We start from the raw sequence: 72,089 nt of genomic DNA, 5'->3' as shown, positions 1-72,089 counted from the left end.
CAACTTTTTAGTTCTGATTGCGGACTTGTGTTCACTAAATCGTAGGCGGAATTCACGACCAGTTTCTCCTACATAAGCCAGCCCGCAAAGGCAGAACAGACTGTATATAACATTACTACTACGACAATTGGTTAAATGACGTAGTTTGATTTCTTTTTCATTATAGGTGTTCACATCAGATGTTATCGCCGAATCACAGGCATGACAGGAACCGCACCTGTGATTACCCAATATTACCGGTAAGCCTGTGATAGATAGCTGGCCGTCAAGGGGTGATCTTTTAACCTGACGTGTATGGACCAACATATCTTTGAGATTTTTGTTTTGTCTATAGGCTAACAAAGGTAATGGCATGGCAGGGGCATTCTCGTCGGAGTTCAAGATTTTCCAGTTTTTGTTTATAACATTCCTAATTTTAAAATTGAGGGTCGAATGGTTGATAACACAAGTAATACGATTATGATTCAAATGTTTCGACCCCTGTAGCAATGCTTCTCTGTTGTAATACTTCGCTCTTTTATAGGAACAAAAACTGGAAAATCTTGAATTCCGACGAGAATGCCCACCTATAATGAAAAAGAAATCAAACTACGTCATTTAACCAATTGTCGTAGTAGTAATGTTATATACATTCTGTTCTGCCTTTGCGGGATGGCTTATGTAGGAGAAACTGGTCGTGAATTCTGCCTACGATTTAGTGAACACAAGTCTGCAATCAGAACTAAAAAGTTGATGGCATCTTTGGTTCACCACTGTTTGAATATGAACTATAGTGAACAAGAACTTAAGTGGACTATTCTTGAGAAAGTACAATCTAAATTAGGTCAGCCAGTGGAAATCACACGTAAAAAACGTGAAACTTTCTGGATTTATCATCTTGACTGCATTAAACGTGGTCTGAACGAAGAAATAGCCTGGTATGTCACAAAGTAAAATGTTGTCAATCCATGCATAGTGGCCACCTGTTATAACACCATTCGGGCCGTTATTGTATTTATGATTATACTGGCTTATACTCTACAAGAAGAACCTTTTACCTTATCATTAAGCTGGCAATGTGACAACTCGATCTATACTAATCACATGCTGTGATTTGCCCCACTTGCACCATACGTTCGTCGTGGATATTATTATTTTCATTATATATCTGGTAGAACATCTTTGACAAATTTCTTAAATAGTATAGATGTGACTGAGATATGAGGGTTATTTAATATTTGGGGAAGGAAAATAAACCTTTTTTCTTTTGTTTTCCCCCATCAGCATATCTTTATTACTGTGTCGAATACAGGATATTGGGGCTGAATGTCCATGATTTATGCTACATTTCAGGTTGTTATTTATTTAAGGTCTTAAGTTTTGACCTTAATTGATTGAGTAATCAAACCCATTGATGCAGAGAATTTGGCGCATTGACCATGAGATACGATGCTTCCTTTGCTTATAGAGTCTTTATGCATTGATTATTATTGTACACACAATGCTTCTTACCCCCGGGATAGAACCACAATATCACTATCCTCATTACGTATGGCGGGACTGTAGTCCGTTTTTATTCTCTAAGAATATCTTTTTCTATCTTAAACGCCATTTTTTTGTGGGTGAGTTGTTATATGCAAATGTTTTGCGTCTGGGACAGAGCTACGATAATATTATCCTCATTGCTCATGGCGGGATTATTGTCCGTTTTCTATTTTTAGTCCCTTTCTATTCAAGCGACATCCCCTTTCAGAAATGATTTTCTATCGGAATAATGTCTTCTGACTCTAAATGTTTAAATACACGGCAAATCATTGTGCTCCTCATCTTATATCGTGTCAGGAAGAAGAAATACACGCCGGCCCGCATCTATTTTGAAATCAAGTAAGTTTGAGTAAACAAGCACTACTCGCCGTATGTTAGCATAGTGGGTGTGGGAGCTTGCTTTAACTTGGCGCTCACTACTTAAGCATTAGCAACAACGTTGGAACCATTTTTTTTTAACAATAGGTAGTGGGCTCTGAGTGAACGTTATCATGACAGAAATCTTTTAACTATATGTTCTATTTTGTCAAAAGCGTAGTGGGTGTGGGAACTTGCCTTAACTTCGTGCTCACTTTTTGAACATTAGCAACAACTTTGGAACTTTTTTCATTAACAATAGGTAGTGGGCTTTGAGTGAACGTTATCAGGATAGAAATCTTTTAAATACATGCTCTACTTCGTCAAAGTTTCATTGGAAATTTTATTTTTTTTGTTTTTGTTTTTTTGTTCCCCCTTCGGTCTATCGATGCTCATATGAACAAATGAATAAATGCGTATTGTGGGAACATGTATACTGTGATGCATTTCATTCTGGGTGTATTGAGGCATAACTAGATGACCCTTACATGGTGATGTAATACTTGTATCTCTTCTTTTCCGGGCGTTCACGATATTAAGGTGGAGCTCAGGAATATCTTTTCTTTCATCTTTTTGATGTATGAGAATGATTTGTGTATATAAACATGATTGCGAGCGATCTTATTGACTTTAGTCATCTCCTATACTGCGACCAGGATATGATCATCTCTACATTTGGAAGAGAGCTCTATTCTTTTACGTGACTTACATGTAATATCTTAAGGCTAAGATACCGGTTTCTATCATGACAGGAAACTCTGATGTATTGGAAGGCATTGCCTCATAAACGACCGGAAAGGACGTACGTTTTGGACAGGAGAGTTCGACATTATTGAAATACCAGCCTGCTTAAAGAGGTCGGTTTAATCGATCGAATGTAGCCAAAGATGTGACATATCTTTGGAGATATGGTTATCTTTCATTCTCCTGTAATTATTTTCTTCTAGCTAGAGAGAATACTATGACCTGATCCTGTGAAGACATTCAGCACGATCTTTCAGCATCTCTCCTGGAGGTAAGAGATACCTTGACATGTAGATTGCATTTATGATCAAATAAGCGATATGGAGATCATGGTTTCCTTACTTGGTTTCTTAACTTACAGAAAACCATATTGGAATTCCTGTGATTTGGGACATTCAGAAAAAGTACAGGATATAACCACTGAAATCCTCCTTGAAGGAGAGGATTAGGAATCTCTATATATATTTTTTTTTCAACGTAAGTATCTCAAAATTAACTAAATAACGCAGAGCATATCTGCTATGTGAGATCTCTTTTGAATAATACAGTTGTACCAAATAGAGGAAATGTGAATCACTACTGCTATGATACTGCCATATTTCTTGCTTTTTACTATTTCTCTCATTTTGTATATATGTGGATACTTATCCTCTTGTAAACTTTGGTGTTTGTTGGTCACGTTGGGGTATATTGTGTTGGTTCTCAGCAATGATATGACTTGGTGCTAATTTTGTTGTCCTTCACTGGACGTTTTTGGTGACTATATTTTATTATATATATTGTAGGTCCCCTGGATATTTGGGTTGCTTATCTTGAAGAGGTCCTGAGGAAGGTGGCCTTGTGCCGCCGAAACGCGCGTCGACCTAGTGCGGGGACTCATACTGTGTCTTGAGACCTGCAGATTGGCAGGGTATCTCTGCCAATTTGGATTCAGCTTCCTTTTCTCAGATGGTGTAGTGATGAATGCAGTTAGGGTGTAATTGTGTGAGAATGTTGTGATAGATTGTTTATTACCAGGGGCATAATGATTTGGGTGAATTGTATAACTCTTTGTATATAGCCATGTATTGTGTGTATTTTATCATTATTTTCTTTTTTCTTCGTTTGAATCACAAAATTGTCTACGTAAACCTTCTTATTAAAAAAAAGTAATTTTTTACTTGTGGATAAATATGAGAAGAGATTCCTATAAAAAAGAAATGATAATTTAGAAATAATGAAATAAACTTTACACTTTTTGAAGAAAAGAAAATAGATTGTTGTGTATCTGTCACCAATATTATATTATATATTGGATACATATTTGTACTACAGTTTTGTGGCCATTGAGGGAAAACTGTTCTCTTTATTGTGATATTCTATTCCCCGCCTTTCCCTGGCCTGATTTAGTTTGAGGGGGTCCCATCATATCTGCTACAGTGTCATGTACCAACATCTATCAGTACAGTAGCAAGACACAAACTCATTACAAAACCTACTATTTGTCCATCCCACTCTGGGGTACATCTCACATGGGCACTCTACATGGGCTAAGCTGATGTGATTGCATGCAGTTGTGAGGGGGTACACTGTCCCTGCACATCTCACACACAGCACTGAACCTCCTATGTGACTTGTACAGATCTCAAGTCGTTTGCATGTCTGGGCACCACATATATCACATATCAACCAGTGTCTGGGGGTGGACTCACTGTGTGCAAGACTGTGCAGCACTCAATGCCCATGCCCTGTGAATATACCAGTATGTCTTGTGTGGCATCGAGGGACAGGGACTCAGAAACAGAATATAGATCAGCACAAGTCTGGCTGTGTGCAATCTACAGGGCTGAGATGGTGCATAGTTGGATTTGACTGTGCAAAAACAATCGAAAGAACACAGTAAGTGAAGTGATGTGGCCTCGTCTTGGTGGGGGGGCACTGTGCTTAGCAACTGGGCTCACACTGAGATAGACAACAGGGACACACACAGCCATTCAGCCAAGCAATCACTGTCCTGGCACCTGCATGGGCAACATTCTGTGTCACTGTATGGCTGACAATGCAACACACTTCACTCATACCTACAACTGCAGGCAGTGAAACCTGTGACATTGGGACACACACCCCTTCCCCATGGAGACAGCATGTTTGTCAGTGCATGACACAACCTCACACCCTCAGGCATAAACTGCATCAGTCCAACTACATGTATGCCACCCTTGCCCTACACCTTTGCTTTTGATGACTTACCACGACATTTGGGGCACCATACAGCCTTGGGTACTGTGAGAGAACCTTGTCCACCAGGACGTCCAGCTCCTTGCTTGTGAATGGACTGGCACGAATCTTCTCTGTCCTTGCCATCCCTGTGCACATGGACCACCTGTGGTGGAATTGGGGGGTGAGGGGTCTCAGGCAGCAGTCTCTGGAGGCAGCAGCAGATGAGGGGTCTCAGGCAGCAGTCCCAGGAAGCAGCAGCAGATGAGGGCTCTAAGGCAGCAGTGCCTGGAGGCAGCAGTATGTCAGGGGTCTCAGGCAGAAGTCCCTGGTAGCAGCAGCAGATGAGGGGTCTCAGGCAGCAGTCCCTGGAGGCAGCAGCAGATAGGGGTCCCAGAAAGTAGTCCCTGGAGGCAGCAGCAGATGAAGGGTCTCAGGCAGCAGTCCCTGAAGGTGGCAGCAGATGAGGGGTCTCAGGAAGCAGTCCCTGGAGGCAGCAGCAGGTCAGGGATCTCAGGCAGCAGGCTCTGGAGGCAGCAGCTGGTCAGGGGTCTTTGGCAGCAGGCTCGGTGAGCAGTGGTAATGTGAGGCTCACTTCCACACATATATAGCCCCCTGGGGTTGTTCCAAAGGTGCCAAGCTGCAACAATTGGTTGTCCAGGTCTGCCTCATTCAAAAGCATTCATTGTCTGCCTCCGCGGTGGCGGAGCATGCCTACCGCGATTTTCAAAATTACATCAAGCCACCGCCATCATCGTTCCCATTGGCTCTAGGGAATGCTCCATAGCGGTGATACACCGCAGCGGCCCGCTCTGCGCTACCACGATGGTGCATCTTTCAAAAGCATCCAATGTCCGCCTACCGCGAATTTCAAAATTGCATCATGCCACCGCAATCATCATTCCCAATGGCTCCAGGGCATGCTCCATGGCGGTGACACACCGCCGGTGCCTGGTGGTAGCTACCGTGGTTTGGGTGCCATTCAATCACATGAGGCACCGCAATTTGGGTGGCGGCGCATGCCAACCACCATTTAAGCATGTCTCCATGCCAATGATTACTGCACCTATGTCAGGGGGTTGCCAGTGAGACACCGCCGGGGCCAGGTGGTAGCTACCACGATTTGGGTGCCATACAAGCACATAAGGCACTGCGATTTGGGTGGCAGAGCATGTCAATTGCCATTTGGGAATGTCTCCATGCCAATGACTACTGCACCTGTGTCAGGGGGGTTGCCGGTGACACACCGCCGGGGCCAGGCGGTAGCTACCGCGATTTAGCTGCCATACAATCACATAAGGCACCGTGATTTGGGTGGCGGAGCATGCGAACCACCATTTGGGCAAGTCTACATGAAAATGACTCCCGCACCTGTGTCAGGGGGTTGCCGGTGACACACCGCCGGGGCCAGGCAATAGCTGCTGCAATTTGGGTGCCATACAATCACAGGAGGCACCGCAATTTGGGTGGCGGAGCATGCCAACCACCATTTGGGCATTGTTCCATGCCAATGACTACAGCACATGTGTCAGGGGGCTTTCCGGTGACACACCGCCCAGGCCAGCAGTAGCTACAGCGATTTGGAGCACATACATTGGCAATGGCCATCGTGTACACTTTAACAGTACACAGTGGCCACATGGTGAAGTGCACATCATCGTGCACACAATGCCAATGTTCCATTGACTCCATTGGCGCCTACACCTGCCATGGTTGTGTATGTGTGACGTAGATTGGTCTGTATTCCCTCACATGTCATAAATAAATCATATGGTCAATGAGGCAGGACAGTGTTGTAGTGGGCTCTACAATGTGTACACATATCAATGTGTTGAGGTGCAGTGATCACCTCGGCAATGCTTATCTCACTGTATGATGTAGTTACTCACATGTGCTCTTCTGTCTGCTCATACACGCAATTGTCAGTTCAACGCCAACTGTGGTCATTGTGTTGTGGATGTGTGCCAAGTTTGAAAGATGCATTGATGTGTGATAGGTACAGCAGCTAAGAATGAGACAGTGGTGTTGATTTGTTACACATTGGCTGGATGCCACGCTCTCAGGCATGCCCATGTGAAAGGTGGCCATATCACCATGTACATTCACATTGACCTACATAGTGTTTGAGGGACTTGTGTATTGTAAATAGAGAGGTGTGCACTTTGTGTAGCTCAAACGTCCACCCATGTAACCTGGTGTGTCACTCAATTATCTAGTCAAGCTTTGTTTTTGCTGTGTCATCCAGAACGTGGTATGCTGTTGCCATCTCATGATGTATTCCATTGACAAAAGTCCACTTTTATCTTAACTAGGAGGAGGCAAAATCTCCTTCGTCACTTGACAGTGCTGGAGGACATGGAGGATGTGGCGATCATTCGCAAATTCCATCTTGATAGATCCACCCTGAAAACCCTTTGCGATATGTTGGAGCCCCACCTGCAGCCTCGCCGGACATATCCATCAGCTTTCACCCCAACTGTACATCCTGCACTAAAGACAAAGCTGAGACAAAAAAGTGTGTAAGGTATTTTATTTACAAAGTTGACATGTGAGCGGGTGCAATTTTATATAGAGGTGGTGGTGGAGCAGTGAGTTGACAGTCATGGTAAATGAGATGAAAGTGTAGATACCACATTGATGTGGTGAACCCAGTTCAACAGACAGATGCCATTCACAAGGCAGTGTGGGGAAGGACAGTCCAAACAGTCAATGCAGTGGGGAAGAGGGTTACCATCAGGGCTGGCTCCGTGACTGGTGTTTGGCAGGTGCTTTGCCTCCTGATACTCCCAGGCTCTTTTTAGGATGGCCCCTTGGTCGCTTGGCTGGGGTGAGCCCTGCTGTGGTGCCAGCGGCGTCTGATGACTCACCCCTCTCTGTGGCCGCAGGGGATGATGGTGAACTGTCATCTGCAGCTCACCAGAGGGGGGTGGAGGTGTTGGTAGTGGTGCAGGACGGTCCCTCAGTAGCGCCACTTGCTGGCCCATGAGGTCCACCATTTTTCCAATGAGATTGTCAATGGACCTCATCAGCAGGATGAGCTTGCGTAACAGGTCGTCCGACTGGCCACTTTGTCGCTGGGCCTGTTCATATGCCCCAAGGACTCTGGTGATGTGTTCCAGGGATGGGGTCCCAGCCTCCTGGTGTCTGGGGGTGACCCTGGTCCTCCCACCAAACCTGCTGCCACGGACCTGTTGCCTTGCCACTGTGGATCCCCACAAACTCTCCCTGCCGTCCTCAGATGTTGAGGTGGGGTGGTTATCCTCTGGGACAGGGAGGGTGTTGCAGGTGGCACTGGTGGTGGTGGTGATGGTGGTGGATGCACAGGCCGTAACAGCAGGGGTCTGCTGTGCAGTTGGTGTTGCAGCAGATGTGGTGGTGGGGAAGATGGGGTCCTGGGACCTGTTGCTCCCTGGCTCACCAAATGGGCCGGCCTCAAGCTCATCTTCCTGAAAATCCCAGGAGTCTACATCAGAGAGTCCATGTACTGGGGGGAAGACTGGCTCTGCAGGTTGTTGGTGTTATCCTCTGCAGTAAGTTCTTGGTCACCTGTGGATTAGATAGGAAATGGTAATTGTAGTGACTTTACCAGCATTGTGTTAGCTGTGTGTCATCCACTATCTGTACACTACATAATCAACTGATCTTCACATCGTTTACTATGTGCACTACTCTGCCTCCTAACATGATTTAGTGGTACATACATTACTTGTACATGGTGTGAGGTATCAATGCATTCCACGTAACTCGTACAGAAATCATGTTCACAGGGACATGTTGCCATGTAGGGAGCACAAAAATAACAATTGATGGACGGAATGTTGCACAATGGCAAAACATTCACCCCCAGTCACAGATCTGGGTTTAATCCATCATTATTTTGCTCACCACACCACCCCAGTTCAGACATGGCCATATGCAAATCAGTCTTGACCCTATGCCTCATGGGAACAGTCCAGCCCGAACTGCCAAGCCATGTCTTTCCTGGACCAGAATCAAGCATCCTAGGACCGGTTGCTGGCTATCAGCCGCCTTCAGCCAAGATAGCTTGATTCCAGTGGCGTTTAGAGCACAGGACTCACGTCTGAGCATACCCGTCCCACTCAGGGTGACAAATGCAAAAACAACAATTGGTGGACGGAATGTTGCACAATGGCAAAACATTCACCCCCAGTCACAGATCTGGGTTTAATCCATCGTTATTTTGCTCACCACATCACCCCAGTTCAGACATGGCCATATGCAAATCAGTCTTGACCCTGTGCCCCATGGGAACATTCCATCAACTGTTGTTTTTGCCATGTAGGGAACAGCACAACCTTTTTTCATTGTTGAATCCTTGTTGATTTGTCTAACCTGGCAGACGTCACATCTGGCCATGGACTGGCCATTGTATTGTCCTGCATACCTTTGTCCTGTCATGTAATTATCTTGATTTGTAACCCCACACATCCTTTCTACTTTTTGAAATGGTCATTCTCGGTTGGGCCCCATGGCAATGCGTGCTGTGCATGATTGTGCCTAGTCTTCCTAGTTCATGTGCATTGGTGTGTGACTCCTTGGAAGCTGTGACAGTTCTCTTTGCTTACCTGTGTGCACACTGTGCATGTCAAGCGAGGTCGATGTGCATATTTGTGCAATGAGAGGGCTGGTGTTGCCATATGGCACCATTTATTTAGTGACAAGTGTGTGGGTGCACGTACTGGCTACTTACCTGTAACGTTCTCAAATTTGGCTTTGTGGCGTGGCACATCTGTATGTGCTTGGGGGAGGATTAAATTCTGCTCAGTGGTGTCATGGGACCGAAGAATATGTCTACCTACCTAATGATCTGGTTGAGGTGGTCCATTAGATGAGACATGCAACTTGTGGTATGTGTGCTCCATCTTGCGGTACTGGTGAACAAGGGAGCATGGTGGGAGTATAATTGCAGGTCTCCCACCCCCAAACAACCCTCCCAGGGAAGATGCCTACCTACCTGTAAGTTGGTTTATGGTGATACAATGGCTTCAAACTGCTTCTGGGTGGGGTGGGGGAGTGCTTCATCCTGCTGGGCTGTGGGCCAGGGGGCATGGTGGGAGTAGTAGTGCAGGCCTCCCAAACCCAAACTTCCCTCCCAGGCAAGATGGAAACCTACCTGTTAGGTGGGGTGATCCATACAATGGATGCATACTGCTTCAGGGTGCGGGTGGTGCTCCTTCTTGCTCAGGTGTGGGCCAGGGTGCATGGTGGGAGTGTTAGTACAGGCCTCCCTCCCACAAACAGCCCTCCATGACAAGATGACTACCTACCTGTTAGTTTGATGTGGGTTGTGTAATGGCTGACACATGCATCTGGGTGGGGTGGGGGGAATGCTCCATCTTGATGATGCTGTGGGACAAGGGGGCATGGTGGGAGTTGTGGTACAGACCTTGCACACACACAAACCCTCCCAAGAAAGATGGCTACCTACCTGTGAGTTTGTTGGGTGCACTGCAATGGCTTCAAACTGCTGGGTGGGGTGGGGGAGTACTCCATCCTGCTGGGCTGTGGACCAGCGGGCATGGTGGAAGTAGTAGTGCAGGCCTCCCACCCCCAAACTGCCCACACAGGGGAGATAGCTACCTACCTATTAGGTGAGGGTGATTCATACAATAGCTACATACTGCTTCAGGGTGGTGGTGGTGCTCCTTCCTGCTAAGGTGTGGGCCAGGGTGCATGGTGGGAGTGGTAGTACAGGCCTCCCTCCCACAAAAAGCCCTCCATGGCAAGATGGCTGCCTACCTGTTAGTTTGATGTGGGATATGTAATGGCTGACACATACTTCTGGGTGGGGTGGGGGAGTGCTCCATCTTGATGATGCTGTGGGACAATGGGGCATGGTGGGAGTTGTGGTACCGGCCTCCCACACACACAAACCCTCCCAGGAAATATGGCTACCTACCTGTAAGTTTGTTGGGTGTACTGCAATGGCTTACATCCATCCTTCTGGGCTTTGGGCCAGGGGGCATGGTGTAAGTAGTAATGCAGGCCTCCCTCCCACAAACAGCCCTCCCAAGGAAGATGCCTACCTACCTGTAGGTCTGTTTGGTGTACTGCAATGGCTTTCAACTGCTCCTGGGTGGGGGGAGCTCATCCTGCTCAGGTGTGGGCAAGGGGGCATGGTGGTAGTAATCCCAAAGAAATGGCCCTGCACCCTTCAGATTCTCAGCATATGGCATAAGTATTCAGGACAATGATCATATTATATTCAATTCAACAATAGTTATTAGTTTTCCCAAGAAAAAATTGATAGAGGTTCTCCAGTTGAATTCAATTCTTTATTCAATTATCTGTTAAAAATGGCTAGCCTATCCCTTTTTAACAAAAATTTGAATAAATAATTGAATTCAACTGAAGAGCCTCTATGAATTTTTCTTGGGATAACTAATAACTATTATTGAATTGAACATAATATGATCATTGTTCTGAATACTTATGCAATATGTTGAGAATCTGAATTGTGCAGGGACATCTCCTTTGGATTGCTGTTGAGGGAATAGGGGTATTTTCACCTTTTCCCCTTTAGGAACGAATGGGGATTGCGTTCCTGACTACAGGCACCTTCCTTTTGAAATGTGTGGTATTTCAGTATCGGTGCAGGCCAATTTAGCCTTGATCCCTAATCTTTGTTGTTGGCATGGTGGTAGTAGTAGTGCAGGCCTCCCACCCCCAAACTGACAGCCCATGGAAGATGGCTACTTAGCTGTTAGTTTGATGAAGGTAAATTGATGGCTGCAACATGCTTGTGGGTGGGGGAGTGCTCCATCCTGCTGGGCTGTGGGCCAGGGTGCATGGTGGGTTTAGTAATTCAGGCCTCCATCCCACAACAGCCCTCCCAGGTAAGATGGCTACCTACCTGTAAGTTTGGTGTACTGCAATGGCTTATATGCGTTTCTGGGTGGGGGGGAGGGCTCCATCTTGATGATGCTGTGGGACAAGGGGGCATGGTGGGGGTTGTGGTACAGGCCTCCCACACAGACATTCCATCCCAGGAAAGATGGCTACCTACCTGTTTGCTTGTTGGGTGTACTGCAATGGCTTCAAACTGCTTCTGGGTGGGGTGGAGGGAGTTCTCCATCCTGCTGGGCGGTGGGCCAGGGGGTATGGTGGGAGTAGTAGTGCAGGCCTACCACCCCCAAACTGACCTCCCAGGGAACATGGCTACCTACCTGTTAGGTGAGGGTGATCCATACAATGGCTGCATACTGCTTCAGGGAGGGGGTGGTGCTGCTTCCTGCTCAGGTGTGGGCTAGGGTGCATGGTGGGAGTGGTAGTACAGGCCTCCATCCCATAAACACCCCCCCATGGCAAGATGGCTACCTACCTGTTAGTTTGATGTGGCTTGTGTAATGGCTGACACATGCTTCTGGGTGGGGTGGGGGAGGGCTCCATCCTGCTGGGCTGTGGGCCAGGGGGCATGGTGGGAGTAGTAGTGCAGGCCTCCCACCCCCAATCTGCCATCCCAGGGAAGATGGCTACCTACCTGTTAGGTGAGGGTGACCCATACAATGGCTGCATACTGCTTTAGGGTGGGGGTGGTACTCCCTCCTGCTCAGATGTGGGCCAGGATGCATGATGGGAGTGGTAGTAAAGGCCTCCCTCCCACAAACAGCCCTCCATGGCAAGATGGCTACTTACCTGTTAGTTTGATGTGGGTTGTGTAATGGCTGACACATGCCACTGGGTGGGGTGGGGGGAGGGCCCCATCTTGCTGATGCTGTGGGACAAGGGTGCCTGGTGGGAGTTGTGGTCCTGGATGTCTGTACACATGACCCATGGCAATGTTGCTGGTTATGTTTGATGTGAATGGGTGAATGTTGGATCTGTGAGACATGTTTTTGGGAGTGTGTGGTGCAGACGAATGGGATTTGTCCTAGGTGGTGTAGCTTTGCACTTGTGCAAGACAGTACATATCAGTGTGGTAGTAGTCATTTGTTTGTACTTACCTGCCTCCACTCCCCCGGCTAGTCCTTTGAGACTCTCTGGATGGAGTATGCAAAGCACCTTCTCCTCCCATGGTGTAACTGTTTTTTGTGGAATGAAAGGCCACTGCCAGTCCAGTTAGCCAGCTCCCAGTTCTTGCTTCTCTTCTCTTTGATAACCCTCTTCAGATCATTCCACCGCTTCATGATCTCCTTATTGGATCGCGGGGTGGTCCCTAGTGCATTGGCCCTTTGTACTATCCTTTCCCACATTTGAGTCCTTGTGGCTAATGGTGTCTGTTGGACCAGGCTTCCAATCAGCTGTGGTTCCACTCTGACCATCTCATTTAACATGACTGACAACTCACTCTCTGTGAATTTGGGCATTTTATGTGTGAACATGGTGTGTGGTGTGCAAAGTGTTTGTGGGTGCAGGGGTGTGTGTGGTCTGTGTGGTGTGTGTGGTGGTGGTGTGTGAGGTGTGTTATGTGCTAGGGGCTTGTTGGTGCTGGTGTGATGGTGGTGGTGGTGGTGATGTGTGTGTGCTTTCGCCTCTCCTCTCAGATCTGGTGAATGCCCTCCTCTTCTGGGGTGTTGCAAAGGATTGTGGTCAGGATAGGGGCTGGTGTTATACTCAGCTCTGTTGGTGTGTCCCAAAGGGGTTTTCATGTCAAGTGTGTTGTGGGTGTTGTCCTGGGAATTGTATGTTTCTATTTGGCATGTGTTTGTTTCATTGGGATGTGTTTTGTGTATTTTGGGGGCATGGCTACTTTGATTGGTGCAATGTTTGGCATTTTTGTGGGTTTTTTGCATCCTCCGTCATGTTTTCTACGGATCGTCCGCAGCGGTGGCTATGCTGCAGCTCTTCCGCTGGCTCTCCCATTCATGTCAGTGTGTCATCATGGCGGTCAGAAACAGCGGATTGTACCGTGGGACCTTCGGGGATTTCCTTATTTCCTGTGCGGTGTCTCCGCAATGCTTGCAGCTGGTTGTTGATTTTCCACTGCATTTTTGACCGCCGCAGTCAGATTTTGAACATCACCGCCCGTGACGGGAAGTTTTTCTTGGGCCGGTTCCACCGTGGTTGGTCTTTTTTTGGCGGTTGATCCTAATTTGACAGCCGGTTTTCCACGGTTCCGGTGGGCTGTTATTTTCCGCTTCCATGGCAGTCAAAGTGATTTTTAGACCGGCATCTTAATGAGCCCCTAAGTTTTGTGATCTGCATGCTACATGTTTTTTGCATCAGGCACATTATTCCTCTGCGCTACTTTATGAGCAATCAAAACGGCCACTAGGCAAAATTCTGACCTCTTGCCGGTGGTAAGATTAATCACCAGTAATGTGATAGCGGCCATATTGGGGGTGTTAAGCGCTCTGACGCGCTCTAGTTTAGTATAAAAGGGGTTTCCTGGGCCCCTGCGGTGTTCTAGCTGTGCATTTCTTCACCCTTCTGAGGCGGAAGCCGGGAGGTTCTTATTTTCTAACTTGCTCGAGCATTTTAAAACTGTTTGCGGCTTGATATAAGAAGCATTAGTATTTTACTTATGTGTGGCATTACTGCTTGATTATCGACGAATTTTACCTGCCAGACACCTCTCCTCCCTCTTACTCCTCTCGGGCCACTCTCAGCTGAGTATAGACGCTGAGAGATCGGTCCCGAGGAAGACGCACTTTCCATAGCGGCCATATTGGGGGTGTTAAGCGATCTGACGCGCTCTAGTTTAGTATAAAAGGGGTTTCCTGGGCCCCTGCGCTGTTCTAGCTGTGCGTTTCTTCACCCTTCTGAAGCGGAAGCCGGGAGGTTCTTATTTTCTAACTTTCTCAAGCATTTTAAAACTGTTTGCGGCTTGATTTAAGAAGCATTAGTATTTTACTTATGTGTGGCATTACTGCTTGATTATCGAAGCATTTTACCTGCCAGACACCTCTCCTCCCTCTTACTCCTCTCGGGCCACTCTCAGCTGTCCCTGGTTTGATAGAGCCCTTTTGCTTTTAATAAAATCTTGTAAACAAGCTGAAAGAGCTTGGCGTTAAACCTATGAGTCAGATAAAAAAACTCTTTACTTAGCTAAAGTTAAAACATATCATAGAGCCATCTGTGGGGCTCGTGCGGCCTTTTACGCCCAAGAGTTCACGCGTAGCCCTAATTCCTCTAAGCTGATCTTTAAAGTCCTCAAAGATCTGACTGCTAAAAAAGCCCCAGCAGCTGAGATCTGCTCTGAGTCTCACTGTGAGGCACTTTCTATCTTCTTCCTGGATAAGGTGCAGACCATCTATCGCTCCTTTCCTAGCGCTGCCCTACAGAGTGAGGATCAGTCGCCCAGCCCCACCACTAGTGTGGTTCTATCGATACTTCCAGGTATCTCTGAGGTGGAGTTGGGCAGGCTGGTGGCGAAAGTCCAATCCGGGTCTCCGGCGGATCCGCTTAGACCTGTGCAGTTGAGAGAGTCGGCTGCTTTGTGTTTTCCCCCTATCCGCGATCTTATTAATCTTTCGCTTTCTTCCGGCATAGTCCCCACCAAATGGAAACAGGCCTATGTCACGCCTCTACTGAAGAAACCGGTGCTGGACCCGCTCAAACTGGAGAACTATCGTCCTATCTCTCTTCTCCCATGGGCCGCTAAGGTCGCTGAGGCCCATGTGAATGAGACCCTGTCTAAACATCTTCATATCGCCAATATCCTTGACCCGTGTCAAAATGGGTTTCGGCCAGGTCATAGCACCGAGACAGCTCTCCTTGCTATGACGGAACATCTACGTACCGTGTTGGATTCCGGCCAGACGGCGGCACTGGTGCTACTTGACCTTAGTGCCACGTTTGACATGGTTTCACACAGGATATGGCTGCGTCGTCTAGGAGAAGCTGGCGTCTCTGGGAGGGCATTGGACTGGTTTCGGTCATTTCTATCAGATCGCACCTTCTGAGTTGCTATTTCTCCATTTAAGTCCAAACCCTATTCCATCAAACAGGGAGTACCTCAGGGGTCGGCACTTAGCCCCACATTGTTCAACCTGTATGTGCAGCCGCTGGCTGCGGTCGCCAAGCAGTGGGGCCTGAATATGGTATCCTACGCTGACGACACGCAGCTGGCGGTTGCCCTCAATGGGGATGCCGACTCTGGGGCCTCCAGGTTCAGAGATGGCCTATTAGGAGGGGCTGGCTGGATGATGGCAAACTGCTTACAGCTCAATGCAAAGAAAACAGAGGTTTTAATCTTGGGCAAACACAGCAACCTCTGGAGCGACCAGTGGTGGCCCTCTGAGCTAGGCCCAACCCCTATTCCAGTGTCTGAGGTGAGAAATTTGGGTGTCTGGTTGGATTCCGCTCTTAGTTTCAGCGGACACACCAAAAAAGTAGCTGCTACCTGTTTTGGTATTTTGCGCGAGCTTAGGCCAGCCCTGAAATTTTTTGACGACCCGACAAGACAGTTGATTATTCAGGCCACCATACTCTCGCGATTAGATTATGCGAGTTCACTCTTGTTGGGGGCCAATCAGGCAGATGCCATCCGGATGCAACGCGTACAGAACGCTGCGGCTAGAGTCCTGGTGGGCCTACCTAGGTTCTGCTCGGCGAAGGCAACCATCCATAAGCTCCATTGGCTCCCCATGGCTCAAAGGATTGAGTTTAAGACTCTTCTTTCAAAATTCTCAAGCTGTCCTCCCCCTCGATTTTGGCGCATCATCTTACCACCTATGTTCCCTCCCGTTCCTTAAGGTCATCGGGCCAAAATCAGGTGACAGTTCCACGGGTCAAACGCTCTCGGGCTGGAGGTCGGTCTTTCCGTTACCTTGCGGCCAAGCTCTGGAACTCACTACCAGCTCATATCCATGCCCTTGAGGACTTGTATGCTTTTAGGAGGGCTATCAAAACATTCCTTTTTCCTCTTGGCCCACTATAGTTCCCTGGTCTTCTCTTCTTTGCTTTTAAGTTATGTATTGTATGTTCTTTTGCCAGCTGAAGCGCCGGGACGCCCCTTTGCTGCGGCAGCTGTGCGCTATAAAAATTACAATAACATAACATAACATGTTGACATTTTTATTGTTGACTGAAACTGCTCGATGCACAAGAAAGTTCAAGTGCTTTTAAACTCATGTTATTTTTAAAAACAGCACCCCATCAAAGTCAGTGCTAGTCACACCACGCTAAAGCCGGCCCTGGTTATAAGCGGCAAGTTGTTGGATTTAATCTAGCATTTAGATAGTTTAAAATATATTTGTATCTCCTTTCTTCCTATAGTTACAATTTATTAAAGTATGCCCATGTTAGCCTATTGAGCCATTGTGCTACAATAGGTCAAATGAAATGGTCCATTTTCCGTCGCCAGGGCATATAAAAGTACTTATGTAATGTCCCTGCTTATTGTTACAAGGTACACTACACTTTGGGCACCTAGGGGAGACTTTAGGTGTGACATATGTAAAAATAAGGTTGCTTGAGACTTTGGAAGATCCTTTAATTGTAAAGTTATATTTGAATATATCTTTAATTTGAAAGCAGCTGGGCTAACTTTTAAAATGACTAAAGGCATCACAGTAATGCACAATTAAGTGCATAATCTACCGGCCCTCTAAACCCACATGCCTCACCATACACTATGGAATTAAAGGTAGGTTGTCAGTACCAATTGAATTTTACTTAATTGCCATGTACTTTTAATCTGAGCACAGGCCCTGGGTCTAGTTAGCAGAGCCTAGGGCACAATAAGAGTTAGGTAGTATACTGTCCCCTCCTGGACATGGGGTTAGACCCCAGCTTGGTGTACTTTCTAGCTGACCTGCATCAGGACTTGTATGCAGCAGTGAGGACGTCCCATATGGGAAATTGTACACAATCCTTTAAATCAGGTAGAGGGGTGCGACAAGGATGTATCTTGTCCCCTTTACTTTTTACATTATATATAAATAGTATCGACAACACATTAAGGGAAGCTACTATGGACACTCCGCGTGTGGAAGGCCAGCCCATCCCGGTTCTCCTATATGCGGATGACACCGTTTTATTAGCACGGACCCCACTAGGACTACAAAGACTCTTGAACTCGTTTGGGGACTTCATGAGTTCTTTGGACCTGGTTGTTAATATAGCAAAATCACACATGCTACCTATGGGACCCCGAAAAGATAAAGTTAGAACATTCTATTGTAAAGGACTGGAAGTCACCAAGGTTAAGGTTTTTACTTATTTAGGAGTCCTGTTCGATGACAGAGGGTCATGGGTCCCACAATCTTTATCAATCAATCACAGGTGTAGGGACTAGGGATTTACGGGTCTGTCTCATTCCCCAGGGAAAGTACAAGGTTTATCAAAGGAGAAACAGACACTTGTAACACTAAGCCATTGGTTTAGTAAATTTTAGAGTAACCTCATAAACCCTATGCAAATTGGAATATAGCGGTATATGTGGTTCATCCGCCCCGCATATGGGTTAACGGCCGTTATCATCGGTTACTCTAAATGTGTGATTTAGCCCGCCTCAACCGGAGGCACCTCTGGCGTATAGTGCAGTGTCCAGAGAAAAAAAAAAAAAAAAAAAAAAAAAAAGAAGTGGTGTGTCAAAAGAAAAAGGGAAGAAGGGAAAAAATGTTTAAAAAAACTGGAAACTCACCCCCAGTAGGTTTATTAGGTGGAGTGGTTACCAATTGGTTAAAAATAGTTGGTACTACTGAATTGATCGGGTTACTGGATCATAGTAGTAGAAAAAACACTTAATACATAAACGTCGACATGTTTCTGCTCTGTCGGCCCATAGGGGTCTATAGAGCATTCGTCAGGACTAACAAAGGACTAACAATATTTAAATTTACTCACACCTTTTTGTGTTGTAATGCTTAAATAACCTGTATTATTTGCAGGGTATTGACTCCTCTGGTTTCTGAAAAGTAATCGGGAGACAACATCGAGAGAAGACACACTCTATTATTGACAAAACCTTATTTAGGCTAGTACAATGCATATGAAATAACATTGTTTTTCATTTAGTACTCGAAAATGCAAGACATATCGTCTCAAAGATGGGGAGGGTAGTGTTACTGGGAAGAGCTTATCGCGCTATAGACTAGGTGATGAAAAGAAGTCGCATTCCGCTGTGATGCAATGCTTACAGTGCGCATTAGTCTGGTAGCTAACAAGCTAAATAGGAAAAAAGCGCGTGAAATAAACTGAGCGCACTCCCTTCAGGGCTGAGGGTGCGCGGCTGGCAAGTTCGGCTAAGTTGCATTGTAACTTTTTTTACACACATGAACCTCTTATCTAGCGAGTCTTGCATGCGCACTAAGGTAAATAATGTTGGGTCAAGTAACATTAAAGCGCAATACGCTTCTAAAGCAGAGTTGGCGAGTTTCTAGTACCTTATAACCAGGAGTACTTGCTTGCGTCGGGGGGCCCTCGGGACTCAGAGCTATATTAAGAGAATATCGTGTTGATTAGTATCTTGTTGTGTCACCTTACCGGGATTCAGTTGGCTGTATTGTTTGGTTCCGCCATTACCCGCATGCGTCTACACATTCGTCTAGTGCTGACTCTGCCCCCGGAAGCTAGGGAGGCCGGCTGTGCAGATATTTTTAAAGGGGCAGGCGCTGATGACTCACGTGTTACCTGCAACGTAGGCTGATGTGTTTTTTTCTTTCTCGAACTCAGCTTTATTAGTCTCATTAGAAGCAGAGTTTTGGATGCTCATATCTGCATCCTGGGCTGATGTGTTTTTTTTATTATTAAACTCGCCTTTATTGATCTCATCAGAAGCGGAGTTTTGAATGCTCATATCTGAATCGAAATCACTTGTATTGAAGATTGTAATTCATTGTGTAGTTTTGTCAGGGGCACTGGATCAACAGTCTCTTGTGTTAGAGCTGATAGTACATTGGGAGGTATTTGCAATGGCACTGAAATAGCGGTCGATCATTTAGAGAATTGGTGCCACGGTATGGAGTCATTAAGGCCGTTTTCATGGGTTCTGAGGCGTTCCACCCATCTTTGTTCTTTTTCAAACAATGTTCTTTCACATCTTTGTGATTTATCGGTAAGCATTTCGATTACTGACCAATGGATGTCGTCGCTGGAGTGGCCTGCTTGCACAAAGTGGGTACAGAGTTTGGTGGTGTTCTTTTTTAATCTAATGTTACTGCGATGTTCGCCAATCCTTGTTTTTATTTTTCTACATGTCATCCCGATGTAACGTTTGCCACATGGGCAGGTGACAGTGTAGATGACGTGGGTCGAGTTACAGTTCGTATGCTGTCGTTGTTGCCAAACAAAGGTGTCGGATAGTTGCAATGTTTTCGTGGCCGTTGTGGTTTTACATGCCACACAAGACCCACATGGGTAATGTCCCATTACTGGTGCCATGGTTATGTCTCTCAGAGGGATCGCTTGCAATTTTTTACGTACTGGTCGGGTGTGTACAAGGACATCCTTGATATTTTTAGACCTCCTATTGGCAAATCTCGGTCTGGGCCAGTCAAATTGTCCGGTCTGGAGGATATGCCAATTCTTGTTTACAAGTTTTTTTACTGCGTAAGACGCCTGGCTGAATGTTGTGACACAGGTGGTTAGGTCAGGTACTATTTCTTTTTCAAAAGTTTGCAGAAGGCATTCCCTTGGCTGGTTAGAGGCTCTCTTTTTGCAGAGTTTGATGGTTTTCTCTGTGTAATTTCTTTGTCTTAGTCTGTCACTTAGTTCATTGGCTTGTGCTACAAAATCAGAGTTGTTACTGCAATTCCTCTTCAAACGCAGGAACTGGCTGTAAGGGAGGTTGTCCCTTAAAGGTTTAGGGTGGAAGCTGTTGTAGGACAGAATGCTGTTCTTGGCCGTGGGTTTCCTGTATGTTTTGGTATGTAGCTCATTATTCTTGACAAAGATTGTTATGTCAAGGAAGTCAAGGTTGCAGCTTGTAGCTGTATATGTGAACTTAAGCCATGGGTCAAGGCTGTTGAGCCAATTCATAAAGGCTTGTAGGTCCAATTTTTTGTCCCAGATCATGATGATATCATCAATATATCGCTTCCAGTATAAAATACTGGAAGTGAAGGTGTTATCTACATTGATTATGTTGAGTTCTTCGAAGTGACTGACATAGAGCCCCGCTACCGAGGGAGCGAAGGCGCTCCCCATGGATGTACCATGGATTTGGAGGTATAGGTCTTCTTCAAAAGCAAAGAAATTCTCCTTCAATGCTAACTTGCAACATTCTAGGATAAAATGTCTTGGTGTTTGGAATTCCCAGTCTTTTGAGAATAAGACATCTTCCAGAACCTGTAGAGTCTCGTTTTGAGGCAGACTGGTAAATAGAGCTTCAACATCAAGGCCCACAAGGAGCATGGTTTCTGGATTGAAAGGTTTTTTATCTATTTGGACCAGGAGATCTCGTGTGTCCTTTAAATACGCCGGTGTTTCTTGGACGAGAGGCTTCAGGAATTCGTCGGCAAATTTGGAGAGGGGTTCTAGGATAGAACCAATGCCCGAAACTATCGGACGGCCTGGTGGTGGGCTCCTGTTTTTATGGGTTTTTGGCAAAGAATAAAAATACGGGGTGATAGGTTCTTTTGCCATTAGGAAATCTGCTTCTTTCGGTGTGATCCATCCTTTAGTTTCAGCTTCATTGACCATAATTGAGATGGTGTTTCTGAGTCTCTCAGAGGGATCCAAGTCTATCTTTTGGTAAAACCTCGCATCTGATAACAGGGCTAGGCATTGTGTCTCATATCCTTCTTTGCTTAAGATCACAGTTCCACCCCCCTTGTCTGCTGGCTTGATCACTATTTTTTCGTTGGTTTTCAATGCTTCTAAAGCCATGCGTTCATCTTTGCTTAAGTTTTGGTATGGTTTTTTATATTGCAGTTTATCTACGCCATTAAGGAGTGCCTGCTCAAAAGTCTGTAGTTCAGGGTGAACGGTTGTGGCTGGTGGGTTGAAAGTTGACTTGTTTCTCAAGGTTGTATCACCCTGTTTCGTAGTCCCAGCATTGGAATTGTGGTCAGAGAAGAAGGCTTTCAACTTCAAAGTTCTGCAGAATTCGGCTAATTCACTCTTCAATTGATGTATCTTGTCCCCTTTACTTTTTACATTATATATAAATAGTATCGACAACACATTAAGGGAAGCTACTATGGACACTCCGCGTGTGGAAGGCCAGCCCATCCCGGTTCTCCTATATGCGGATGACACCGTTTTATTAGCACGGACCCCACTAGGACTACAAAGACTCTTGAACTCGTTTGGGGACTTCATGAGTTCTTTGGACCTGGTTGTTAATATAGCAAAATCACACATGCTACCTATGGGACCCCGAAAAGATAAAGTTAGAACATTCTATTGTAAAGGACTGGAAGTCACCAAGGTTAAGGTTTTTACTTATTTAGGAGTCCTGTTCGATGACAGAGGGTCATGGGTCCCACAATCTTTAGCCAAACGTAACAGTGTAAGCAGGTCTTCATCTGCTATATTAAGTTTTGCTCGTCGTCTGGGTGGTAAGCCATGTGAGGCGAGCCTCACAATCTATAAAGCTAAATGCACCGCAATAGCGGTGTATGGTGCAGGAATATGGGGGTACAAGAAAGCAGAGGGGGTTCAGCAGGTTGAAAATAAATTTTTTCGCTCCCTGCGGTTTTCCTACCCCAATCGTCACCTACTTTTGCTGCCCACCAGGAGCTCGGGATGGGTTATGTCTCAGATCTAACAAGTATGGCCCCTTTAATCCATTGGATCAAAACATGGTTGAACCCTGAACTCATCATGAATCGTCTGATTTTAAAGGATTGTATGCTTTTAGATAGAGTAACTAACATTCCATGGCTCTCTTATATTAAGGAAATGTTTCATAAACTAAGGCTGCCAGAAATGTATGTCAACCCGGATGTAGTCACCAAAGCTGATGTTAGCAGGGTAAAAACACATTTTTGGACATTAATGGCACAGGAACGTGAGAGCGAGGAACTTAAAAAACCCATGGTAAGGGCTCATTTTCTTCTAACCACATCCCCATCTATTGAACCTTACCTTAAGTTAGTAACCAAGCTGTTCCATCGCTGGTTATTGATAAGGTTCCATTTTAATCTAATTCATTTTATATTGGGGAACTACCAAAGCTGGAATAAACCGGAGGATACAGCACTCTATGAGTGTGATCCCATCTCAATCCAAAATACTTCCCATTTTGTATTATTCTGTGACTTGTACTCTGATTGTAGAAAAAAGTTTATCCTGCCACTTTTACGAGGAAAGGGGTTTTTACAGGTGAAACCAGCCTTAATGTATTTGCAATTACTGGATACCCCATGGGCTATTTAAAATATTGCAAATTTTTTGGTAGCTGCTGCTAGGAAGAAGAAAATTAGATGCCCTGTATTGACTATTACATGAACGTTCTTCGCATTTTATTGTATTTTAACATAATATATGACGTATATTTGTATCTTGATATCTTCTTTTAATAACATTTTGTCGCCCATATGTATTTTGTAATGTATTGTGATATTGATGAACTTTTATGATTTTAATTAATAGATTAAAGTGGTTTTTGATTGATTGATAAGAGTCAGTAAACCGGCATCTAGTAGTAAAAATGGGGGCAAAAAAGAGAGGGGACAATGCAAACATGTCCTGGCTCCTCACATTCAGCTGCCAACATTTATACAGTGCAACTGCTTTTCCAGTGGGTTCTACTAAACCCAAATTTTATTTCTGGAAAAGCCAGTTTTTTAGATCCTTCCTGAAAGGGGCAAGCTGTAGAAAACATGGAAGGGTATTCCAAAGTTTAGCTGATCTAAAAGAAAAGGCTTTGCAACCTGAGCGAGTATGTTTAACCCTAGCACAACCAGTAATTTGGCCCCCATAAAGCAGAGGCAACTTGAGTGATTATAGTTGCAGAACTTCTGAACCAAGTAATCTGGCCCCATACATGGAATGTCTTTAAACACTAGGCTGAGGCACTTAAAGATAACCGTCTTTTCCACTGGAAGCCAATCCATGAACTTCAGGGCCTCAGATGTGGAAGAGAAGTGTGTAGCCCCAATGCCAATCTGGAAGTCGCATTTGGTATCTTCTGTAACTTCTTTAGGGACCCCCATACAGCCTCAGAAAAAAAGAGTTACAGTAATAAAGGAGACTATGGGTCTAAGTATGACATTGATGGTGTGAGAGTGGGCCACCACACCAGCACCCCGCTCCTACACCAATAAATCTGTTCTGACACCGCCCATTAGTTTAGAAATGTTCTTGTGTCTGGTGGGTGGTGCTTTGTTCGTCCCACAACGGTGCCCATTGAAAAGGCATCTCAATGGCGTTTCTGCTCAGCATGGACTGTGTTGTCCATGCCTTGTAGGAAAGGAGGGGAATGCACACAGGGGGCTGTGGCCCCCTGCAGGAAATCCCTTGGCAAAACAGGGCCCCCTTTGTTTCGTCACCATCACAGTTTTAATAGCGGGCTCACCACTCTGAAAACTGTGGTGGCGAGGAAACTCCTAATATGCTCATAGGTGATGCAATGGCACTGTAAGCATAATAGTGCCTCTCAGCCCAGTGCCACCAACTTGTGATCCATGATCCCTGTTGGTTGTGGCAGACCTGTGGCGGTACCACCATCCTAAAAACAATGCAGCCAGTGGACCGCCAGTCTAGCGGTCAGGGACTGCCACCATGGGTTCACTGGTCCGATGGACCATCAAACTCGTAATCAGCTTTATGTATACTCACCTGGATCACCGCTTGATGGACAGCCATTGGAAAAAAATCTTCCTGAGCAGATAACAGGAAAAAGCAAGTATCCACAACATGCTTCATCTGGCCCATTAAGGAAAGTTCCCATTCCAGATAAATCCCCAGATTTTCTTTACCATCTTGGTTTTATCTGGGGAGGTTGACCAGGTAGCAGATCATAAGTCCTGCACAGCGAGTTTTGGATACAAGATATTTAATCCACAGCACCTCCATCTTGTCCAAGTTAAATTCAAGCAAATGCTTCTGCAGCTATTCCAACACCTCTTTCATACAGAGATGGGATATTTCCAAAGGGTTAGCACCTATCCTGTAAAGCATGATGATGAGCTGAGTTTCATCTGCATAGTTTATGCACTGGAGGCTGAAAGAATGTACCTGTTTCATCTGCAGGCAGATGTAAATGTTAACAAAATGTGGGGCTAAGTGCCGATCCTGGTGGAACTCCTTGGCTCGAGGTCTTATACTCCAATATAAATGGGGGACAGTATACTACCTGAGACCTATCATTTAGATAGGATCTGTACCAATCCAGTGTCTTACCTCTAGTGCTGATCTTCTGTTGCCTGGTAAAGCAAATAGATTAAGACAGTAACAGATGCTGTGAACAGATCTAATAATATCAGGACCAAACATTCTGCTTTGTCTGTCAGCATTCAAAAGTCATCTACCATGACTAGCAGAGTGGTCTCTGTGCTTTGTAGTGCACAAAACCCTGACTCAACTGAGTCAAGGATTGGTTCATTAGCCATCAGGAGTTCCTTGACATGTTCCTCCACTATCTCCTCAGTGAAAAGAAACAGAGAGATTGGTTAACGATTTGTAAGAGTAGCAGGATTGTCATTAACGTTTTTTCATAAAGAAAACTTGTAGGTTTTCACTCATCTGGAACCTGCGCACTCTGAAAATTACTACTACAGATTTCCAATAGTAGGAAGCCAAGAACTTCAAAAGCTGCTTTCCAAAAAGGAGTTTGGTAGAGGATCTAAGGGGAACCCTGATTTTAAAACATAAGTGATGAGCATTCACCTGTTATTTTTCCAAATAGATTCTGAAAACTGCACTTTCATTCTCAGAGGACATCAGTCTGCCTTCCTTACCACCCCACCTTGGTAAGGGCAATGCTTCTCCTAAATCTGATGCACAATAGTATCCACCAGGGACAGAGATTTGAGAATGATGGAAACAGTCTAAAAATAATTAGACCGTTTATCAGCCAACTCCTGGGGGTTCAGAATGTTGTTTGCTGCACATTTAGGGAGGAGAGATATTCTGAATAAATGTAAACAATTCCTTTGAAGAATATTTGGCTTCCAAAATGTTGGTTGTAAGGAAGGCTGATTTTGGCAGCAAACACCAGAATCTTACAATACTTCAAGGCCCACATCAATGTGTCCCTTATAAGGCTAGAGTAGTCTGTGCACCACAGCTTCTCCAATGAATTACAGCCCAATTTAGCCCTTGTTTTTATTTCAGTGAACATATACATATATGTATATCTTTACCCTTTGTTATACATATATATGCACTGAAATAAACAAAGGGTAAAGTGATGTTATAGTTAAATGTGATACAGTTTCAAACAAACAAAACCACCGAAGTTCACCGGTACAGTTATCTCAAGAAACTATAATTTGTGCCCTAAAATACCTTTAAGTTGTGCCCCCAATAGGCACACTGTCATCAATGATGTTATTTCAGATGTTGAAGTGATGTCATCAATGATGTCATAGAAAATATAATGAGTGATGTAGTATGCGAGGTAATTAGCAGTGCATGTTAAGAGTACATGTTATAGTTAGCTTATGGCACAAGATATAGTTAATCGTTATAGGTGTAACTGGTGAACCTCAGTGGGCTTGCTCACTTTGCCACTGGATTCAAACTAGCCTGTCTGCTGAGGGGTGTTACCCCGAAACCAGTCCAGGATACTTGTTTCTGGTCCAGGTAAGATCTGGCTTGGCAGTTTGGGCTGGACTGGTCCCATGAGAAATTGGGTCAGTAATGATTTGCATATGGCTAGGTCTGAACTGGGGTGGCGAAATGAGCTAAAGAACGATGATGGATTCACTCCAGACCTTGACTGGGGGTGAGTGTCTGTAAAGTTTCAGCACTCCATCCATCATCTCTTTGAGTTTGCTTTGTTCACCCTAAGTTGGTAGGTTATGCACAGATGTGGGTCCCTTGATCACTTTGCCACTGAACTGGAGCTAGCTGATGAGGAGTGTTAACCCGAAACCAGTCCCCAATATGCTTTTTTGCAGTCCAGGGAAGCACTAACATGACAGTTCGGGCTGGACTTTTCCCACTAGGAACAGGGTCAAGACTGATTTGCAAATGACTGGGTCTGAACTGCGGTGGAGAAGTGAGCTAAAGAACAATGATGTATTCAATCCAGATCTGTGACTGAGGGTGAGTGTCTGAAAAGTTTCAGCGCTCCATCCATCATCTCCTTGTGTTTGCTTTGTTTTATGTAAAAACAGGATGTTTAAACTGTCAATTTCACCTAAGTATAACGTATCTTTAACCTTTAGTTTTTTCAGTGAATACATACATCTATGCATATATTTAAATCTTTTTTTTCAGTAAATATTCACACACACACATACGCACACACATATATCTCATATTAACCCAATAACACACCAAATAGAGACTAAACAGCAAAAAACCAATTGAAATACCACACAAAACAGCCAATAAAATGCCAACACTTTACAAAATGCACACTAATTTGGTTTCCAGAGATAGAAAACTAAGATTTAAAGTACAAGAAAGGTGCAGTCAAAGTCATAGTCAAATCCTTTATTCAATCAGATACAAAATGATCATAAAAGTACAAGATAAAAAGCCTATTTTCAATATTCATTTTCAATTTAGGCATTAAAATAATTGTTACTTTTAAAAACACTCAAGAATTTTCCAAAATAGAAAACCGGACATTATTTATTTATTTATAAAGCGCAACACTCATCCCAAGGGATATCAAGGCACTGGAGACGGAAATACAAGGCCAGGCTGCTGAAGCGGGATGCCAATTATTTTTATTATCTAGGGAATAGATGGGTTTTTAGTTTTTTCCGGAAAATCAGGTAATTGGGAGTGAGCCATAGGTCCAAGGGGAGCTCGTTCCATTTCCTGGCTGCCAGATGTGAGAAGGAGCACCCGCCAGTCCTCACTTTCTTAATACGCTTGGTTCTGGCTAAGGCTTGTTGTAAAGAGCGGAGGCTCCTTGTGGGAACATAAAACTAAATTTTCTCCTGGAGGATCTTTGGGCCGCTTAAATACAGTGCTCTGTGTGCATGACAGAGCAGTTTAAATACTGCTCTTTGACGGATGGGTAGCCAATGGAGACTTTTCATGCACATTGATGCCGAGCTTAGTCTGTCTTTATTGCAGACCAGTTTGGCTGCAGCATTTTGAAGTACCTGCAGCCGCGTGAAAAGGTGCTCATTCATGCCCACGAATAGGGCGTTTCCGTAGTCGAGCTGACTTATGAGCAGGGCCAGTGTGACTGTTCTTCTGCAGTCCAATGGAACCCAGGGGAAGAGTCTGGATAGCAGTTTTAGTGTTGCAAACCTTTTCCCACAGAGGACCCGCACGTGGTCCTTCATGGAGAGAGCATCATCGATCAGTATGCCCCGGTTTCTTACCCATTGTTTAGGGACGGGAGTGGCTCTGAGTGTTTGTGGCCAACAGGTGGCATTCCAAATTCGTTTAGCCCCTCCGAAGAGCAAAATCTCCGATTTCCCTGCTTTTAGCCTCAAGCAGTGCTCGAGCATCCACTGTGCCATGTCTGAGAGGCAGTTATGGAGTTTTATTTCTGAAACTTCTGGTCTTTCCCCCAGGGCTACCATCAACTGTGTGTCGTCTGCATAGGAGCAGATTGCAAAACCCCCCTTCCTGCATATCTTGGCCAAAGATGATACATAGACATTAAATAAGGTGTGGCTCAGCAATGCTCCCTGCAGGACACCACAGCTGATGGCTCTTGGTCTGGATTGGAACTTACCCATTGCACTGTTTGTATTTGGTTACTGAGGAATGAGCTGAACCATTTCAGGGCTTTTGAGTGAATTCCTTTTTCATAAAGCACTTCCAGGAGCTTGTTGTCGGAGACTGTGTGGAACGCTTCCGACAGGTCCAAAAGGATCAGAGCTATGGCTCCTCCCTGGTCCGTACATGCTCTGATATTATTCAGTACTGCCAGCAGCGTAGCCTCTGTACCATTGTTGGCCCTGAAGCCAGTTTGTGATGGATCCAGTAAATCATTTGTTTCTAGGTAATGTGAAAGTTGTTTGTTTCCCATTTTCTGCATGACCTTGGAGAGGTATGGTAGTTGTGAAATTGGGCGGTAGTTTTCCTAGATTAAAGATGTCTGATCCTGCTTTTTTTAGCAAAGGAGTTACTATTGCCTGTTTCCATGTGTCGGGGAAGGTGGGAGTCATGAGGGAGTGAACAAGAAGTTGAGTGATGTCCAGGCAGAGGGTCGGTGCAATCTGGTTGAAAATAAAGTGGGGACATGGGTCAAGGGGGGATCCTGACTTTACTTCACCCATTGTTTTTAAGACCTCTGCCTCTGTGAAGGGCGTGAAATCACTTAAAGTTGGTAATGTTTCTACGAATGGGGTTTGGAATTTCTGACTAGTTATATACTCTTTTATAGTGGGGCTAAAGGTACAATAGATTTTACTAATCTTGTCCAAGAAGAAGTTGCTGATTTTCTCGCAAGCTTCTGCTGAGGGGGGTAATGTTTGGGAAATGCTAGCAGGTTTGCTTAGTTCTTTCACTATATTGTATAACTCCTTCGCTGAATTGCGGTTATCATTAATACGTTGTGCATAATAGGTCTTCTTTGCACTTCTAATGGCGTGGTTATAGGTTCTGAGTTCTGCCTTATACTGTAGCTTGTCAGTATCCAGTTTGGACAGCCTCCATTGATGTTCGATATTCTGACATTTCCTTTTTAATACCTTTAATTGGGGCGTGTACCATTTCTCCGTGGGTGATCTGAGCGGGCGCTTGGGTTTTTGCCTGGGGGCGATTAGATCCAGAGTCAACCCGATTTCTGTTTCAAGATATGCTGCCCCGGTATTAGCTGGAGTGCCAGTCTCAGACTGGAGGACCAAGGGGTGCCAGTGAGCTTGAAACAACGTCTCCTTGACTAGTTTCCAGGCTCTAATAGTTGTTGGTTGGGGCTTACAGGTTTTGGTTCGTTTGGCCGGTAATCCTAATAAGAATGCTATAAGCGAGTGGTCTGTCCATAGTAATGGTCGCACCTCTTGAATAAGTGTGGCCTCAATGTTAGAGAATAGCAGGTCAAGGGTGTGTCCTGCTATGTGAGTAGGTCCCTCAATCCATTGCCTGAGTTCAAGAATCTGCATGTCGCTCTGTAGTTGGGAAGCGGCAGGATTGTCAGGTTCTCATAATAAAAGTTAAAGTCCACAACATATATATATTATTTTGCTTCAGGCAAACAGGGAGAAGCTGGGTGAGTTGATTATTTTATATGTGTCTGGTAGGGCGTTTGCAATGTCTGGGGCAATGTTTCCGTCCAACCACGTTTTCGTGATGAAGACAAGGTCAGGGTTCTTTTCGTTAATGACGTCCCAGATGTCAAGGGAATGTTTTGGTATTGATCTTGCATTAAGGTACAGGTATGACAAATTATGTCGGTCCGATACAGTCTGCCTGTTTATCTGGGTTTGCTTCAAACTGCACCATTTACAGGACAATCAGGAGAAAGGACCATAAGTTAGGCCTGGATGGGCTCTTGCACATTGCATGTGGGCCTTGTCCAGTTACCGGGGAGAGCGAGTAGTTTGTCTCTCGTATATATTCGGATGGTCTCAGAGGGTGTGGTGACTTGGGCAGGGGTTCCGGCCCCTGTCCCTGGCCGGCCACGGACGGGCACAGACGGGCATGCATTTGGCGCGCCTTTGGTGCTCCAGCTGCGAGGTCGCTGCGAGGTCGCTGGCACATATGACTGATATAGTGGAGGGCGCGTGAGCTTAGCTCTGCCCTCCCTCGGTCCGGAAGTGCCTAGCGATTGGTCCTGCTGCTCCCAGTGATGCCCTCCACACAAACCCAAAAACCACAGTTGATGGACAGAATGCAGAACAATGTCATACATTCACCCCAGTACAGAGATCTGGGCCTAAATCCATCGTTTTTTTGCATTCCATACCACCCCAGTTCAGACATGGCCATATGCAAATCAGTCTGACCCTGTGCCTCATGGGAACAGTCCAGCCCGAACTGACAAGCCATGCCGTCCCTGGACCAGAAACAAGCTTCCGAGGACCGGTTTCTGGCATTCCAGCCGTCTTCAGCCCAGCTTGCTTGAATCCAGTGGTGTGGAAAGCATGAGACTCACGTCTGAGCATACCCATTCCCACTCGGGATGACAAATGCAAAAACCACAGTTGATGGACAGAATGCAGAACAATGTCATATATTCACCCCAGTACAGAGATCTGGGCCTAAAACCATCGTTTTTTTGCATCCACACCACCCCAGTTCAGACATGGCCATATGCAAATCAGTCTGACCCTGTGCCTCATGGGAACAGTCCAGCCCGAACTGCCAAGCCATGCCTTCCCTGGACCGGAAACAAGCTTCCGAGGACCGGTTTCTGGCATTCCATCCGTCTTCAGCCCGGCTTGCTTGAATCCAGTGGTGTGGAGAGCATGGGACTCACCTCTGAGCATACCCATTCCCACTCGGGGTGACAAATGCAAAAACCATAGTTGATGGACAGCATGCAGAACAATGTCATACATTCACCCCAGTACAGAGACCTGGGCCTAAATCCATCGTTTTTTTGCACTCCACACCAGCCCAGTTCAGACATGGCCATATGCAAATCAGTCTGACCCTGTGCCTCATGGGAACAGTCCAGCCCGAACTGCCAGGCCATGCCTTCCCTGGACCGGAAACAAGCTTCCGAGGACCGGTTTCTGGCATTCCAGCCGTCTTCAGCCCGGCTTGCTTGAATCCAGTGGTGTGGAGAGCATGGGACTCTGGTCTGAGCATACCCATTCCCTCTCGGGGTGACAAATGCAAAAACTACCGTTGATGGACAGAATGCAGAACAATGTCATACATTCACCCCAGTACAGAGATCCGGGCCTAAATCGATCGTTTTTTTGCACTCCACACCACCCCAGTTCAGACATGGCCATATGCAAATCAGTCTGACCCTGTGCCTCATGGGAACAGTCCAGCCCGAACTGCCAAGCCATGCCTTCCCTGGACCAGAAACAAGCTTCCGAGGACCGGTTTCTGGCATTCCAGCCGTCTTCAGCTCGGCTTGCTTGAATCCAGTGGTGTGGAGAGATGGGACTCACGTCTGAGCATACCCATTCCCACTCGGGGTGACAAATGCAAAAACCACAGTTGATGGACAGAATGCAGAACAATGTCATATATTCACCCCAGTACAGAGATCTGGGCCTAAAACTATCGTTTTTTTGCATCCACACAACCCCAGTTCAGACATGGCCATATGCAAATCAGTCTGACCCTGTGCCTCATGGGAACAGTCCAGCCCGAACTGCCAAGCCATGCATTCCCTGGACCGGAAACAAGCTTCCGAGGACCGGTTTCTGGCATTCCAGCCGTCTTCAGCCCGGCTTGCTTGAATCCAGTGGTGTGGAGAGCATGGGACTCACGTCTGAGCATAACCATTCCCACTCGGGGTGACCAATGCAAAAACCACAGTTGATGAACAGAATGTAGAACAATACCATACATTCACCCCAGTACAGAGATCTGGGCCTAAATCCATCGTTTTTTTGCACTCCACACCACCCTAGTTCAGACATGGCCATATGCAAATCAGTCCGACCCTGTGCCTCATGGGAACAGTCCAGCCCGAACTGCAAAGCCATGCCTGTCCTGGACCGGAAACAAGCTTCCGAGGACCGGTTTCTGGCATTCCATCAGTCTTCAGCCCGGCTTGCTTGAATCCAGTGGTGTGGAGAGCATGGGACTCACCTCTGAGCATACCCATTCCCACTCGGGGGGACAAATGCAAAAAACACAGTTGATGGACAGTATGCAGAACAATGTCATAGATTCACCCCACGAGAGAAGGAGGACAACAAGGCATCACGAATACGCTTTAAAGAGAAAAGATTGAAGAAACCCCCAGCGTAACCCTACAAGTGAGGAAATTAATAACCTCAATAGAAGGAACCAACTAATTATGGGTGCCTTCTTGTATACCTAAGGATCTATTCAAACCTAAAGAATTCAAACGTAAAGAATTTCAGTGGAAGAACTAACATTGACCATCTTCCCTAAAGAGCATTGTTAATCTATCGAGGGTCAGCGCCTTAATCCACAGGAGAGGTGCCACTCGAAGTTGGACTAAGACAACTTAATAGAACTGTTTTAACTGTCCTGAAGAAGGTGGTGCGCACAGCAGAGATCCACCGAAACGCGTCGACTTGATTTGTTTATAACAATTTCTAAATGTATTTTGAATGTATTGCCAATTATGATTCCTGCCATGGTACAATGTACTTATGAGACTGATTGAGTGCTTAAAAACAACAGTGCACCAGTGCAAACGAACAACTGAAACAAGGAATACTTATCTGTATGTTTTTAACTGGAATGTTTTTATAATTTGTTTTTAAAATAAATGCTTGGACATATAATACACAAACTTACTGGCTACGTGGTATATAGTTCTTTAGATTGTAAGTGCTAATTTTGTTGATTTCAAGTACATGTGAGCGACTGTATGTGTGATGGTTATCTATTAATTCAATAGATTGACCAGACTAGATTTAGTAAATTGTAACTCAAGGGAACCTCTTTCTACTTTTGAGCATAGATTCACCCCAGTACAGAGATCTGGGCCTAAATCCATCGTTTTTTTGCACTCCACACCACCCCAGTTCAGACATGGCCATATGCAAATCAGTCTGACCCTGTGCCTCATGGGAACAGTCCAGCCCGAACTGCCAAGCCATGTCTTCCCTGGACCGGAAACAAGCTTCCGAGGACCGGTTTCTGGCATTCCAGCCGTCTTCAGCCTGGCTTTGCTTGAATTCAGTGGTGTGGAGAGCATGGGACTCACGTCTGAGATACCCATTCCCACTCGGGGTGACAAATGCAAAAACCACAGTTGATGGACAGAATGCAGAACAATGTCATACATTCACCCCAGTACAGAGATTTGGGCCTAAATCCATCGTTTTTTTGCACTCCACACCACCCCAGTTTAGACATGGCCATATGCAAATCAGTCTGACCCTGTGCCTGATGGGAACAGTCCAGCCCGAACTGCCAAGCCATGCATTCCCTGGACCGGAAACAAGCTTTTGAGGACCGGTTTCTGGCATTACAGCCATCTTCAGCCCGGCTTGCTTGAATCCAGTGGTGTGGAGAGCATGGGACTCACGTCTGAGCATACTCATTCCCACTCGGGGTGACAAATGCAAAAACCACAATTGATGGACAGAATGCGGAACAATGTCATACATTCACCCCAGTACAGAGATCTGGGCCTGAATCCATAGTTTTTTTGCACTCCACACCACCAAATCAGTCTGACCCTGTGCTTAATGGGAACAGTCCAGCCCGAACTGCCAAGCCATGCCTTCCCTGGACCGGGAACAAGCTTTCGGGGACCGGTTTCTGGCATTCTAGCCGTCTTCAGCCCGGCTTGCTTGAATCCAGTGGTGGGGAGAGCATGGGACTCAGGTCTAAGCATACCCATTCCCACTCGGGGTGACAAATGCAAAAACCAGTTCGGGCTGGACTGTTCCCATGAGGCACAGGGTCAAGGCTGATTTGCATATAGCCATTGTCTGACCTAGGGTGGTGTGGAGTGAAAAAAAACGATGGATTTAGGCCCAGATCTTTGTACTGGGATGAATGTAAGACATTGTTCTGCATTCTGTCCATCAACTGTGTTTTTTGCAATTTTCACCCTGAGTGGGCTGGGTATGCTCAGACGTGAGTCCCAGGCTCTCCACATCACTGGAGTCAAGCTATCCAGGCTGAAGAAGGATGATAGCCAGAAACCGGTCCTTGGATGCTTGATTCCGATCTAGGAAAGACATGGCTTGGTAGTTCGGGCTGGACTGTTCCCATGAGGCACAGGGTCAAGGCTGATTTGCATATAGCCATTGTCTGACCTAGGGTGGTGTGGAGTGCAAAAAAACAATGGATTTAGGCCCAGATCTTTGTACTGGGGTGAATGTAAGACATTGTTCTGCATTCTGTCCATCAACTTTGTTTTTTGCAATTTTCACCCTGAGTGGGCTGGGTATGCTCAGACGTGAGTCCCAGGTTCTCCACCTCACTGGAGTCAAGCTATCCAGGCTGAAGAAGGCTGATAGTCAGAAACCGGTCCATAGATGCTTGATTCCGGTCTCGGAAAGACATGGCTTGGTAGTTCGGGCTGGACTGTTCCCATGAGGCACAGGGTCAAGGCTGATTAGCATATAGCCATTGTCTGACCTAGGGTTGTGTGGAGTGCAAAAAAACAATGGATTTAGGCCCAGATCTTTGTACTGGGGTGAATGTAAGACATTGTTCGGCATTCTGTCCATCAACTGTGATTTTTGCAATTTTCACCCTGAGTGGGCTGGGTAATCTCCGACGTGAGTCCCAGGCTCTTCACATCACTGGTGTCAAGCTATCCAGGCTGAAGAAGGCTGATAGCCAGAAACCGGTCCTTGGATGCTTGATTCCGGTCTAGGAAAGACATGGCTTGGTAGTTCAGGCTGGACTGTTCCCATGAGGCACAGGGTCAAGGCTGATTTGCATATAGCCATTGTCTGACCTAGAGTGGTGTGGAGTGAAAAAAAATGATGGATTTAGGCCCAGATCTTTGTACTGGGGTGAATGTAAGAGGTTGTTCTGCATTCTGTCCAACAACTGTGTTTTTTGCAATTTTAGCCCTGAGTGGGCTGGGTATGCTCAGACGTGAGTCCCAGGCTCTCCACATCACTGGAGTCAAGCTATCCAGGCTGAAGAAGGCTGATAGCCAGAAACCGGTCCTTGGATGCTTGATTCCGGTCGAGGAAAGACATGGCTTGGTAGTTCGGGCTGGACTGTTCCCATGAGGTACAGGGTCACGGCTGATTTGCATATAGCCATTGTCTGACCTAGGGTGATATGGAGTGCAAAAAAACGATGGATTTAGGGCCAGATCTTTGTACTGGGGTGAATGTAAGACATTTTTCTGCATTCTGTCCATCAACTGTGTTTTTTGCAATTTTCACCCTTAGTGGGCTGGGTATGCTCCGACGTGAGTCCCAGGCTCTCCACATCACTCGAGTCAAGCTATCCAGGCTGAAGAAGGCTGATAGCCAGAAACCGGTCCTTGGATGCTTGATTCCGATCTAGGAAAGACATGGCTTGGTAGTTCGGGCTGGACTGTTCCCATGAGGCACAGGGTCAAGGCTGATTAGCATATAGCCATTGTCTGACCTAGGGGGGTGTGGAGTGCAAAAAAACAATGGATTTATGCCCAGATCTTTGTACTGGGGTGAATGTAAGACATTGTTCGGCATTCTGTCCATCAACTGTGTTTTTTTGCAATTTTCACCCTGAGTGGGCTGGGTAATCTCCGACATGAGTCCCAGGCTCTTCACATCACTGGTGTCAAGCTATCCAGGCTGAAGAAGGCTGATAGCCAGAAACCGGTCCTTGGATGCTTGATTCCGGTCTAGGAAAGACATGGCTTGGTAGTTCAGACTGGACTGTTCCCATGAGGCACAGGGTCAAGGCTGATTTGCATATTGCCATTGTCTGACCTAGGGTAGTGTGGAGTGAAAAAAACGATGGATTTAGGCCCAGATCTTTGTACTGGGGTGAATGTAAGAGGTTGTTCTGCATTCTGTCCATCAACTGTGTTTTTTGCAATTTTAGCCCTGAGTGGGCTGGGTATGCTCAGACGTGAGTCCCAGGCTCTCCACATCACTGGAGTCAAGCTATCCAGGCTGAAGAAGGCTGATAGCCAGAAACCGGTCCTTGGATGCTTGATTCCGGTCGAGGAAAGACATGGCTTGGTAGTTCGGGCTGGACTGTTCCCATGAGGCACAGGGTCAAGGCTGATTTGCATATAGCCATTGTCTGACCTAGGGTGGTGTGGAGTGCAAAAAAACAATGGATTTAGGCCCAGATCTTTGTACTGGGATGAATGTAAGACATTGCTCTGCATTATGTCCATCAACTGTGTTTTTTGCAATTTTCACCCTGAGTGGGCTGGGTATGCTCAGACGTGAGTCCCAGGTTCTCCACATCACTGGAGTCAAGATATCCAGGCTGAAGAAGGCTGATAGTCAGAAACCGGTCCTTAGATGCTTGATTCCGGTCTAGGAAAGACATGGCTTGGTAGTTCGGGCTGGACTGTTCCCATGAGGCACAGGGTCAAGGCTGATTAGCATATAGCCATTGTCTGACCTAGGGTGGTGTGGAGTACAAAAAAACAATGGATTTAGGCCCAGATCTTTGTACTGGGGTGAATGTCAGACATTGTTCGGCATTCTGTCCATCAACTGTGTTTTTTGCAATTTTCACCCTGAGTGGGCTGGGTAATCTCCGACGTGAGTCCCAGGCTCTTCACATCACTGGTGTCAAGCTATCCAGGCTGAAGAAGGCTGATAGCCAGAAACCGGTCCTTGGATGCTTGATTCCGGTCTAGGAAAGACATGGCTTGGTAGTTCAGGCTGGACTGTTCCCATGAGGCACAGGGTCAAGGCTGATTTGCATATAGCCATTGTCTGACCTAGGGTGGTGTAGAGTGAAAAAAAATGATGGATTTAGGCCCAGATCTTTGTACTGGGGTGAATGTAAGAGGTTGTTCTGCATTCTGTCCATCAACTGTGTTTTTTCCAATTTTAGCCCTGAGTGGGCTGGGTGTGCTCAGACGTGAGTCCCAGGCTCTCCACATCACTGGAGTCAAGCTATCCAGGCTGAAGAAGGCTGATAGCCAGAAACCGGTCCATGGATGCTTGATTCCGGTCGAGGAAAGACATGGCTTGGTAGTTCGGGCTGGACTGTTCCCATAAGGTACAGGGTCACGGCTGATTTGCATATAGCCATTGTCTGACCTAGGGTGGTATGGAGTGCAAAAAAACGATGGATTTAGGGCCAGATCTTTGTACTGGGGTGAATGTAAGACATTGTTCTGCATTCTGTCCATCAACTGTGTTTTTTGCAATTTTCACCCTTAGTGGGCTGGGTATGCTCCGACGTGAGTCCCAGGTTCTCCACATCACTGGAGTCAAGCTATCCAGGCTGAAGAAGGCTGATAACCAGAAACCGGTCCTTGGATGCTTGATTCCGGTCTAGGAAAGACATAGCTTGGTAGTTCAGGCTGGACTGTTCCCATGAGGCACAGGGTCAAGGCTGATTTGCATATAGCCACTGTCTGACCTAGGGTGGTGTGGAGTGCAAAAAAACGATGGATTTAGGCCCAGATCTTTGTACTGAGGTGAATGTAAGACATTGTTCTGCATTCTGTCCATCAACTGTGTTTTTTGCAATTTTAGCCCTCCACACAAACGGCACACAGCCACGGTGGACCGGGGCGGGGAAGCCAGCAAGGATCAGCAAGATGTCCCACAGTACAATTTTAGCAGGTAAAAGTTTTAAAACGTCACCAATACAATTTTTAAAAGCAGAGAGCTAGTGCGAGCGCGACTGGTCCGTGACTCACACCTAATGTCACTACAGTGCGCCGTCGGCAGAGTGAGCAAAGGAGGTCGGTGAGAATGCCTCAATGTCGAGAAATGTGGGTTTAAAGGAAAACGCTAGGTGGCGAGACAGCAGCCTTACTGTGATTAAGCTAATTACCCTATCAGAACTCATATAGTATACAATGGTTATTAAGTGCTCTATCCAGTGACTAATGCTATCCCCCTCTTTTTTCTTTTTTTCATGCAGGCCCATAGGAATGAAGCTATCGAAAAACAAGTCAAGGGGTCAGGTGAACTTTTCAAAAAACTATAATGCTACCTGGCTGATTACATTTCATTTTCTGTAATAGCAGTTTTAGGTAGTCATTCCTCTCCTTCTCATATAGCCTGCAAAATAAAAGTAAATGCAAATCAGTTTGTTTTGACAGTTTGTCACATGGGCACAGAATTAGATCAGCGTGATTATATGTTTTATCAGGGTAACATAACATGAGTGGGATCATGTTCAAACAAAACCTCATCAGTATAAATCTGTGTTGTGCGTTTGTTACATCTGCCAAGTAAAACATAATCCTCTCTCTGTCAATGGAGGGTTTGAGCTAAAGATTGCAACTGAGTGCTTCTGTCTATGGTGTTCCTTTCTCTCATACTCTACCCTCTTCAGAAACATATTTTTAATCTTTTCTTTTGAGACCTTTCTGCATTCAGATGGGTCCTTAAACAGTTGAGATAGGCCAATTTTATTCAAGAGTGTTTCTACACAGCCCAGCCATCTGGACCTCCTACAATTATCCATTTTCAAACAATTCTTGATTATTGTTTGCATCAGTGGGATTGTGTCCCTTCGCCAAATTGAGTGCCACAGAAGAATAGGGGCCAGTTGTGTTGTATCTGTTATATAGGGATGTCCCAATTCTGAATGTAAAATATAATTAGACGCCAAATGGGAAGGCCAATTAGAGATTTAAAAAACTTGTTTTCAATAATTTGAAGATCACCAGTATCTACAGTGCCCCACACTCCAGCCCCATACGTTACTGCTGCCTTAACTTTGGCCTGGTAAATATTTTGTATTGGTATAAGTGGTCTGTCACTCAATTCTTTAGCAAATGTTTTTACAGCAGACAGGAATCTTTCCATTATACCCCTTCGTCCTTCCACTAACCTTGTCCATGACAAGTTTTTATCAATAAGGACCCTAAAATAAGGGAAGGGGTCCACCACCTTGATCCTCTCCTACTCTACATGGAGATAAGGTATTCTATCTCTTTTTCTTGCTCCCACTATAACTGCAAAGGACTAAGGGCCAGATGTAGGTAAATAATTTTTACCGATTCTAAAATACAGATTTTTACCGAATCCGTATTTTAGAAAAGGTACATGGTATGTAGGTAAAAATTTGGTAAAAAATACCGATTTGGTAAAATTCCGAATCTCCGAGTCAGTATTTTCGGAATCGGTATTTACCGAATCTGCTAATACCGATTCGGTGCTGTGCAGGATTAAGAAATGGAATCCCAGGATAACCAGAGGGAAGGTGCAGAGAGGAAGAGGAAGATGAAATTCAGCACAGGTGAACTCCAGGTGCTGGTGGAGGAGGTTGTTAAGCACTACCCCAAGATTTTTGGAAAGCAGTCTCTGCAGGTAGCAGAGGCTGTGAAGAGGAAAACCTGGCTGGGGATCCAGTCCAAAGTAAATGCAATAGGAGTGACAACCAGGGAAGTGGAAGATCTGAAGAAGAGATGGTACGATCTCAGGATCATAGCCAAAAAGAAATTGGCAGCATGAAGTAAAGAGGCCAATGCAACTGGTGGTGGAAAGAACAGGGCACCTGCTCTCACGGATCTTGAAGAGCTCGTGGAGTCCACACTGGAGCCAGAGTGCGTTGTAGGAATTGGTGATACAGACAGCTCAGCCCGAGCTGCATCAAAGAAAGGTAAGGGACATGTCCATCATTCCCCACCCCCTGCCTGTCTCCGTCCCCTTATGTGACTGTGTGTTGAGGTACTCCAGTACAGGGTGTTGTATCCACCTGCAATGCATGATGGTAGTTGTAGTTTTAAGTATTCACATCAGAGCAGGCAATATGAAAGAATGTCAGGCATGCCACACAATACAAATGGAGAAAGGGGAGGACCAGGAAATAGTGCAAAATGAATGTGATTTATTATAGGAATACACGGTGAAAGCACCACTAAGCCACTGTCCATATCTGTCTACAGGAGAGACTTCGCCCATGACAATGCAGGAGAGGGAGAAAAGGCGACCCCAAAGTGAGAGGAGTGAGTAAGAAGCCAGGGATGCAGGGCCCAGCACAGCAACACATCCAGCACCCTGCACACAAGCATATTCCACAGCAGAGGCAGCCACCATGCAACTGCCATCATCTCCTCTGCTCTTTGACTCACCACAACATGAGCCTCAACAACTTGCAACACCAGCAGACTCAGAGGTGTCTGAAATCTTCAGGCCCAGGAGGCATGACGTTCCCCCACAGAGAATTTTACAAACATCCTCTGATGAGGAAAGGGAGGTTGAGATACCAACAGAGTCAATGGCAGTACATACAGCTGGTCTTCCATCCCCTCCTGTCACTGCTACTGGAGGCACAAGACGCCGTAGAGTCCGGGAGGCAGGCTCCACTGGTCATGACGAGGGTGTCTTCTGTGACCTCGAGACAACGATGGTCAAGGTGCAGCGCCTGCAGGCGAAAGCAATTAGTGCAGTGCACTGACCAATGCCCCATATGAACAAAAACTTTGACACCATGAACCAGGGGATAACATCAATGGCGGACAGCATGAGGGACATGGCCGATGGGGTCAGGGACATGTCACAGTGTGTGATGTCTCTTTGTGATGAACTACACGAGGACCGAGCCCAAAGGCACAGGGAGAGGCAGTATATGCAACAGCAGACAAGGGGCATGCACCGTCTTGAACAGCGACTTCACTGCTGTGTCACCGTTCTGTTGCTATGCAGGAAGGGCTGGTGCACTTCTGCACAGACCTGACAAGGGGGATGGGGCTAGTCACTACAGCAATGGAAGTGCTGCTAACTAACCAGTATGCCACCGCAGGAGGTGAAGGTTTAGGGGACACAGAGGAGCAGCACCCCTATCCCAGAAATACGGAGGAGCAGCAGACGCCAGACTACAGGCGTTGGCACAGCAGACAATGATCATGCCCAACCACAGGCATCACGCAGTGTAGTGCATGGGCGCAGGCAGTAAGGCTGGCTAATTTGAGTGGACGTGTGAGGGTGAGGTAACCCCTGTCCGCACAGTTGTGCTAGGCACACTTAGGATGTAAAAAATATGTCTTCATAAATGAACCGTAGTGCCAAATAAACTGCGTTTACTGCATTTAAACCATTGCTATGTATCTCTACTTACTCAAAAGTAGTTGTGTGTGATCTCTGCCCGTCTCTGTCTGCCATCTGTCGGTGTTGGTACTCTTACTGTGTTGGCTGCAGGTAGTGGCTGGTCATCGTCATGGTCTTCATAGTCGCTCAATTCCACCTCGGTGCCCTTCTTAGTGGCGAGGTTGTGCAACACGGCACAAGTTGCAATGATCTTACAGCATATGAGTGGTGAGTACTGCCGTCCCCCTCCACTTTTGTGGAGGCAGCGGAACCTGCTCTTCAGAAGGCCAAAGGTGCACTCCACGATGTTCCGGGTTGATTTATGTGCAGCATTGTATCGTCTCTGGCTGGGGATCGTGTGGTTGAGGTAGGGTGTCAGGGCGAATGAACGGAGGGCATATGCACTATCCCCTAATGTGAAATGAGAAAACAATTACTCACAGGCACATATTTACATATTTCTGCATTATGTATCAAGGGAGTGTCACACAGTAATTTACCTAGCAGGTATCCTTCGCCAAATTCCCCTGCTGTCAGGCGGGTGTATATCCCACTGTTTTGGAAGATGTAGGAGTCGTGGGTGCTTCCCGGGTACCTGGCCACTATGTCTGTGATCATGTACTTGGCATCACAGATAACTTGTACATTTATTGTGTGAGATGACTTCCGGTTCCTGTAAATGTGCTCAGTGGCAGCAGGTGGGCATATTGAGATGTGGGTCCCATCAATGCAGCCAATCACGTGTGGAGAATTTGCCATTAGGTAGAAGTCAGTCTTGGTCCTGAGCAGGTCCGCATCAGTGTCCGGAAAGCGGATGTAATGCTCCATTTTTTGCATCATGGAATCCAGGAACTTCCTGAAGAAACGGGACAGGCAGCTCTGGGACACCCCACCTACCGCAGCAACAACACTGTGGTAACTGCCAGATGCAAGCAGGTGTATGCTGCAGAGCACCTGTACTTGGGGTGGGATGGTGTGCCCCCTTGGTGTAGGTTGCTCCAGGAGTGGGTGCAGGTCCCTAATCAGGTCTAGGATGGTTTGGGGGTGCAGCCTGTACCTTTGCAGGATCTCTGGCTCAGTCAGTTGAAAGAGTGTGATCCTCTGCCTGTAGACCTGCTCCTCCCTTCTCCATTCCCTCTCTCCTGCAGCCTGTAGCCGTAGCTGCCCTGCTATGACGTAGAATGCCGCCATTCTGGTAACACTGTTGCATTTTGGGGCCCTATTGTATAGCCTGCACCTGGTTACCACCTGCTTTCAATCCATGCTAAATACCGACTCTTAAATACCGAATTTGAAGCAAATTCGGTATTTTAGGGGTCACCTACATCTCAAAAGTCTTATTTTTCCATTTCTTATTTTCCGAATCGGTAAATTTACTGATTCGTAATGTTTACCGATTCGGAAAATTTACAGATTCGGAATATTTACTGACTCGGTATTTTTACCGACTCGGTAATTATACCGATTTGGTCATTTTACAGATTCCGAAAAATTACCGATTCGGTATTTTTTTGTGTGCCCTACATCTCAATGTCCAAATACCGGTCGGTAACGGCCGAAATTACCAATTTTCGGCCGTTACCAACCGGTATTTGACTGCCTACATCTGGCCCTTAGTGCGGTTTACCCTCAGGTCTAATGAATCCATAAAAGATGGATACGAGGATATCAGGTGTTGAAGGCCGCACCCAGTCCTGGTGATCAACACTGCATCATCTGCGTATGCCAGAATAGGTAGGGGTTGCAAATTAAATATTCGGACATCTCTTGTAGTCTTGGTAAGGGCCATTTCTACTCCATTTGTGTAAATAGAGAAGAGAAATGGAGCAAGGACGAAACCCTGCCTTACTCCTCTGGCAATTTTAAACAAATGTGTACAGTCTCCATTTTTTGTGTATCGGACCGAGGCCATAGCGTTGGAGTACAACTGTCTAATAAAAGTAAATAATTAAATCACACTTATTAGCAAGTGAATAATATTAACTGCCCAACTTTAAGCTAAAAAGACAACATTAACATAATTCTCAAATATAATAAACAATAAAAAAGAAAGCATGAAGAACCACAAATCCCCATTTCCCCCATAATAGACCACACAGTCGAACACTACTGACAGGTCCATGAAAGCCATGTATATTTTCTCCTCCTTCATCCTGGTGTATTTTTCTATTATAAGTGCCAAATTCAAGCACTGATCTACAGTGCCCCTTCCTTGCTGTTGTGTCCAGCAGGGAAATTGGCCTTTAGTTTTTTGGATCAGCCCTGTCCCCTTTTTCATAGAGAGGAACTATGACACCTTCAGACCTTGACTGAGGGGGACCAACTCAGATTATACTATTCATGACGCTCATTAATCGGGGTACCCATAGCTCTGGTGTTCCCTAAAAAAATCTATTGGGACACCATTCGGTCATGGAGCCTTACTTGAACTGCACAACATCAAACTTTTTCTTACTTCCGTAAGTGAGAAGAAGAGGTGCAATCATTTTCAAAAAGTAAATAATTAAATTACACTTATTAGCAAGTGAATAATATTAACTGCCCAACTTTAAGCTAAAAAGACAACAGTAACATAATTCTCAAATATAATAAACAGTAAAAAAGAAAGCATGAAGAACCACAAATCATTTAATACATAACACATCAGCACTTGCTGTAATGTAATGTAGAGATGATTTGTGGAGCACAAGCAAATCACCTTCTCTAGGCACTGAATAGTTGAGGATAGTTGGGAGCATCAAACGAAGGGCCATGTCTTCAGTTTTTTTTAGAAGCTTTTAAGTGTGGTGGCTGTTCTGATGTGTTGGAGGAGGTTGTTCCAGGTCTTTTCTGCTAAGTAGTGGCATTTCCTACGGTGCATGTGGGGTATTTGTACGACTGACAGCAAACCCAACTGGATGTAGTCGGTTGGCTGGTGGAAGTGCAAACTGCAGTTGAGGTAGGTGAGTCCATTATGATGTACTGCTTTGTACACAAGTGGGAGTATCTTTAAGAGGCAGTGTTTTTGAATGGTGAGCCAGTGCAGTTCCCTGAGGTGAAGCATGATGTGGATGTGGTGGGGGAGCTTGAGTACGAGTCTTGTGGTAGCGTTTGGATGTTTTTGGAGCTTTTGCGGAAGGTGGCAGGTATTACGTAGTAGAGAGCCTGCTTGTGAACAAGGCTTGGGTGATGGTTTTTTCTAGTGTGCAGAGTGAGCCATTTGAAGATTTTCTGAGCATGCAGAGGATATTGAAGCAGGTGGATGTGGTTACATTGATTTGGGGTCTCATGGAGAGTTTGGGGTCAAGGACTGTGCCCAAATTTCGATGGGGGTTGAGTTGGGTTCCATTTCGGTGACCCACCAGGTGGTGTCCAAGGAGGAATTGTTGGGATTGATAATTTCTCTGTGTTGAGTTTTAGGCAGTTAGAAAAAATCTTTAGTTTAAAAAATACATAAAAATATATTTTAATTTATATTTAAACACATTAAAAATAAGTCATTTCAAAATATACATTTCAAAAATCTAAAAGTAATGAATAATGTTTTACTGAATCAAAATCAAAAATCTTATTAAAAAAAAATTACCTCAATTTGTAAAAAAAATGTAAATTGAGTTATTGTATACATTATACTTAAATGTAACTGACTACAATAAAAATAGATGTAATGAAGTAAACATTGGAATTAAAAAAGAAACATTGCAAAAAAATTATCTTCATATACTTTATAATAAAAAAAATCCGTTATATTTAATAAACTCACCAACCTTGAAAATAAAAATAATAAACCACATTAGCACATGAAAATTATAAATTACATTTTAATTTTTTATTATTTTTATATTTATGAGATACATAAATATCTTTAAAAAATAAAACCTATTTGAACTCTTCCCACTAAATTCCCATAAACATTTTAACATTTTTATCCAAAACCATTTAAAAATATATAACACTCATAATGCTAAAATGATATCAAAAGCAATGATGGGACATACAACTATATATTTAACGACAATATTTTGTACAACAATATTTAAAACAATGCTAAAAACTATGGTGCGGATTACCATGGCATTATGACCACCACTGACAGCCCGTCGGTGGCGGTCTCACCGCAATCATAGGCAAGTTTCTTGCCCGCCATAACACAATGTAGGGCAGTTGGTTGGTGGTTGGATAGTCCAACTTCCTGCATCTGACAGGCTCCTTGAGACCACTGGTGCTTCGGGTGCAGCCTTAATCCCTATAATACTGGCCAGCCGGGAACCACCATAGGGATTATGATATCCCTCCGCACCAGCCGTTTCATGGCAGTTTACCTGCCCTGAAAAGGCTGGCAAAAAGAGGCATTGGGGGCCTGTCCCTTCTACCATTTTTTTTTTTTTTTTTAAATATATTTTTATTGCAGGAATTAGTAAATCGTCACAATATCGACCAGCATTGTATCACAAGCAATATCAACATAGTAAAACCCTCTGGCCCCCCACCGTAAGTTTCGTACACAGCCAACCGGCCCACAACCCTGGGGTCGGGCGGCGACATGCAATGGGGGCTCAGCAGGACGCTTGAGCTGGTCCGGATGATCCACTGTCCGTCATCTGCTTTTCCAAACAAGCCTATAAACCCAAAAGAAACCCCCCCCCTCAAAATACTACTAACCAAAAGAAACCCCACCCAACCCCGCCACTAGCGCCTGGGAGCCACCGTCACAGGATCTGTCATGGGACCCACGGGGACAACAATAGGACTAACAGTGCAAATGTTTACCGGGACTCGGGGCGAGTCGCTTCTTCACCTTCAGAGTCGCTGGGGGCACAATAATCCCTGAGGGCCTGCACCAACATTTCCCACTCCAACGCGGCCTCCTGCGCCTTCTCATTACGCTGCCTCCAAGCCAGTTGATATCTCAGCGCGCTCTCCCCCGCCGCCCACTTCAAAAGCTCACTGTGCCATCTGCTGCCTGTCGGACCAACTCGTGCCTTCCAGTTCCTGGTCACCTCTCGTTTAGCAAGGAGGAGCCCTAGGTCGATAAATTTACTAGAAATTTTATTCCTGGGGGTATGGGGGAACCAGTGTAGGAGCCCCACCGCCGCATCAAATGATAAGGATCTCCCCGTCACCTCCTCCAAGGTCTTCCCTACTTCCTGCCAGTAAGACGACAATCCCGGACAGGCCCATAACATATGTAGGAGGTCCGCTTCCTGAGCTGGGCACCTAGGGCATTCCGCCGAATTCGTGGCAAAATACCGCCTAATTTTCACTGGGGTCAGGTACGCTCTATGGAGCACGTAATAGTGGACCAGCTGGAAACGGGCGTTACGTGTGCCCTTCCAGGCTCGTCTCACCAACTGGGCCCAGGTCGTCTCCGGGATCTCCCTGCCAATGTCCTCCTCCCAGCGGTTTCTCAGAGTGGTGAGGGGAGCCAACCCTTCGTTAATCAACCTGCCGTAAAGGCAAGTGACCGCCTTCACCGTGCCCGCAGACATCATCACGTACTGGCACACCTGAGATAAGGGGGGTTCCTCCTGCCCGCTCTTCCAGTGTGCCTGGATTGCTCGGACAATGGCCGAGTGCAGCAGAAAATCACCACGGGGGATCTCGAAGCGGTCGATAAGATCCTGGAAGGACAAGAGCACTCCGTCCTCGTACAGATCTCCAACCAGCTGTAAGCCGGCATCCTCCCAGGCCACCAAACGTGACCAATCCCCTCCATGGGGGAGGGCCGTCAGCATCCCCAACGGTATTTCAGGCGCATATGGTGTTCTCAGTTGGCCTCGGGCGTGAGCCCGATTCCAACACAGGCGGACAGTCCGCTCCTCCATCGACAAATCCCGCAGGGCCAAACGTTGTCGCAGCGCTACAAAGGAGAGAACATGCCTGGCCATGCCCGTTCCCCTCCTGTCTTCCGGGCCCCGGAATTCCCTGGCGATCTCCTGGGTGAGGGTCTGGAGCTGCGCCGCTAGATAATACTTTTCAAAGTCCGGCACCGCGAGCCCCCCCTCGTCCTTCGGCCTCATCAAGGTTTTGAGGGCTACCCGCCGGCGGCCCGACCCCCAGAGGAATCCGACCACCATAGAGCGTAACAGTCGAAACGTGGCCGGTGGGACCCAGATCGGTAGAGTCCGAAAGTAATATAATAGCCGGGGAAGCGCCACCATTTTAAGCAGGGCGATCCGTCCCGCCACCGAAAGCGGCAGCGTGGCCCAAAAGTCCATGCAGCCTCGGAGTGCTCGAATGCTGCGGGCAATGTTCCCATCCAGGAGGTCGGGTTGGTCGTGATAGACGAACACCCCAAGATACTTAAAGCAGTCGGGTTCCCATCTAATCTCCCTATGTAGGGTAGGGGCGGGAGCACCTTTGCGTACCGGAAAGAGACAGGTCTTGGACCAGTTTACTCGGAGGCCCGAGACCTCCCCAAACTCTGTGAGCGCCACCGCCGCTCCACGTAAAGCGTCGAGCGGGTCCTCTAGGAAGAGCAACAGGTCGTCCGCATACAGCGAAACATAATGCGGGCCCGCAGGCGTCCACAAGCCCGTATAGTGGGCTCCCGATCGGAGGTGCAGCGCAAGTGGCTCCACCGCCAGCGCAAAGAGAAGTGGTGACAATGAACACCCTTGCCGCGTGCCTCGTTCTACCGGATACTGTGAGGAAATCAGTGGACCCGCCCGGACCCTGGCTGATGCAGAGGCATAGAGAACCGCGGTCCACCTGACAAAGCCCTCCCCGAGGCCAAATCTCCGCAGCACCGTGCAGAGGTAGTCCCACTCGAGGCTATCAAAAGCCTTCTCTAGGTCCACCGACAAGACGACCGGGGACGGGGCATCTACAAATGGTTCCCCCAGCAAACGGAACAGCCTGCGAATATTCATAGTCGTGTTTCGCCGTGGGATGAAACCAGCTTGGTCGTCATGCACCAGGGAACTCATGTGTCCCAGCAGCCTCGAGGCCAAGATGCTGCTCAGTATTTTATAGTCCACCGTCAACATCGATAGGGGACGGTAAGACCCCGGGTCGGACGAGTCTCGTCCCGGTTTGAGGAGAGGAACCACCAGCGCCTCACACATCGAGCTCGGGAGTCGCCCCAGTCTCTTCGCCTCCCTGTAGACCACCAACAATCGAGGGGCTAGGAGATCAGCGTAAGCTGCATAAAACTCCACGGGTAGGCCATCCAGGCCCGGGGTCTTGTTTCTCGCCATCCGTTTAATGGCGCCGCGGATCTCCCCCAATGCAATGTCGGACCCCAGGGCCTTCGCCACTTCTTGCTCCACTGCGCGGAGCTCCAGTGGACGTAGATAATTATCGAGCTGGGCAGGGTCTCGTGCGGAGCGACTGCGGTACAAACGTTCATAATAATGCCGGAAGCAGCTAAGAATCTCCGGTTGAGTGTGTACCTGGGTGCCGTTTGCCTCACGCATACTTGTCGTCAATTGGGACTGGCGCGTAGGGTTGGCCAACCATGCCAGCAGCGCGCTCGATCTGTCCCCCTCTGCGATGGATCGGACCGTATAGGCTTTATAATCAAAACAGCGAAGCCGTTCAACCTCTGCCGCTACCTTTTCCCTCGCCTCCGCCGTTCGTACCTGCAATTCCGGGTGTCCAGGGCGGCGAATTTCAAGCTCGCGGAGTTGCTGGTCCGCTGCATCTAAGTCAGCCAGAATAACGCGCCTCATGCCCACTTTCTTAGAAATACAGTAACCCCTCACCACTACCTTAAAAGCGTCCCATTCTAACGCTCGTGTACTCGCGGTGCCGCCGTTGGACGCAAAATATTCCAATATCTTGTCTCCCAGGTCCGCTCTGAAAACACTGTCCTCAAGAATCTCGGGTCGCAGCTTCCAGGTGGGGACCGCCGGCGCCCCGGGGAACCAGCGAAGGTCCAGCAGGAGTGGGTTATGGTCTGAAATGGTTCTGGACAAGTACTCAGATCGGATCGCTGCCGAAACCAGTTCGGGCGACCCAAGAAAGCCATCCAGTCGGACATGCAACTCATGCAGGCCCGAGAAGTATGAATAATCCCTAGATGCGGGATGATGCGCCCTCCAGATGTCCGTCAAACCCCATCGGGTCTGCCAATCCTGACGACCCTTAGCCGTGCGACGAACCGGAGAATCGGGAAGTGGGGGATGGGAGCGGTCAATATCCACGTCCACTACGGAGTTGAAGTCTCCCCCAAGCAGAAGGGGCCTGGAGAAGAAGTGGGCCAACGAGCCCGATAACCTGGAAAGGAAGGCAGTCTGGTCCACATTAGGAGCATACACACAGCAGACGTTCAAGTCCCTCCCTCCTAGAGTGCCCGAGATGGCCACGTAACGCCTCTCTGGATCTATCTCTGTTCTCGTGACCTGGAAGGGGACCCCCGCTCTGATCCATATTAGCGCCCCTCTGGCATACGCGGAGTACGACGTGGAAAAGACCTGTCCCCTCCATCTACGCTGTAGCGCCGCCCCTTCCGCCTTGGTCAGATGAGTTTCCTGCAGCAGCGCCATTTGCACTCCCCTACGCACTAAATAAGCGTGGACTTTGTGGCGCCTGGACATAGTATGAAGCCCCCTCACGTTCCAAGTAACACATTTCAAGTTAGCAACATCAGCCATTGTCCCATAATGTTCTCGCACAGTCTCCCCGTCCGGGCTCCCACAAAGAAAAGACATCATCCATCCCAGCACTGATGGCGGCCATTTTCCCCAACCAAAACCAAACAACCCAAGAACAAATCGAACTCCCACCCACCCACCCCAGAACAGGACCCAAACTGCGCCATCCAGATCCCATCCAAACCTCGCCTTCTATCAACCCAACAACCCCTACTACTCCTACGGTCGCCACCGTAGGAAGGCCTTAAGGGCCAGGTGCGGGCCGGGCGGAGGCAGTGGGCCCTCGACGCTCAGGCCACCAGGACTAAAACAAGCCCTAAATAGTACCAAAAACCCCTCGGGGCAGAAACAGGGGCACCCCACCCCTCCCTCCCCCTTTGTCAGCATCAATGGACGGCAACCGCCTCCCCCCTGCCGGGCCCCCACCCAAAATAAGGCAGCACACCCCGTTACCCTTGTCCATCCAAAAGGTCCTCCACCGACTTCAGTGTGATCACCGGTGTATGGGCACTATCAGTCACTGAGTCCTCCGATTCCGATGGTGCCTCCTCATCACCCGGGTTGCCTTCCTCCTCAATGGCTTCGTCCCGTGCACCAGACAACTCCGACAGGACTTCCAACACTCCCCTCCGTTCCGACGACGTCTCTGCAGTTGAGGGCCCTCCTGTGCGGCCGCGGCGATTCCTGATCCTCCTGGATCGCCGTCTCTGTTCCGGCTCATCAGCCTGTTGGGACGAGGAGCCGAAGCCATCTTTCCCTGCCCTGTAAAGCTCAAGCCAGGCACAGACATCCTCCGGGGTGTCGAAGAACTGAGTTTTGTCATCGACAATGATGCGGAGCCTCGCAGGATAGAGGAGCGAGTACTGGATGCCCTCGCTCCTGAGCTCGCGCTTGACCGCCAGGAAGGAGAACCGCTTGCGTTGAGTCTCGTAGGTGTAATCCGGGAAGATGTTCACCTGATTGTTCGCCACTTTGAATGGACCATTATGTCTGGCGGCATTAAGGATTAAGTCCCTGTCCCGAAAGTGCAATAACCGCGCCACCACCGGTCTCGGGGCGCGCCCCTGTTGCGGTGGTCGCGCCGGGACTCTGTGGGCACGCTCCAGAGTGTAGAAGGAGGATAGCCCCTCCGGGGCCACCGTGTCACGGAGCCAGGTCTCCAAGTATGTCACCATGTCGCCATCCTCGATCTTTTCCGGGAGGCCCACTACACGGATGTTGTTCCTTCTGTTGCGGCCTTCCGCATCCTCCGCCCTCTGCTCCAGGGTCGCAATTCGGGATAAGGCATCCTTCATCGTTGCAGCCAAGGTTCGCTGCGCCGGCTCCAAGGTTTTCACCGAGCTCTCCACTTCCTTGACCCGGTCCGACAGTTTACCATTGTCCGCTCTGAGGAGGCCTAGGCTCGTCGCCACCTGGGCAATGTCCTGTTGGAGGGCCGATCTCGTGGTCGCTATCGCCTCCAGGACGCGGTCGAACTGTTGTTGCATCGGTGCGCCACCAGAACTCTTTGAGTCCCCATGTTCCTCTTTGTCCTGGGCTTCCGAGTCCGAGGCAGTCGGGGTAGTCCCCTTGGCTCCTCTAGGTTTCCCCATGTCACCGGGGGCACTCCGTGAAGGTCCCAGAGTAGGCGTCTCCGGGTGCAGATGCCGACCACGACCCTCCCGGTTACTGGTCTGCCAATCAAGTATGGGAGACCTCCTTCTCCAGGGCCCGTGGAGACTTCTCCGCTTCGGCTCACGCCACCGCCACGGCGTCCGAGGGCACCGATGAGGGGGCGGAGACAGCCGCCGCCGAGTCGGGCAGGCCCGCTCAGCCGCTAGAGACCCGGGGTGAGGGTCACCAACTCCACCGGATGATTTGTGGCGCCAAAGTGTCGCGCCTCCCATGGAAGTGGACTGGCCAGGAGAACGTAGCTAGGTGCGGTGTCGTGAGTTGGGCCACCGCCTGGATCACAGGGCGTCCGCTCCCGGGGTCCCCTATACCGTGGGCATCCGCCCAGTCACCCAACCGAGTGCAGACTCGTTGTAAAAAGTCCGATCAAATTGATATCTAGTGCACAGAGCAGCCGGGGATGGCAAAGCCGGGCGCCAGTCGCTGCTCGCGACGCTCCTCCGAATCAGTGGGTCCGACCAGGGGGACAAAGAAGTCCGGGCGCCATGTTGGGTCGCACTCCGCAACTCCGCAAACTTCGGTTTCACTCCGGATCAACCCTCGTCCGAGCCTCACCAGGGGCCCCGGCAGGTCTCCGTCGGTCCGCTCAGCAGAATGCGGGGTCTGGGGTGCCCCGCAGCCTCCGATTTACAGGATAATTCCGGGCTCAGTCCCGGAGCCGAGCTCTCAGGCGACCATCGCCATCGGCGCCCAAGCCACGCCTTGTCCCTTCTACCATGGCACTTATTTATTGGTTTTGGGTGGCACCTATGGTGCCCTCCAACATATCCCTGCACTCTGTACATATGCATGGCAATTTAGTGCAGGTATATGTGCAGGGTGCATTGTTTGCAAAGAATACATGGTGTGACCGCCTTGTAGGCGGTCACATCATAATCCCTATGGCAGGCCAGCCGATGGCTAGCGCGCCTGCCTTCCTAATCAGGCCCTATATTCTTAACTGCAATATTTCTGACACAGATATTTTTAAGAATAGAAAAGCGATGATATTATGGTTACACAATATTTTCAACTCAATATTTTTCAAAGACTGCTGTCACCTGCCCTTTCCAAGTCCTGATCTTGTCGCAGTCTAATGCCCAAGCAAGATTAGCAATATGATTTACAATTGATTTTACATTTGATATACAACAACTCATTTGGAATAAAACACTCACCAAATGTGTTGAGTCAGGACTTACTGTCAAAAAATGCATGCATTTATTATGTTAGTGAGCACCAGACAGAGCTTGCAATGAGAAAAATGAACCTAGCCAGTGCGGTCAGCGCACCCATGCCCTGCCAGCTAAGGCACTGTGCAAAGGGCAAGTATCTTCATTCCAATGGCAGTATCGCTCCCTATCATTTTGATTGTGGGTTTAAAGAATATGTGCGGTTAGTATCTCCTTTTACTTTTGTGAAATGATGCTCTTGACCCAAGGGCTCTAAAAACATTCTTCAGAAAATGTAGGGCCATTTTTATCAAGGGTTGCATCCCTTTTGCACCATGCAATGGAATGTAAAAGCAACGCAACCCTTGCGATGGCCACCTTGCATTACCTGAGTGGCTTAATAAATCTAAAGTAAGGCAATAAGCGCAAATCGCTGTATAGCATGACTCTGCCCCAAGGAGGTCTTCCATGGGTGGTGTGTGGGTACCCCCATACAAAAAACCATTGATTTTGATACATTCCTAAATTTACCATAATTGGTGGACCTGTCAATGTGCCAAAACTGCTCTGCCTCCCCAGGGGAGGAATTCTAAGAAGTAATATGTTTATTTCTCCCCATTTCATTCTTCTTTCTCTGTGTGCTGTATTCTGCATTCCGCACAACACATAGAAAGAGAAAAATGCCTATGGGGATTGTTTTTGTGCAGGAAGCTGCCTCTTCCAGCACAAAAGAAATCCTGCTAACAATGTGAGCACCCTTGCACTATGGTGCAAGGGTACCTGCATTGGCGATAGGCAGCACATGTGCACCAATGCTGGAAAAAATGATAGAATTGCCCATACTGCTCATTCCCTCTCTATCAAGAAGAGCAGCAAAATAACTTGTGTCGCTGCGCTACATTATATAATGTTTATTATGGCCCTTAATGTTAGTGTCATAGTGGAAATTGAAATTGTATGGTTTAGCGGAAAATTGAAATGGCCATTTCCATAGCGGAGAATGTTAAGTCTAGGTGATTAGGAGATGTTCTTTTGAGGTAATCAGTTCTACTTTTCAATGTAGACCCGTACATTTAATCCTGATTGGTATTCTGTGCAAGAGGGCTCTCCTCTTGAAATGTACGCATATTTTCCTAAATCACTATAGATATCAAATATATTAATCTGTTGGGAACTGGATTTATCCCCAAGGTGACCTTTTGGTTGGACACTCATTGTCCAATGAGTGGCCAGAACTGCATATGGACACCTAAACTGCCAAGAGGCCACTGTGTTAATGTGCTCTTTCCTGGACATTCCCAGGGATATCAGCAACTGCATGTGAGCAGCAGACTCACTGCTGCGTTCTTAGGGGCATATTTATAAGGGGAGTTGTGTCACTCTTGCACCACGCAACATGGTGCATGTGTGACACAAGGGCAAAATGCGAATTATGAAGGACACAAGGCCACATTGCGTTGCCCTGAGTGGCTTCAAAATTCTGTAGTAACGCACTGCAGAACAAATTGCTGTGTGTACTCTATCCTGGGAAGGCATTTCATGGGCCTTGCATGGGAGTTCCCACACAACTCCCATGTTTTTTTTTACACATTGCCAGATTTACCAAAAGTGGATGACTTGGAAATACGCCCAAAACATGCTCCTTCTCTGGGAAGGCATAATGAAGAGAAATATCTATAATTATCCTCATTATTTCCTTTTTCCATGTGTGCTGCATTGTGAAGGACACATAAAAAGAGGAATATGCCTCTCAGGATTGTTTTTGTGAAGTAAGGTATTTCTATTTTTTTTTCGTAGTTTTATATTATGCGATCTTGACCGAAGGTATCAGGTATCAGAGCGCTTCACATGAGCACCAGTTGTGTTACACAGGACACATTCATTTTTTGTAGGCACTGGGAGATTAAGTAATTTGCCCAGAATCACAGGACGTTGAGCGTCATTGCGGAGACGCGAACCTGCTTCCCTAAATGAGAAATCGACCGCCCAAGCCCTTAGGCTACATCCTCTCCCCTAAGGTACCCCTTCCTGCACAAAAACAATCCTGCAGGCAACACAGTCACCCTTGTACCTTGGTGGAAGGGTGGCTGCGTTGGCACTAGGCAGCCAAAACGATGCCAGCGCAGGGACAAAGGCAGGAATACACTGCATTCTGTTAAATAGAGCACATGCCTACCCCCTTCCGGGCACACAGCACAGCGCAGCAAGGTGACTTGCTGCACTGCATGACATTCTCATAACAGTGCTCCTGTTTCCCTATGAACCGGTGATAACTGCCTCTATACATTGAGTTTCTGTGATTTGGCTACCAGAGAGCAAACTCTTCGTGTTAAAATCTAATGAAAAGTAACAGATCGACACACAAAGGCATATTGATGTGTTAGAATTCAATAAAGTAATAGGAAACGCAGGTGTATGGCAATGTTTTCTCTAGCTCCAGCTCTCCCCTTTGTATTTTGTAAAATAATTATTGGGCCCCTGTTGCTTTGGTATTTATGAATATGGCAAACATAATTGAAATGCTTTCATGTGTGCAGATTGACTTTCATCGCCTTGTAATCTCACAAAGCCCGTGGCGAACTGCTTTCATATTTTTGCAGAACGAAATTGTCCCCTATTCTTCTATTCATTCATTCATTTTTTAACCAAGCAGAAAAATATGTGTATTTCCTATGCATTCAGGCGTTACGATGCAGGTCGCTCACGCAAGCTGCCAATCGTTCCCCTCTGAGCAAAGAACGATTTTGCTATGTAAACATTCACAGAGGTATCACCCCCACCTTCGACGCTCTGCTTCCTTTTCAGAATTGTCTCAGCAGGAGAGATATGTTAAATTCAACTATGGATCTTTATAACTATGGCTATAAAGACCATTCTCAACTCTGATCTGACTATATGCCATGCACAAGAATTTAAAAGATGTGTTCTCTGAATTTGATGTATCTCTGAAGTGTACATCAATTAAGAGTGGCCGGAGAAAGCAGTTACTCTTTCTGGCCTTTCTTTTGCTCTTGCTCACTTTACACTCATGGGGCATGAAGTCAGTGGCAGGAGCAGAAAGTTAGAAGGACTCATTGAGACATGTTACCTTTGCTAGCCACTCTATAGCAATATAAGAGTTCAGCCTCTGTGGTGCCTCTGGTGACGAAAGGGTCTGTGTTGTCATGTCAGTTACATCATCACTAGCATTTTGATAATTTGCTGTTAATGGGTGTTTCTTTTTTGAAGATTTGCATTGGTCCCCTTTGTGTTGATGTGTTCAAGTTTGATTATACATCCTGAATCTATGTATTTCGAATTAATAAAACTATCATATTAATTTTGAAGAGTCTTTCATCCAAAAAATATTTTAAAAAATGGCTGAACAGACAGAATTCAAGGATTCCATTAGACTGTTTTTGCAAATTCTGAGTGAGACTTATTTCAGGGTGTAAGACGTCATAAATATACTCCAATTTTGCAGCAACATTTTCACTAATCAACATTTGCACTTGCTAGGGCACTGGGGTGATCTTCAGGGCCGGACTGGGAACCAAAGCAGGCCCTGGCAAAGTGCTCAGTCGCCCCCCCCCCTCTCCCCGGGGGGGAGGGGGGGGGGGTTGGGGGTGCGACCGCGCTATTTGCCGGGGCCGGTTTTCGGCCAATTTTGTTACAGACCCTGTAACAAAAACGGCCTCCAGGTGCCCAAAAACGGCCCCCACCTGTGCGGCGCACCGGGGGATTGCCCGGTGCCCGCAATGGCCAGTCTGGGCCTGGTGGTCTTTCCATTCATCCTGCAATTAATCTTTTTAGTTGTCTGTGAGATATGGGGGAGTTAATAGAAATCAAACAATTCAATTTACAGTGTAGCCCAGTCAGCCGAACATTAAAGACCAAGAATCAGTAAGTAGGATTAAGTAGGTTTTATTACAAATTAAGGGCAAAACGGATGTATATAACTCTCAAAAACATATTGTAAAGATACAGAATCACCACGGATATGCCAAAGCATTGAATTAAATTAAGTCTTAGTAGCATAAAGCATTAAAGAAATTCTGTTGTGGCAATACAGAAGAATAGAAATTGTAATGGATGATCCATGTACAGGTTTCGATCCTCCTGTCTATGTATGAATAAATGTAAAGTCGCCTAAACCAGTCCTAAACTAAATTTAGGAGAACTGGGGAAATATAGTTAAAGCAGGAAAAGTAGGAAGCTGTCAGCGTAGTGGAGACTTCAGTAAAAGTTCTGCAAAACTAAGCAATACATAGCATAAAGCCACTCAAGAGCATAAAAGCAGAGAGGCCTGTAACCCTCAAAGTCCAAGAGAATTTACCCTAAAGACTAATAGTGTGAACACCAACTAAGCCCACAGAACATTTGAACATTAAACGCCATAGAATCCTGTAATTTTCCACTTTCTCACAGTAAAAAATGGCACCTTCACTCAATGTTCCAATTCTATGGTTTGAATATCATGACAAATTTAAATGTCTGTCTGCTTCTGATACGACATGAATAGAAGTCTTCACTTAGTTTGTTAGCACCTCTCATTCTTGCCAAAATTTCTCCCCTATATCTCACTATCTCTAAAACACAATAGGCCTTTCACTGACAATGAGATCATGTGAACACACCAGCAAAGAAAGAACATTGCAGAGCAAGAAAAACTTTCACATTGAAGGTTAAACATAAGGGAACAAATGCTTAAGGCCTTTGAGAAAGCCAACTTAGTAAGACAGTCAGTGTACACTTTAAATACATGAATATAGAGGCACCTACAGATACTTAAAATAAATGCAAAACATTAATACATAAATACATGAGTACATAAGAATACAATTCCAGTAAAAGCAGTGTAACTCAAAATGCACAAGTGTAAATGAGAACTACTATTTGTAACATAATATAAATATTAGAGCACACACCTATATAAATGACCACTTTCTACAGTGACAAAAAAAAGCACAATGGCAGTGTGGGCTAGAAAAGGCGCACAGGTCTGTTCTTGGTTAAAGTTTTTCTAATTCCAACGTTCTACTTTTTGTGACCCCACTGCCCCGAAGCCACTAAAACACAAGGTCAAGACAACAAAAGAAAAAGAGCAATACATTCAATCAATGATTATCCTTTCAACAATTCCAAAGATTATATTCTTCTCAAACAATTTATCCAATAATCATGATCCAGTTCAAAGCAGATTTTTAGGAGTCTAGTGTATATCTTTGAATCTAATTTTACTCAAACAATACAATTTGACAGAAGCAGTCCATACACCCCAGCCAATGAGTGTCGTTGCATTGTTTGAATACAATTGAATGCAGAGATATACAGAAGACTCCTAAAAATCTACTTTGAACTGAATCATGATTTTTGGATGAATTGTTTGAGAAGAATATAATCTTTGGAATTGTTGAAAGAATAATCATTGATTGAATTTAACACTCCTTTTCTTTGATATTCTTGACTTTCTACAGTGAATACACTCCATCAGTATGTTTGGTGCTTCACTTCAAAATAGTAAGGTTAAGACACAGAGTAAATATATTGTGCTAATGTATGTAAGTATTGCTATTTGATGACATGTAGGGGTGGAGCTTAAATTGTGCGCCTCCAGCCCCCCTCTGACGGCATATTTTCTTATCACAATCAAGATAGTGATCTTCTCAGATGGACCAGTAAAAACCTTGTAGTTTTTTTATCATTTTTCATCTAGACTCCTCCAGACCTTTCATGTCATCATAGTATTTACACTGACTCTCTGCTAATTCTACATCTGCTCTCTTACTTTTCACTCCTTGCTTTGCTTTTATACACTTATATACCTTGAAGCTCACCATTAGGAATATCGCACAAAGGCGATTATCATAAAAGATGTTTCAAGATAGCGCCCAAAGTCCCACTTCCCAGGCTTTTAAACTATTTGCCAACTGAAGAAAATCCCCTTCCAATCACTTCCCAGGCACCTGGTGCTTCCAACTCCTTCAAATCTTTCTTTAATTAGTGATGTTCTTAATGTATATTCTCAAATCCTTACTGTTGTCAGGGATGTAAGTGCAGTATTGCTGGACCTTTAACATCCATCAGGTCATGCCCTCAATTCCATGTTGTCTACTGTAAGTCGGTTCTGCAAAACCATTGACTGCATGGCTGCCATTTCTGAATCAACAAGTAATAAAGCTCCTGCAGTACTTGTGGACAACCTATCAACTACAGTAGACAACTTTCTAATCTTTATACCACTCAATAGCACCATTACAGATGAGATCGTTGCACCAAAGATGTCTCCTAAAATTTCACCATCACTGGCTACTCGCTTAGGTCTGGAATTCTGCTTCAATACAGGGTCATCGAAATGTTCCACATGAAAAATGTTTGGAAGCCTACATCATAATTGCATGTACCAAACCATTTCTTGGGCAACTTGCAATAGGCATACTTTAAAAAAAAAACTCCAGAAATCACAGGATCAGTTCCATCTAAAAACAGTTGCCAATTCTCTCTAACTTCAAATGTGTGGTCGCATTCACTCTTTCCACAAATGGAATGTCCTATTCATTCTTGCCAGTCTGCACACACAATTTCCCTTTATGTTGCCAGTTTAAAGCTAATGTGGCTTGATTACCTTCTGCTTGGTGATCAATCTCTTCTTTAGTTCACTTAGTTAGATTTGTTCCTTTAACCTTTTCCACCCTACTCCTATCTTCCACCAGGTTGAAACATGTCTTCTCAACATCTATGAGCAAAGGTGGTGTCTAGTATTATGGTAGGTGTGAAATACCGCTTAGCTGTATCAGTGATTTTGGTATAAGAATGTCTATTCAAATGTTTTAACAAGGGCACTTCTGAAAGGACCAAATCAAAATTTTAAAAATAATATTTAGAGAGACACTGTACATAGAAAAGGCTCAGGAAAAAACTACAAGTGACATCAAACTTTAAAGGTATGTGGTGATAGTGGATACCGCCTGCAACTGATGCAGGTGTCTGCATGCTGACAAGACAGTCCATTTGCATTCATAGTGTCACCATATTCATGAAAGCAATTCAGAATAATGTTATGTTATGTTACTTGGTACTTGTAAAGCGCACTGCTACTCTACAGAGTGTCCTGGTGCTAAGAAGGATCCAGGGACGAAACAGTGAACACAGACTGTCATGGAGATCTCTACTGGCGTTACATAACCTTTCCTAAAGCTGTGGAGATCCTGAACCTGTCTCAAAGAAGGCGGCAGGCTGTTCCACAGCTGTGAGGCCACCGTCTGAAAGGAGCGGTGCCCCTATGCAAGAGCGAGAAAAATTTGGCACCGTCGATGTAACAGGACAGAGTCCGGACAAATGAAGGTAGGGTTTCCAGATAATAAGTATTTATTTTACAAATCCGATTCTTCAGCCACAGCGCAGAGCAGTACGTTCCCAACAACCAGGATCATCCACCTGACACAGCAGAGGGAATCCTCGGGAACGTACGCTCCAAAAGAATACAGAGCCAGCATTCCTAACATGGAATCAACTAAACATTCCCCAAGCAATTCAGACCCACTACAACACCTCCCCCCTTAATATGACTAACAAAAAAACAAAAACAAAAAATTAGTAAGTAACAAAATTCTCATATCTAGCAGGCAATCTAATAGTGCGACCACTCCTAACCGAACAGCCCACAGTAACACCCCCTTCCCGAGTAACAGCAACATTAGGAGCGGAGACACCACCAGCTGCAGGAACAACACCAACACACTTATCACCCTGATCTTGCAACCAAAATGACCAATCCAAATCATTAGGACAACCACTCCCTTTCCTTTTCCTAATCAAGTCAGCTTGATCCTCCCTCAATTTAACCACCTGTCTCTTATTCCACCAGCCCCTACCATTAAGAAAAACAGAGCCTTTAGCAACCTTACAAACCTTAACGGGATCATAGAAATGAGACTCACCTTTCCTGTCCGCAAAAGGTTTCTTACACAACACCCAGTCACCAATAGAAAGATCCACATCATCAACAAAACCCTTTTTGTCAAAATTCTTTTTCATGCAAAATTGACTATGCTTTACTGTCTCAGCCAATTGAACAGAACGCAACTTCCCATCAGATTTACTTGCAAGCCAAGAAGGTAGAAGTAAAGAATTAACTTTCCTACCCCTAAGTAATTCAAAAGGAGTAACTCCCGTGGAGCATTGTGGAGAAACATTATAATTCCAAATTTTCTGCTCAACAAATGATTTAACATCTAAGCCAGCAGCGATAGCAGTCTGGATTCCTTCCTTAAGGATTTTATTGCCGCGCTCGACCAATCCGTTGGAAGCGGGAGAATACTTAGCAACCTTGAGATGTTTAATATCCAGAGAACCCAAAAACTAACACATTTTCTCAGAAACAAAATGTGTTTCATTATCCGTGACCAGAAATCTGGGAGAACCCTCCACCAAAAACAACCTGCTTAGAAACAAAATAGTGTTTTCAGTATTAGGAGCATCAACAAACTTATAATACATCCACTTAGAGTGATAATCAACTGCAAGAATCAAATATCTGAACTCTTCAGAAATAAATAAATAGGGCCCTGAAAAATCGAGACCCACCTTGATCCAAGATTCCTCGGGAAATTCAGTGGAATGTAACAAAAGATTAGGTAACTTCCAGTGTTTATCGGAAACTAAACACTCCTCACAACCATCAATCAAGGATCTAACCTGTGCTTCCAAGCCCGGCCACCAATAGTGTTGTCTAATATTCATACAAGTTTTAGTTACACCTAAGTGACCCTCAAGACCTTTTTTAATAATAACCTTCCTCAAACTGGATGGAGGAACAAACTTGTCACCTCTAAGAATAATTCCATCCTTCACCGAAATTTCATCTGCAACCAATGCGAAGTTCCCAAGATCACCAGAAAGATTTCTAATCTCAGGCCAACAACCTTTGCAAAAAGATAAAACCCTAGACAGCACCAAATCATCTAAACAAGCCTTCTTCCAGTCCTCCTCAGAGACAAACAAACCACAATTCTCGACTGCATCCAAAACAGCTACACACTCAACCTCATCCTCCTCAAAATTTTCCCCTTCATCCTCCTCCATCAACATCCTTGATAAACAGTCAGCACGAAAATTCCTACTGCCTTGAATGTGCTTGATGTCAAAATTGAACTCCTGCAATTTGGAAACTAACCTGGTTAACCTAGCCGACATTGAATTGCTAGAAGAAACCTTGTTAAAAATGAAAGCAAGTGGCTTATGGTCCGTCAAAAACTGAAACTTCCGCCCCCAAATATACATTTTACATTTTTGGACCGCCCAAACACAGGCCAGAGTCTCGCGCTCAATAGTGCTATCGTTTTTTTCAAAAGATTTGAGCGACCTGGAAGCAAAAGCTACCGTCTGTTCATGACCATTTACTTGTTGACTAAGAACTGCACCCAGTCCATTCATACTGGCATCCACAGTTATCATAGAAACACAATCATCGCGAAAAGCATGCAAAGCTTTCGCGGAAATAACCAAGTCCTAGACTTTTTCAAACACACCATTCAATTCCTCTGTCCAAATAAACTTTTGACCCTTTTTAAGGAGACAGCGAAGAGGATCAACCATCTGGGCGTAATTACATACAAATCTTGCGTAGTATTCCGCTAAACCCAGAAAAGAGCGCAGGGCATCTTTATCAGTCGGAGGTTTAGCCTCCTTAAGAGCTCTAATGACCGAAAATGTAGGTCTAATACCATTATCAGAAATCGTATGACCCAAGTAATCCAGCTCATTAACACAAAACTTACATTTGTCAGCTCTTACAGTCATACCACTATTTTCCAAAGTTCCCAATACTTTTTTTTAGCAAAATCACATGTTCATCAGAAGTTTTTGAAAAAAACAGGATATCATCAAGGTAGGCCTGAACTCCCACCAACCCCTTGAACAATGAATCCATTACTCTCTGAAAAATACTGAAAAATACTGAAAAATACTGGCGGCTGAGGCCAACCCAAAAGGGAGTCTCAGGAACTTATACGCACCAAAAGGTGTAACAAACGTAGTAAGTTCCTGAGACTCCTCACTCAGAGGAATCTGGTGGTATGCGGATTTGAGGTCGATAAGGGAAAACCACTTAGCTACCCCTAAATTTGCCAGAAGTTCGTGAATCTTTGGAAGGGGATGGCAATCCACCACGATATTCCTGTTTAAACCCCTCAAATCCGCACAGAGACTAATTTCCCCAGTTTTTTTTCTTGCGACAACAATCGGGGCGACCCATTGGGAGGACTCAGTAGGCTGAATAATTTTCTGGTCAGTCAAATCCTTCAACATTTTCTTTAACTCTTCTCTAGCACTCAACGGAACAGGCCTGACCTTATGCATGACAGGTTGAGCATTAGGAATCAATCTGATATTGTGTACAACATTTTTAATACAGCCCACCCGATCTTTAAAAACCTCCTTAAAGCCTTCAAGTAAGGGTTTGTAGTCGAAGTCAGAAACCCCAACACTCATGACTTCCATACATCTCACCTTAATGTCCCCCGGTACCAAATACAACCCCATTTTGGCAAGATCCTTCCAGCCCACAATGTTTTTCCCCTTTACAGCCACATAAACTTTAGTCATTATACAACGACCAAGCACTTCCACCTTAGACATAAAGAACCCCAACATGTCAATGTCCTTCTCCCCAAAAGCCTTCGGGTTAATGTCTGAAGAAGATAGAGGGAGAACTTTACTCCAATTTTCTTAGAAATAAGAGTCACGCAGAATAGTCACTGGAGAACCTGAATCAGCCATATCCCGGGTATGGATTCCATCAATCAAGGAATCACAAAAAGGACCTTTAATTTCCAACAAATCATCTTTATAATCCAGAGTGAGAAGCAAATTGTCAAACAAATCTGAACATGACTCTAAATCACAACTCACGTTGTTGACCTGGACTGACTTTTTTTGATCCTTACAAAATTTTTGAAAGTGTCCAAACCTCTTGCAATTTGAACAGCGCTTATTTAACGCAGGCCAATTAGGAAAATTGCCAATGTGGAACTTTGAGCCACATTTGTAACAGAACATTTGAAGCTTCTTCTGTATTGAAAATGGTTTTTTAACAGCAATTTTCTCCCCAATAGCCATAACCCCTTCGTCATCTGAATCTTCTTGATTATATATCACATTGACTTTGGAAGAAGAGCTAGCTTGCAAGGCTTTAGTAGAAATAGCAGATCTTTCAATACCAAGAGCCAAGTCAATCACCTCAGAAAGGGAAGGTTTTTTGCAGCTTAGAATCCTTTCCTGGATTTTATGAGAAGAACAATTAAAAACAAACTGGTCCCTAAACATGTCATCCACAGTAGGACCAAATTCACAAGTTGTAGGTAATACTCTCAGCGCTGAAATGTACTCTTCGACTTTTTCTTCCTCTCCTTGTTCCCGTTTATAAAACTTATGTCGTTCCAACATAATATTAGGAGATTCAGAAAATTGTTTCTTGAGCCTTTCAGTAGCCTCCAAATAGATATTCCAACGTCTATCTCCAGATTGACTAGCAGGCGGAGGAATAGGAGGAATACTTTGAAAGATGCGCTGAGCAGCTAAACCCAAGTTGCCAAAAAGAAGAGCAAATTTCCTTTCCGGAGAATATTCTGTAGCATCTATCGCAACGATATGATTTTCAAAGAGGCCAAACCATTCCGTCCATATAAGATTGGGTTTACCAGGTTTGGCCAAAAATGGAGGAGGTTGGGTAAGTTGGTTAATTTGTTGGTTCACAGACATTGTTAAATGTCAGAATAATAAAATATAATAATGAGAAAAATAAGAGCCAACTCCCACTTGAAAACCAGAATTAAAATATTACCCAAGGAGAATAACAGGTGTGTGCATCACTGTGACACGCAAATCTTCCAAAGTGCAGTCAAAAACCATATGTGTATAAGCGCTATACACAGATTAACAGGTCTGCCGCAGGACGATCCACTCTGAAGAGCGTTACTAGGCAACCAGGCTTTAACAAGCAAAAATATGGCCGTTCCGAAATGTGAACGACATCAGTACCCAGAATGCTTTGCGGCAAGACGCTACTTCACAAAGTCTCGTACTGCATTCAAACGTTGGACTCAGCGTGCGCCATCCGCTCGAGCCGACAACGAATGACAGATCCCAGGAACCCCCAAAAACAACAGAGGTGGACTCTACCCGACTCTCCTATGAAACGAAAGTCCGGAATTTATATGCTGCGCTTGAATAATTCCAGCGGAGGAAGCAGGAAGATGACGGGTGGCTTTCTCAGCATGGTTGCAGCAAGATGTCTTGCAGGTGGCTGAAGACTCTCAGCGTCTCCAAATGTAACAGGACAGAATCCGGACAAATGAAGGTAGAGTTTCCAGATAAGAAGTATTTATTTTACAAATCCGATTCTTCAGCCACAGCGCAGAGCAGTACGTTCCCAAGAACCAGGATCATCCAACTGACACAGCAGAGGGAATCCTCGGGAATGTACGCTCCAAAAGAATACAGAGCCAGCATTCCTAACATGGAATCAACTAAACATTCCCCAAGCAATTCAGACCCACTACAGTCGACAGTCGCTGAGTGGAAGATCTCAGTGTTCTAAGGGGAGTATAATGTTGAATTCTGTTCCTGATGTACGGGCCCCTATTTTGTGAAATGGCTTAAAAGCCAAAACTAGGGCTTAAAAAATGTATCCTCTTTTGCACCGGAAACCAGTGCAAGGATATCAGGTGAGGGGTCATATGTGTCCTGGGGCCTACCATGAGTATGGCCCGTGCCGCCGCATTTTGTACCACCTGAATGCGGCATAATAGGTAGTCTGGGAGGCCAAGGTAGAAAACATTGACATAGTCCAGTCTGGATGTTATTATTGCCTGGACTACAGTTTTCCTGTGAGGAACTGGTAGAAGAAGAAAAAGAAAGTTCCTCAACATTTTGAGTAGTCCAGAGCATGCCCAGCCACAGTTTGGACCTGAGACTTCATGGACAAGTCCGCGTCTAATTTTACTCCAAGATTTTTCACCGTGGTGACTGCGCTGACTGGAGGGGACATATGCTGAAGCCACCACTGGCGCCATGCCTCATCCGGGTTATGCACAAAGAAAATGATTTCCAATTTTTCGAAGTTGCACATCAACTGGTTCTGTCTGAACCTGGCAAACACTTTCGACAGGCAAGCGTTTATCTGGCTTCCCCTCAGCATACTGTCCTTCTCACACGTGTAAAGCACCTCAGTGTCGTCGGCGTAGGATATTACTTTGGCTCCACATTCCTCTGCCAGAAGTGCCAGGAGTGCCATATAAACATTAAACAGGGACGGGCTCAGAATAGATCCCTGTGGAACACCTACTTTCATAGAGGGGATGAAGGCTGAAACAAGAGGAGCCCATACTGTTTGCTGATGGTCTTCCAAATATGAAGTAAGCCACTTAAGTCCAGTGCCTCCAGTGCCACAGGCCCTAAGTCTGTGCAGAAGTAGATCATGGGGCATGGAATCAAAAGTCGCAGAGAGGTCTAATAGTATCAGTATGGCTTTACCTCCTCTATCGAGCGTGCTTTTTATCATTTCTGAAATGTCAAGTAGCGCTGTCTCCGTACTGAAGATGGCTCTGAGCCCTGATTGACTTGGGTGTAAAACAGGATTGACCGCTAAAAAAAATGGTTATGACATTATTTGCATATTTCTCCAAAGCCTTTGACAAGAAAGGTAGCAGCAATATCGGCCTGTAATTGCTTGCTACAGTAGGATCTGGCGAGGGTTTCTTTAGAAGCGGTAACATTTCTCATCTTTCCAACTAATGGACATCGTACCCTCGGACAGTGAAAGGTTCATAATCATGTTGACCACGGGCTTGATCACATCGGCTATAGATGCCAGAACTTTTGCAGGGCAGGGGTCTGCATGGGAGCCAGATTTCAGTGATCTCATAATTTTTATTGACTTGGTCAACGAGATGGAGGGAAACTGTAGCATAGTCCCTTCCACAATAGTGGCATCGGGGCTTCAGGGAGACAAACATGAGCCACCATCTGATTTATCGGGTCGATACCCAAAAGAATCTTGAATAGTTGTAATTTTATTGTGAACATGTTTTGCAATCAGGATAATCTATTTCTGAATGGGAATGAAGCGGCTACTGATAGCGTTCGGGCTGGCAAAATCCTATACAATTTGAAAGAGTTTTTTGCTTCTGTTTCCAGCCTGTTCAATTTTCGTAGATAGGAAAAATTATTTTTGCTCACAGACTTTGGCGTGGTGAGCTTTTAACTCTAATTTATAAGTAATTGTATTTGCAGTGTTAAAATTCTTCCTCCGTATCCTCTCAAGCTGCTTGCATGCACTTTTACTTTTTCTAAGAGCCTCCGTAAACCACAGGGCTGAGGCTCTGCAGGATTTAGCTACTCTGGTTTTAGGAGGGGCTAGTTCCATGGAGCGCTCCAGGAGCCAGTTATCTAAAGAGCATACGTCGTTATCTATGTTTCCACTGACAGGGATTGGATGTTACCTAGGTGAGTTCGATATTGCTTCCGAGGTGAGCTGATCAAAAGACCTGAAACAGCTCACCTGCAGCTTACCATATGATTGAGACCTTCCTGAGTAAAAAATGATCAGACCAAGTAATAGAAAGGGGTACATCTATTTAAATCTTAGCCGTTGAAAAAATCTGGGCGAGAATGTGATCCTTAGCATGAGTGGATAGTGAGACATAGGGATTCAAATTTAAGATAGTTAGGGATTCGTACAGCCTCATGGATTCGGGATCTGTGAGTTGGTCCATGTGGATGTTAAAATCGCCAAGTACCATGCAGTCACTGTACTTGGCTACGACTGGGGCAACGGTGTGTCCTAATGACTCCAGAGTGTTAAAAGTGTAATCTAATGTCGGTATACTCTGTTATTGGGGATGGGTTTCTTTTTGTAACATTTTTCTTGTATAATCAATAAACAGATTTGAAGATAAAAGAGCAATCTACTCTAGATAAATCTACATGTAGCTCTTTACCATCAAGCGAGTACAGACTATTATCAGCAGAGTGTAAGGGTTCGAGATTAACACTAGGCTCACCCTCCACTGAACTTGATGTAGATGGATAGAATCCCACAAACTAATTGAAGAGTCACACCCCACGTTTTTTTCAAAAATACAGGGGCTCTTTTTAAAACAAGTTAATCAAAAAAAGGGTGCACATCCCCCAACAAAGAAAGGATGGTATGATCAATCCTGTAGAAGAGCACGGCAGAAACTCAGCTTAGTGCTGAGGAGCAAAAGCAGAGAAGGAGTGCTGAAGGCCAGGGATGATTATAGAAAAGCACAAGCTAGGGCAAAAAGGCTGTGGGATGAAAATCAATGGCTGGATCTAAAAAAGGCCTGCGCAGCCAAGCAGCAAAAAGAGTTCTGGGCAATCATAAAATGGGATAGGGGTGGAATAGCGGAATGCCCAAAAAACCACGTGGCAAAGGAATCTTGGATTGATTTTTTCAAGCCACAATATGCTTGTAGTCTGCCCCTCGGGCTTCACCTTTCCCCCCTATGGTATTTTATAAAGATGAAGTGTTTACACTGGGGGATGTAAACGTAGCACTGGACGGGGTGACAAGAGGGAGGGCCCCAGGAATTGATGGAATACCGGCCGATGTATTTCTATGTGACCGGGTTAACTGGTGCCAATATTTTGTTTGGCTTGCAAATTCCATCGCACAAGGAGCCTTGATACCTGCCTCGTGGAAGGGAGCGGAGATCATTCCAGTTTTTAAAAAAGGGGATAAGGCTTTACCAAGTAATTATGGACCCATCAGCCTTATCGACTCAGCACAAAAACTGATGGGTAGAATGATACAAAATAAAATACAAGACTGGATAGATGATAAGGATGTTCTTTCCCCATACCAAGCTGGTTTCCGCCCCCTAACTAGCTCTATTGACCAGGTATTCCATTTTTTAACTCTTTACTGGAAAAATGTGACCTTGGCAAATGGCCCATTGTATGCCGTTTTTGTCGACCTAAAGTCAGCATTTGACTTAGTGCCTCGACAAAAACTATGGACTGTCCTTAGTGAGCTTGGAATCAGCCCCGAATTATTGACATTACTAGTCCGTATGCACGAAAACAACTACGCCAGGATTAGGTGGGGGACCCAGGGCGAGGTCACTGATTCTTTCCCCGTGGAGCATGGGGTGAGACAGGGATGTGTCCTGGCTCCCACCTTATTCTCCCTTTACATCAACGGCGTAGTGGACTATCTAAAGAAATCACCAACTGATGCCCCAATACTTGACGGGGTGCGGGTCCCAGTATTAATGTTTGCTGATGACACACTTCTGGTCTTGCGAACCCCTAGTGGCTTACAAAAGACAATTAATGCATTTGGGGATTTCTGTCGGATTCGGGGCTTGGAACTAAACACCACAAAGACCAAGTTTATGAATATGAATCCTGCAAAACAATTCAAGGGCACAATACATTTTAATGGGGCAGCGTTAGAAGAGGTGGATGCTTTCACGTACCTTGGTATTTCCTTACAGGGCAACATGAATTGGAAATCTCACATTGATTCGGTGGTCTTAAAGTTCCATCAGCTGTCTGGGGCCATAGCACTGAAACACAAATCTTCATTAACAAAACCTATTCATCCTGTCCTGGAGATTTATAGTATGAAAGTGCTGGGTGCATGTCTTTATGGAGCAGAGCTGTGGGGTTTCGCCAATGTGAGTGTGCTGTCAACTGCAGAGAATACATTCTTACGCCGGTTGGTTGGAGTCCCGCAGAGTACTCCATCGATCCCTCTTTTATATGACTTAGGGAGGAAAAAGATTGAGGATTTGGCTCGGTTGCGCCCACTGCTATTTTGGAGGCGCATAAAGACAACACCTGAACTGGGCCATTATGCATCCGCACTCATGGACATTATCAGTTCAGACCGATTCCACAAAATACCTTGGCTCAATGAAATCAGGAACTTATTACAAAAACTGCATTTAGACCACTTATGGACTATCACTGACCCTACAGCCTTTCCATCTAAGGTGTTGTTGAAGAAAATGTACTGGGACATGATACACCAATCTGTTTTGACTTCCAATCAGCCCTCTATGTTGACATTTCAGTATCTGGAGACCAAAATAGCCCCAACTTGCGAACAATACTGGGATTTGATCCCAAAACCCTTGGACAGAAAGCTGTATTTCCAGTTCAGAGTTGGTTGCCTATCTCTAAATGCTTTCACTTTAAAATGGTCACCCAGTAATGTTAATACATGTTGCCATTGCAAGGTCTATTCTGAGGACATTCCACATTTTTTGTTTGTATGCCCCCTTTATGCCGCACCAAGAAGTAGATGGTTAAAACCAGTGTGCAAGAATCTGGGGATAAGAAGATACCAAGAAGCACTTAGAATCTTAAGATCAAATTGCTCCCCTTGTCTTGCAATTGCTCTAGCTAAATACTTGGGTTGGGCATGGATTATTCGCACCCGCACTTTAACTTCAATGAAATGTGATTGATGAACAGTATTATGTTTTTAGCTGGTTTTATTATCATGTGAACTAGGTATAGTGACTCTGTATTTTTAGCTGTAAAATCTTCTTTTTAAAGTATGAATTCGCCAGCATTTTGTATTTAATGTGTATTTTAAACTGATTGTAATTTAGTATAGTATTTATTCATGTTTAGATTAGGGTGAAAATGCTTTTATGACAATGCTGTCGAATAAAGCTTTGAAACTTGAACTTGGATAGAATCCCACAAGCAAAAAATGGGTACTATAACTTAGACTAATAATGTGTCTAATAATGTGTCTGCTATTATGGTGAAGGTTAATTTACATTACTTCTCTAAAATCAGATTGTCGTGTGGCATATAGCAGCAGCAGTCTTCTCTGTTGATTTCCACCTGTGCAAATTGCAAAACAAAGCTCACATGAATGTGACAACATTTGTTTTATAAAATCTTCCTTAGACTACTTTAGCTCCACTCCATTTTCTTCTAAAATTAAACCCTCATGCTCCTTCAGCAGACTTGGGCCTATGTACTCTTCTTGCTTCTCCTTCAAACTTTTATCAATATCTAATAAATGCACAGTTCAAATTACAGGAGAAAATGTCTCAGTCTGTTTGATGGTAAAGCAAATTCAAATTGCAGTTTGAACAACATTTTCAGTTCAAGGAACTTCAGTTGGATGGATCTGCACTGTTATCCCCAAATTACCAGAACTCTCTCTGTCATTAGCAATAAAGTATACTCATTCAGGGCCAAACTAGCTCTCTAGGTCCTCTACCTCTTTTTGTTCTCTTGAGTGCAAGTCCTTTGCTTTCTTCGTCACCCAATTCAGAATCCTCAGTATCCTCCGGAATAGTTTGGAGCCTACATTCATCTGGCAGACTCGGTCTCCCTCTCTCTTTATAGCACTAGGCTCTTCATCAGGTTTTGGACCTGGCTCAGACAAGCCTCTCCTGCTTCAATTCCAACTGTTGACTCATCGACCCCCATCAGGCCATACAAGTGCTGTTTCAGAATCTTGCTGGTTCTCTACAGCTTGACTAACCTGCTCCCATGATCTCTCAACCACCACTGGCACTTCTGGGAGAGGTGATGTTACATCATCAAGTGGGCACAGAACTCTGCAAGCGTGGGCAGTTGGGGAGACCACCGCATTTCAGAGAGGTTGTGGTGACCTGAATCACCTAGTAAGGGCCAAGCCAGCGGGACTCTAGACAACTATTCCTCACATGCTTCTTCACCAAGAACCAGCTGCTGGGACTGAGGTCATAACACTGCTCCTGATGAAGCAGGCTGTGGTTGCTTCACCCTGGTGAGAGATGAAATCCTTTGCAGTATTCAAGAATCCTTCATCTGTAAAGTTCACAAGAGTGTTTGCAGGTATGGCTGATAGTTGTGTTGCTCTGCCCATAATAATTTAAAGGGGCCCAAATCCTGTGAGGAGTGCTCTAAAAACTCATCATCACAAGAGACAAAGCATCAGGACACTTGAAGGACGTGGAATCACACTTTTGCTAGTCTGGATTTCAGTACGCCATTAATGTTCTCCACCAGACTTGAAGCCTAAGGTTTATAGCTACAATGCAGTCTCTGTTCCACCTGTTAAGTGTCACACAACATTCTCAGGATCTCATTCTTGAAGTGCGTCCCTCAGTCTGACTCTAAAGAATTCGGGAACACGAAACAAGGTATTAACTCCCTCAATAACAGTTTAG

The sequence above is a fragment of the Lissotriton vulgaris genome, chromosome 6, assembly GCF_964263255.1.
Source record: "Lissotriton vulgaris chromosome 6, aLisVul1.2, whole genome shotgun sequence".
Lineage (NCBI taxonomy): Eukaryota > Metazoa > Chordata > Amphibia > Caudata > Salamandridae > Lissotriton > Lissotriton vulgaris.
The sequence above is the reverse complement of the archived record's forward strand: the minus strand, read 5'-3'. Positions refer to the sequence as shown.